The 72,089-nt window shown below is 44.0% G+C and overlaps 2 protein-coding genes across 2 annotated transcripts; one reads left to right on the top strand and one right to left on the bottom strand.

Annotated features, from left to right (window-relative positions):
- Nucleotides 1-17,470: 17,470 nt before the first annotated feature.
- Nucleotides 17,471-25,418, top strand: ZNF792 (zinc finger protein 792). The gene is made up of 4 exons (XM_524215.8): nucleotides 17,471-18,153; nucleotides 20,779-20,905; nucleotides 21,414-21,536; nucleotides 22,200-25,418. Exons 1-4 carry the CDS (start codon nucleotides 18,121-18,123, stop codon nucleotides 23,813-23,815), a joined length of 1,899 nt encoding a protein of 632 aa, XP_524215.3. The 5' UTR covers nucleotides 17,471-18,120; the 3' UTR covers nucleotides 23,816-25,418.
- An 11,175-nt stretch (nucleotides 25,419-36,593) lies between these two features.
- On the bottom strand, nucleotides 36,594-54,788 carry ZNF30 (zinc finger protein 30). Its single transcript, XM_063800657.1, is given in 6 exon segments — nucleotides 36,594-37,981; nucleotides 37,984-38,541; nucleotides 48,036-48,131; nucleotides 49,786-49,936; nucleotides 51,825-51,897; nucleotides 54,552-54,788. Coding segments are annotated over 5 exon segments (1,875 nt in total). The 5' UTR covers nucleotides 51,834-51,897; nucleotides 54,552-54,788; the 3' UTR covers nucleotides 36,594-36,920.
- Nucleotides 54,789-72,089: the final 17,301 nt, after the last annotated feature.

Raw genomic sequence — 72,089 nt, 5'->3', positions numbered from 1 at the left:
TTTTGAGTTTAAGAATCCCAAACTGATGGAAATACTTATAATACACACAAAAATTTTTGTTTACGGATGGCCTAGGCAGTATAGTTTGCAATGAGGACAAAGAAAAAAAATGCGTTTTGTTTGATATTTACAGGATATTATTAATGGGACATTATAATTAATTGTTTTATTTTCCCCACTGCTGACATGCCTGTGTGAATATGCTAAGCTAGTGGTTTGATGACTTAGTTGTAATACACTTTTAAAGCATCGTAAACACCTAATAAACACATGTGGAATACAGGTGTTTCAAAACGATAAGTAACAAAAAAGAGACACATTTTATTGTATATAAACTATCCTTCAATAATACTGATTAAAATGCAAAAGAGATATTAGAATATGCAAATTATTCAGCAACATAAAGCAATAATAGAAGAGCCAAAAGATGAAAATGATTGATTATGGGATGTGGATGCAAGGTAGAGGACAGTTATTTATTTATATGTCTTTTATTGTTTGTTTGTTTATTTATTTATTTGTTGTGACAGGGTCTTGCTCTGTCACCCAGGCTGGAGTGCAATGATGCCATCCCAGCTCACCGCAGCCTTGGTCTTCCACGCCCAAGCCATCCTCCCACCCCAGCCTCTTGAGTAGCTGGGACTGCAGGCACATGCCACCATGCCTGGCTAATTTTTGTATTGTTTGTAGGCATGGAGTCTCACCATCTTGCCCAGGCTGGTCTCAAAACCCTGGGTTCATTCCGTCTGCCTGCCGGTCTCCCAAAGTGCTGGAATTACAGATGGGAGCCACTGGACCCAGCCATGTCTTTTAACGCTGCATGATATTTAAATGTTAAATATGTATATTTTAGCACTACTTCATATATACTCATTACATAAGGTAAGTACAGTTATAAAGTAAATAAAGGCTGGGCGCAGTGGCTCATGCTGTAATCCTAGCACTTTGGGAGGCTGGTCAGGAGTTCAAGACCAGCCTGGCCAACATGGGGAAACCCCATCTCTACTAAAAATACAAAAATTAGCTGGGCGTGGTGGCACATGCCTAGCTACTCGGGTGGCTGAGGCAGGAGAATCACTTGAACCTGGGAGGCGGAGCTTGCAATGAGCCGAGATGGCGCCACTGCACTCCAGCCTGGGCAACAGAGTGAGACTTCATCTCAAAAAAAAAAAAGTAAATACGGCACATAGATGTGTTATGCATAATATATATATGTATGTATGTATGTATGCTGGGTCTAGAATTTGAAAGGCACCTGAAAATATAACGCTTAATTTTTCAAACACTTATTTTGTGATTAGAACGAAGACAATGCATAGTGGATGACGTTACTGCCTTTCTATTCTATCACTATCTATGCACCATGTCCAAAAGGTCATGAACTGCCACTGGGTGAAGGCAGATCTCGGAGTCTGTTTGTTATATGCAGGGACTCAATGACACTCACTGGCTGCAGTACACCCGTGAGGTAGGAGGTGGGCTCAACTCCAGAGGTGAGGCTCAGACACCTGACCAAACTGAGAACTAGCTAAAACAGGGACGGGAGGGAAGCAGTTTTCCATAAGACACACCCACCAGTGTGCCATGTCAGTTTACCATTGCCATGGCAACACCGGAGAGTCACCACCCCTTTCCATGGCAATGATATAATGACCCCAAAGCTACTACCCCTTCCCTAGAAATGTCTGCATAAACCGCCCCTTAATCTACGTGCAATTAAATGTGAGCATAAATCTGACTGCAGAACTGCTCTGAGCTGCTGCTGTCTGCCTACGGGACTGGGTAGTCCTGCTCTGCGGGAGCAGTCATGGAGCTGTAACACGGCTTCTTCAATGAGCCTCTTTTCTTCTACCCTACCACTGGCCCATACTGACTCACCCTTGAATTCTTTCTTGAGCAAAGCCAAGAACCCTCACATGCTAAGCCCCAGTTTGGGGGTCACCTGTCCTGAATCAAGTTGGGAGAACTTGAAGATTCCTCCAGAAAGAAATATGTAAACTGGATGGTGCTCTCCTCATCATGCTGAGAGCTCTCTCTCCCCTGGTGCTTGGCTCCTGGCCACCTCTGCCTCCAGCCAGACTAGGTGCTCCCAGTCAGACCTGATCCTCAGCAATTTTGACCAAAGATGACTCTTGGTACTGAAAGGCCACCAGGGTCTGCTCTTCCACTCACCTAAAGTTGAGGCAGTGATAGGGGAATGCAACTGGGAGTGAGGTCCCATTGTCAGGGTCCTTTCCAACCTCCTCATCTTGGCATCCAAGGGTTCCGTGTTGACCCTACCCTAGCTAAACACCCAGCCAAATATCCCCCTGCTCTTCAGGGTGCTCCCTCAGCTCCACTCACTCTGTCTGTCACACACCACCAGATGGTACCCCTTAAAACCTGTGCGATCCACCTTCCTGCAATGCTCTTCCTTCCTCTACAAATCCACCCGCTTTCCAAAGTCCAGTTTCAGGCCCTTGTCTTTCTTCCTGGAACAAAGTGCTCATTTGAGGTTTTGAATAGCTGGAGCACTTCTGCTTCATGCAGACCTTTGGTGCACCTAGTGAACATCAACTGTGTTTTAACACCCAGTTTAGCAGCAACTTCCATTGTAAATACTTCAGCAATAATTCTCTCCAAGAATTCTTTTTCTCCTTGGTTCCCAATGAGATAGGTTTTTTCCATTATAGTAATTAACGCTTTGAATCATAATAAAGTGTTTACCACCATTTGGAATCTCCTGGTAGAATAAGAGTTCCCCAGGGAAAAGTACTTGGAATTAATCACATAGCATTGATGCCATAAAAGCTTGCTGAATTAAGACATTCCTGTGTATGGCTTGGCATTGTGGCTCACGCCTGTAATCCCAGCACTTTGGGAGGCTGAGACGGGAGGCTTACTTGACGCCAGGAGTTCAAGACCAGCCTGGGCAACGTAGCAAGACCCTGTCTCTAGCAAAAAATAAAAGAAAAAAAATTAGTCAGACATAGTGGTGTGCACCTGTGGTCTCAGCTAATGGGGAAGCTGAGGCGGGATGATCGCTTGAGCTCAATAGGTCGAGTTTATGGTGAGCTATGAGTGCCACTATATAGTGAGTGCCACTGCACTCCAGTCTGGGAAGCAGAGTGAGACCCTGTCTCAAAACAACAACAACAATAACAACAAATGCTCCTGTATTTTTCTCTCACTCTCCTATTCATCCTTCAGCACCCAGTCTAACCACCACCTCCTCTAGAAAGCCTTTCTGATTGCCTAGAGCAAGGTGGGTTCTTCCATCATATCTGATGGCATCTGGCTTCTTTATATGGATTATGAAAGTCACCATTTACCTGGGCAATTATTTGTTAAGCGCCCTTCTCTTTCCCTCCACTGTGCAAACCATCGGGACAAGGGCAGGCTGTGACCTTGTCATAAGATTTCCAGTGTACCAGCCCAATGTTTGGCACAAGGCTGGTGCTCAATGAATTGCTTGTGACATGGAAGAATTAAAGTGTGACTCTTACATACCCAATGACACTTTGCTTCCCAGAACTAAATGTATTAGCACAGAGTAAATTTATTTTTTATTATGAAAAATTTAAACATTCTCAAAAGTAGAGAGAAAAGCATAATGAGCTGCCATGTGTCCATCATCCAGCTTTGACAATTACCAATACTCTTGCCAATCTTCTGATGCAGTTTTTTTAAATCAACTCATTGAGGTATAATTTACACACACAATGTACTCATTTTGAGTGTATACTTCAATGGCTTCTAGCAAATGTGTGCATTCATAGTCCCCAAAATTTCCCTGTGGCACAGAATTGGGTGATTTTTTGTTTTTTTGAGATAAGATCTTGCTCTGTCACCCAGAGTGGAGTGCAGTGGTTCAATCATAACTCACTGCAGCCTCCACCTCCTGAGCTCAAGCGATCCTCCTGCCTTGGCCTCCCAAAGTGCTGGGATTACAGGTATGAGCCACTGCATCCAGCCTGGCACAAAGTTTTTTTTTTTTTTTTTTTTTTGAGACAGAGTTTTGCTCTTGTTGCCCAGGTTGGAGTGCAATGGCATGATCTCGGCTCACTGCAACATCTGCCCCCCGGGTTCAAGCGATTCTCTGCCTCAGCCTTCCAAGTTGCTGGGATTACAGGTGCCCGCCATGACACCCGGCTAACTTTTTGGATTTTTAGTACAGACGGGGTTTCGCCATGTTGGCCAGGCTGGTCTCGAACTCCTGACCTCAGGTGATCCACCAGCCTTGGCCTCCCCAAAGTGCTGGGATTACAGGCGTGAGCCACCGTGCCAGGCTGTGAATACAAATTCTTAATAAATGTTTGTTACTTTGTTCACATGTGATCCAAGATGAGTTGAAGGAAGGGGCTTGGGCCTTGAAGAAGTAGGAGAGTTTAAAGACTCTGGGGGCCACGTGAAGGGAAAGATTTGGGCTCTTACAGCCTCTTCATTTCCCTGAGACCCAACCCCAAATTGGCCCCAACTTATTCAGTCAGAATATTCTTTATCAACACCATCATGAAAGTTTCTTCCCTTGTAACCTGAGAATGGAAAAGCCAAGTTTCCATTTCCTTCATGGTGGGATGCAGTCCATGAAGCTCTCCAGCCTGTGACCCCTTTCTAAGCCTTCCCATTGCCAATCAAATGCCCACTAGGGGTAGCCTCTTCCTCTACCATCACCTGCCCCTCATAAGGTCCTAAGTATGGACCCAGAGCCCATACACAAGGCCTACTCCACTGTGGACTGCAGACCCTGGTTCTCAGTCCAAGGGGCAGAAGGGGCTGAGCTGGAACCATGCCCCTTGGCCACAGAGCCAACCTGGATGAGCCCTGCAGACCCTGGGAGCCAGCTCTCAGGGAAGAAAGTGGAGGAGGGTGGGAGTATGGCAATGGGGAGAAGGGCAGGGGGAGCTGGCCAGTGCAGGGTGGGCCTGGGGTATGGAGCCTCAGAGCATTCTGATGAAGCAGTGTTATAGGACCAACAGGCTCACACATCCACTGTGCAGTGACAGACCATTCCACTGAGACAGCAGGGTTGGCAGCAGAGAAAGAGTTTCATGATCACAGGGCGCCAAGTGAGGACATGAGAGGAAACCCTCAAATCCATCTCCCCAAGGAGTTCTGGGCTGGCGATTTTAAGGGGATCATGGAAGGACAAGGAGCTGGAGAATTGGGGTGGTTGATTGCTTGGGGTTAGGGGGATGAAATCAGGGTGTGAAAACTGCATTCTTTAGTGAGTCAGCAGCTCCTGTGGGTTCCTTCAGACCAAATGGCATCAGTGGTTTCATCAGTATACAGAACCTGAAAAAATATCTCAAATGGAAAACTTAACATTTCTTTTGTTTGTTTGTTTGTTTGTTTGAGGCAGTTTTGCTCTTGACATCTAGGCTGGAGTGCAGTGGCACCATCTTGGCTCACTGCAACCTCTGCCTCCTGGGTTCAAGCGATTCTCCTGCCTCAGCCTCCTGAGTAGCTGGGATTACAGGCACCTGCCACCATGCCTGGCTAATTTTTGTATTTTCAGTAGAGACGGGGTTTCACCATGTTGGCCAGGCTTGTCGCGAACTCCTGACCAGGAGATCCACCCACCTTGGCCTCCCAAAGTGCTGGGATTACAGGCGTGAGCCACTGCACCCGGCCAAAACTTAACATTTCGTAATGTTCAAGTTCTTATCTCTAGAGCAGTTAAGGGGAACTATCATCTTGGAACAGGTCTGTGTGATTCTAGAACAACAGGCACCAAACCACTGTGAGAAAGGGCAGGTCAGAGAGAAGGATGACCTCATGATGACCGCTGAATGTGCTGCAAGCTTGGTTTATTTTCATTTCTCCCCCTCCCTTCTTCCCTGATTAATTTAATAAAGTGAATATGGTTTCAACAGAAACACTGGTGGTGGAGGAAGGGCATGTCACTCACATCCTTCCCACACCTCATTTGTCTCAGGGAGGAGCATTGTTTGGGGACCTCAGAAGGGGAAGGGTTTCTGACCCCAGAGGAGTAAGGACACTTTATAGAAAAAAAGGCACGGAGCCGGGGAGGCCTTTACTGAAAGTCAGTATCCAAAGGCTCGCTGAATTCTTCAAAGAACGTTTCAGCCCTTTTTTTTTTTTTTTTTTTTTTGCGACGGAGTCTCACTCTGTCACCCCGGCTGGAGTGCAGTGGCACAATCTTGGCTCACTGCAACCTCCACCTCCTGGGTTCAAGCAATTCTCCTGCCTCAGCCTCCCGAGTAGCTAAGATTACAGGCCTGCACCACCATGCCTGGCTAATGTTTGTATTTTTAGTAGAGATGGGGTTTCCCCATGTTGGCCAGGCTGGTCTCAAACTCCTGACCTCAGGTGATCCATCCGCCTCGGCCTCCCCAAGTGCTGGGATTACAGGTGTGAGTCACTGAGCCCAGCCACATTTCAGCATTTCATTTGAGCAGGGAATACATCCTCAAGAGGAGCAGGAAAAGGGAAGAAGATGCAGGAAAGTTGGCCATTATTTGAGAAGATAAAACCCACTCTCTGTGGTGCTGACAGTATCTCTTTGTGCACCATCGTTCACAGCTCTTGGTCCAGAGGTTACAACCACGTCCACCACACCACCTGCAGACTGGCTCCAGATTAATTTCCTGGGTCTGCTTCCTCCCTCACTCACATTTAACTTTGCAAATCCCCTTCATTCATTATTCATTCATTCCGCAAATATTTGTCAAAGGTGCTAGAGATACAATGGGAAATAAATTTCTTGCATTCGAGAAGTTTATAATGTGATGAAATCATTGTCTTTGCTAGCATATATTAAGAATTTACACCTGGTGAATCTTCCTTCAAAAATGAGAAATCAAGTACGTCAATGGACATTTGGTGGGAGATTAACAGAGAATTCCAGAATGACTAAACAAACCCACAATTTTGGGGAGGAGAACAAAAAGAAAGAATGAAGACAAAATCCCCCAGAAATGGTCTCAACGGTGAGGAAAAAGAAGTCAGAAGCTGGGTATTGCTACATCCTGGAAACAGCACATAGGAAATTAGGAAATTTAGGAAGGCGATTTCTTGTTCTAATTCTGCCTGACTCATGCAAATTCCCGCATATCTATTTACGCCTCTGTCACTCAGTTTTCCTCATCTGTACAGATAACCTACTCTAATCTAATGCAGATGGGTGTTACAAAAATGCAACAGTGCACCTAAGAGTGCTTTGGGAACCATGAAGCTCTATATAAATAGGAAAGAATATATTTTTTTAGAGTGCCTCCTAACATCGCTGATCTCTGTCTTCCAGGCACCTTCTTTCCTGGAGCACAACTCACCAATTCCACCACCAGCTGGTTTCTTCCTACGTCACAAAAGCAACTGCGAACAGGGCTCCATTGAGTGGGGACCCGACTCATTACTTCTCTCAGGGGGCCCACAGTGGAGTTAGAAAGGCGAGCCCAGCAAACACTTACAGGAAACTGCCGTGAGCCCCATCACTGAGCATGGGTGGGGTGGGTGAACTAGAATTTGCTATCTGAGCAGTTGGTGTTTGACTTGAGTCTTTGAAGCACCTGGAAAATAAGATCACACGTCCTTGGTGTTCCATGTTTGCCCTGACCGCACCATTATCTGAAGGCCCCTGAGGGCTGAGGTCTTGCATTCCAGGAGACCTTTGAGGGTCAGGGTTTATGTGTTTCTCCTATGCCTACACACACAGGTGGCGTGGAGTTGTTCCATAGCACAGTTCCATTCATACACAAGGTTCTTACAGTGTGCGATGACCCAGGCTTGCAGCCCTTCTCAACCTTAACTGCACAGTAAAATCCCCAGGGAAACTTTTACCAATCCGGGCAGCAGGCTGCACCCCAGACCAATGCAATCAAAATCTCTGGGGGTAGTCCCTTGCATCAGGGATTTTAAAAGTTCCTCTGGGCCAGGCGCGGTAGCTCACACCTGTAATCCCAGCACTTTGGGAGGCCGAGCTGGGCAGATCACTTGGGGTGAGGAGTTCGAGACCAGCCTGGTCAACATGGTGTAACCCCGTCTCTACTAAAATACAAAAATTAGCCGGGCGTAATGGTGGGAGCCTGTAATCCCAGCTACTCTGGAGGCTGAGGAGGGAGAATCGCTTGAACCCGGGAGGCGGAGGTTGCAGTGAACAGAGATCGCGCCATTGCACTACAGCCTGGGCGACAGAGGGAGACTCCATCTCAAACACACACACACACACACACACACACACACACACACACTTCCTCTGGTGGTTCTAACACGCAGCCAAGGTAGAGAACCACTGAGTTACAGCCTGGCCCTCAAGGGTGTACACGAATTGCCTGGGTGGAGGAGTTGACAAAATGCAGATTTTGATTCAGCAGGTCTGGTTTTAAGTCCTGAGGTTCTGCTTTTCAAACAAGTTCCCAGACGCTGCTGCCGCTGGTGGCCGGACAGCATTTTGACAGAAAGGGGCGGGAGCACAAGCAAAGTTCCCTGGGACCGGGATTGTGGTTCTAGTGCCCTCTGGTGGTCAGGACCTCCCTAGCAGCGCCCTGCCGAGAAGAACTGATGAAGCCCTGGCTAACAGAATTTCTGGCGGACACCTGGATTTCAGCCCTGTAATGACCGGAGCAGAACCCAGCCAAGCCTGCTTGGACTCCTGACCTACAAAACTGTGAGATAATAAACGGGTGTTGTTTAAAGCTGCTAAATTTATGGTAATTTGGTGTGCAGCAATAGACAAGAACAAGCTTCATCGTAACAGGCCAGCTGAGAAACCCAAACCCACAGGCTCGGCCCAGTGACCTTGCACGTCTCTTCTCTAGTTCAGGCAGATGGATTCATTCCCAACCTCCTGCTCTCATGGGAGACGAGGTGGAAAGGATTGTACTTCTTGCTGCCTTATTTTTTCATGACTGCTGACTTCTTTTCATCCTACAATGCTTGTTGTCACTGACACCCGTGAAAGCTCAGGGGTGGGATGGTGGTGGGGTTGTTTGCTCTCTGTGGCTGATTGTATTTTCCAAAGGTGAATGCACGGATATATCCCATGCCACATGCCCTCCTTACAATGACCTCGATGACTTGATATCCTTCATGGAGATATGGGATTTATGTTCCCATCCCTTCAATCTAGCAGGCCTGAGACTGTGGCAGGAGTGACCCCAGGTGACTTTGAAGGCTAAGTCATAAAAGGGGATAACTTCTTCCTGGCTCTCTCTTTCTCAGGGTGCTCATCCTCGGAACCCAGTCTCCATGCTGTGAGGAAGCCCAAGCAGATGCACAGAAAAGCCACCTGTAGGTATCCTGGTCACAGCCCCATCTGAGAGCCAGCATCAATTGCCAGACTTGTAAGTGAGAGAGCTTTCAGAAGGTTCCAGTTCCCTGTCTTCAAGTGGCCCAGCTGATGCTGAGTGAAGCAGACATGAGCCCCAGTGAGTCCTATCCAAGTTGTAGATTTGTGAGCAGAATAAACATTGCTTTGATTCTGGAGCAGTGGCTCGTGCCTGCAATCCCAGCACTTTGGGAGGCTGGGATGGGATGAATGCTTGGGACCAGGAGTTTGAGACGAGCCTGGACCCTGTCTCCACAAAAAATAAAAAAATTAACCAGGTGTGTTGGTGTGAGCCTGTGGTCTTAGCTACTAGGGAGGCTGAGGCGGGAGAATCGCTTGAACCCGGGAGGTCAAAGCTTCAGTGAGCAGTGATTACACCACTGCACTCCAGCCTTGGTGATAGACTCTGTCTCAAAAAACACACAAACAAAAAACCCCAAACCAAAAAACCCCCACATCGCTCTAAGCTGTGAAACTTTGGGATGATTGTGGTGCAGCAAAAGACAACTAGAACACTGTCAGCTTTTTCCTGAGGACAAAACACTGAATTTGACCCCGTGTAGGGGTTGGGGTGAGGAACCTTTGGTTTTGATAAATTACAGGTGAATTACCTGTTTTCCATTAATTACTATTTTTTGTTTTGTTTTGTTGAGATGGAGTCTCACTCTGTTGCCCAGGCTGGAGTGCAGTGGCACGATCGTGGCTTGCTGCAATCTCTGCGTCCTGAGTTCAAGTGATTCTGCTGCCTCAGCCTCCTGAGTAGCTGGGAGTACAAGTGCCCATGACCAAGCCCAGCTAATATTTTGGATTTTTAGTAGAGATGGGGTTTCACTATGTTGGCCAGGCTGGTCTGCAACTCCTGACCTCAGGTGATACGCCTGCCTTGGCCTCCCAAAGTGCTGGGATTACAGATGTGAGCCACCGCGCCCAGCCCATTAATTACTATTTTTAAAAGGCAGTCCCGTAAGAAACTAAGCACAGTGCTTATAAACCATTAGGAACTCCCCAGAAAGTTTTTGGAGTATTAGCATTTTTATAACTTTTTTTCTTTGCCACTTAATTCACTTAAAAGATTCTCTCTTTAAATAGTTCTCAAGGAGAGTCCAGACCCGGGGGGAGCGTAGTTTGAGATATTTTTCTCCCGGGACCTCCCCACTGGTGTTAGGCAGACTTCTAAGAGGGCCTCCAACAACCTCCACCTCCTGTTTGGGTGCCCTTGTGTCATTTTCTTCCCTTGAGTGTGGGCCCGACTTTATGACTTTGCTTCTAACCCAAAGAATATGGCAAAGGTGGTGGGAGGTGGCTTCCATGATGAGATTACAAAAGATTGTGACTTCTGTCTTATGGCAAACTCAACTGCCTTCTTGGTTTGCGTGCTTTAATGAAGCAAGCTCTCCATTCTGCAAGGCCCAAGAGGGAAGGAATTGAAAGCAGCTTCAGGCCAAAAGCCAGGGAAGAACTGAGGCCCTCAGTCCCACAGGTTGTATGAAGTGAATAAACTTGGAAGTGACCCCTTTCCAATTGAGCCATGAGATGAGATATTTGTCCTGGCTGGCACCTTGATTGCATTCTTGGGAGAGACCATGAAACAGGGAACCCAGCAGAGCCATGCCTGGGTTCCAGACCCACAGAAACGAAGAGATAATAAAAGGATGTTGTTTTAAGCCTCTGCGTTTTTGGATAATTTGTTGTGCAGCAGTAGGTTACTAGCACACTGACCCTCCTCTGGCTCCTGCAAATCATTTCTGTGTCCGAATCCCACGCGGCCACCATGCTCAGGCTAACCTGCACCCACCCTCCCCACACACACCAGGCATCTCAGCTGAGTGCATCTCCATGAAGCATGCGTTTCAGCTACACCCACCCTGGGTGTCTGTACCTGCATTTGCTAAAACTGTGTTGGAACACTCGACCTCATTCCTCACCCCTTTGTGTTGGGAACAGGACCCCCAAAATCTGGCCATAAACTGGCCCCCAAACTGGCCATAAACAAAATCTCTACAGCACTGTGACATGTTCATGATGGCCATGACGCCCATGTTGAAAGGTTGTGGGTTTGCTGGAATGAGGGCAAGGAACACCTGGCCCGCCCGGGGCGGAAAACCGCTTAAAGGCATTCTTAAACCACAAACAATAGCATGAGCGATCTGTGCCTTAAGGACATGCTCCTGCTGCAGATAACTAGCCAGACCCATCCCTTTATTTCAGCCATCCCTTTGTTTCCCATAAGGAATACTTTTAGTTAATCTATAATCTATAGAAACAATACTTATCACTGGCTTGCTGTTAATAAATACGTGGGTAAATCTCTGTTCGAGGCTCTCAGCTCTGAAGGCCGTGAGAACCCTGATTTCCCACTCCACACCTCTATATTTCTGTGTGTGTGTCTTTAATTCCTCTAGCGCCGCTGGGTTAGGGTCTCCCTGACTGAGCTGGTCTCAGCACTTTGTATCTTCTCTCCCAGAGCCTGTGTCCAATTCCGTCTGAAGCAGGGAAAGCCTCAGCCACGCTGTCCACCTGATATAATTTGGATATTTGTCCCCTTCAAATCTCAGGTTGCAAACTGATCCCCAGTGTCGGAGGTGGGGCCTAGTGGGAGGTGTTTTGCTCACGGGAGCGGATCCCTCATGAATGTGTTGGTGCTGACCCCACAGTAATAATAGTTCTCCCTTGCTTCCTGCCATGTGATCTCCACACACCAGGTCCCCTTCACCTGCCATCATGAGTGGAAGCTTCCTGAGGCCTCATCAGAGGCTGATGCTGATGTCATGTTTCCTGTGCAGCCTGTAGAACCTTGAGCCAAATGAACCTCTTTTCTTTTCCAGGTAAAAATAAATTAGTGGCTGGGTGCAGTGGCTCGCTCCTGTAATGCCAGTACTTTGGGAGGCTGAGGCAGGCAGATCACTTGAGGTCAGGAGTTAGAGACCAGCCTGGTCAACATGGTGAAACCTGTCTCTACTAAAAATACAAAAAATATCCAGGTATAGTGGCGCACATCTGTAGTCCCAGCTACTTGGGAGGCTGAGGCAGTAGAATCGCTTGAATCTGGGGGATGGAGATTGCGGTGAGCCAAGACTGCACCACTGCACTCCAGCTTGGGTAACAAAGCCAGACCCTGTCTCAAAAATAAATAAATAAATAAATAAATAAGCTGGGTGTGGTGGCACATTCCTGTGGTCCCACCTACTCAGGGGGCTGAGGTGGGAGGATCACTTGAGCCTGGGAGGTCAAAATGGCAATGAGCTATGATCATGCCACTGCAGTCCAGAGTGGGCTTTAGAGCAAGACCCTGTCCCAAAGAAATAAATCAATAAAAATAAAAATAAAATTACCATATGACCCAGGAATCCCACTACTGAGTATACATCCCAAGGAATTGAAATTGGTATGTCAAAAAGATATCTGCACTGCCATATTCATTGCAGCACTATTCACAATAGTCAAGCGACTGAAGTGCTCATCAACAGATAAACGGATTTTTACAATGTGGTAGAGATACACAACTGAATACTATTCGGTCATAAAAGAGAAGAAAATCCTGTCAATTGGGACAACAAGGTTGAACCGGAGGACATTATATTAAGTGAAATAAGTCAGGCACAGAGGACAAATACTACATAATCCCACTCATATATGGAACCTAAAAAAGTTGTCTCATAGAAATAGAGTGAAATGTTGGTTACCAGAGGCTGAGGTTGCCAGGTGGTGGGAGTGGGGCAATGTTGGTCAAAGGATATAAAATTTCAGGTAGCTAGGAGGAATAAGTTCAAGAGATCTATTGTACAACCTGGTGACTGTAGTTACGGTGTATTCTTGACAAATGCTTAAAGAGTAGATTTTAAGTCTTCTCAACACAAAAAAGATAACTAAGGCTGGTGCCATGGCTCACACCAGTAATCGCAGCACTTTGGGAGACCAAGGCAAGGAGGAGTGCTTGAGCCCAGGAGTTTGAGACCAGCCTAGACAACATGGTGAAACCCCATCTCTGCAGAAGATACAAAAAACTAGCTGGGTGTTGTGGTGCACGTCTGTAGTCTCAACTTCTCGGGAGGCTGAAGTGGGAGGATGGCTTGAGCTCAAGAGGTCAAGGCTGCTGTGAGCCATGATAGTGCCACCATACTCCAGCCTGGGTGAGAGAATGAGACCCTGTCTCAAAACAAAACAATGTGAAGTGATGCATATGTTAATGAGCTTGATTTAGTCATTCTGAAGCAGGATATTTCCCTGACCCCTTCTTGGATGGGAACTAGAGTACATGGGTGCTGGCAGGGACGAACTCCACTCACTTGTTGTTCCACCCCTCATGGGGAGGGGAGCACAGGTGAGTGGGTGCATGAGACAGGGTGAGTGCTTTTGGGTGCTGGCAAGAGCGAATTCCATACTGGCCCCACGGCAGCATCTAGGGGAAGGTGCTGTGACCCCTGAAGCCCCTGACGAAGTGTTACAGTGCCCTTTTAGCTTTGCCATCCATGCATAGCTTAAGTGTTAACAGCTCAGTGGAGGGTCAGTGCGACAGCCTTTTGTACCCACACTCATGGCACCCAAGTTTTTGTCTGGCATCCAGGAGGAATGAGGTCACACAAACAAATTGAAGATGGTAAATGCAGGGGATTTTATTGCCGGTGAAAGTGGCTCTCAGCAGGAAGAGGAGCTGAAAAGGGGATGGAGCAGGAAGGTAATCATCCCCTGAAGTTTGGCCATCCCTGGCCATCCTTTCCAAAGCTACGCTGTCAAGCTGTCCCTTTGAAGTCAGGCTGCTTCTCTCCAACATCCAACCACAGTCTCCAATGTCCAGCTGCTTTTCTTCTCTCTGCCGGCTGAGCCTGGGGTTTTTATGGGCATAGGATGGGCAGCAGGGTGAGCCATGGGTGGTTTTGGAAAAGGCAACATTTGAGTGGGAAAACAGGGATGTAAGTTCTCACTTTGGGCCGTGGTATCAAGCTTTTCAGCTTGATGGACCCGGCCTCTTCTGCCCAGAATTTCCCTACCTCCTGTCCCTATCAATTCCACAATGTATCTATATTTCAAAACATCATGTTGCATACAATAATTATATATTATTTTATAAGTTTAGAAAAACAAAAAAATGCAGCTATAAGAAAATAATAAAATAAAATCAAGTAGGCAAATGTTACTATGGTGTGCTTTCATGTAAAAATCATAACTATTCCCTCTGAGGCGGTACTTGCTGAGTTAGAGTCATTGTATATTTTGACAAACATCCAAAAGACTGCACAGAGGTGTCTCTTCCCTGCCGCCCCACAGCAGTGTTTGTAAGATTCTTGTGATGTTGATGTTGGTAATGACAATAGCTTTTATGCACTCAGCAGGAATTCTGTCCTGGGCCCTGTTATCTACCATTGCAACCACCCAATGGGTTCTTTTTGCCTGCTACAAAAAGACCATGGCATTGCAGTAAACAAAGTCTTTAACTGACACAGGGCCAGCCATGCCATGGGAGAAACAGAGTTATTACTCAACTTGATCTCCCTGAAAATTCAGTGATCAGAGGTTTTCAGGGATAATTTGGTGGGTGGGGGGGCCAGGTAGTGGGGAGTGCTGATTAGTTGGGTTAGAGATGAAATCACAGGGAGTCAAAGTTGACTAACTGCACTGAGTAAATTCCAGGGTGGGGACCACAGGACCAGATGACCCAGTTTATCAATCTGGGTGGCACTAGCTGATCCATCGAGTGCTGGGTCTGAAAAATATCTCGAGCACCAATCTTAGGTTTTACAATAGTGATGTTATCCCCAGGAGCAATTGGGAAGGTTTAAAATCTTGTGACCCCTGGCCCCTGGCTGCATGCCTCCTAAACCATACTCTCTAATCTTGTGGCTTTTGTTAATCCTACAAAGGCAGTCTGGTCCCCAGACAAGAAGAGGGTTTGTTTCAGGAAAGGGCTGGGTTTTTTTGTTTGTTTTTGTTTTTGAGATGGAGTCTCGCTCTGTTGCCCGGGCTGGAGGCGATCTCAGCTCACTGCAAGCTCCACCTCCCGGGGTTCATGCCATTCTCCTGCCTCAGCCTCCTGAGTAGCTGGGACTACAGGTGCCCACCACCACACCTGGCTAATTTTTTGTATTGTTAGTAGAGACAGGGTTTCACCATGTTAGCCAGAATGGTCTCGATCTCCTGAACTCGTGATCCGCCTGCCTCGGCCTGCCAAAGTGCTGGGATTACAGGGGTGAACCACCATGCCCGGCCTAGAGGGAAAGGGCTGTTATCTTTGTTTCAAAGTTAAACTGTAAACTAAGTTTCTCCCAAAGTTAGTTAGGCCTATGCTCAGGAATGAACAAGGACAGCTTGGAGGTTAGAAGCAAGGTGGAGTTGGTTAGGTCAGATCTCTCACTGTCATAATTTTCTCAGTTATAATTTTTACAAAGGTGGTTTCACCATATGACATGTAGTATCGGGGGAACCCACCCCTGATAATTCAATGTGGGTTCTTTTCTATTTTCCCTAAGTGTCGGCTGGTCTGAGAAATAAAGGGAAAGAGTACAAAAGAGATAAATTTTAAAGCTGGGTGTCTGGGGGAGACATCACATGTCAGCAGGTTCCGTGATGCCCCCGAGCCATAAAACCAGCAAGTTTTTATTGGCAATTTTCAAAGGGGAGGGAGTGTACGAATAGGGTGTGGGTCACAGAGATCACATGCTTTAAGGGCAACAAAAGATCACAAGGCAGAAGGTCAGGGCGAGATCACAAGGTCAGGGCAAAACTAGAATCACTCATGAGCTTCCATGTCCTGCTGTGCACGCATTGTCATTTATAAACATCTTAACAGGGTTCAAGAGCAGAGAACTGGTCTGACTAGAGTTCGCCAGGCTGGAATTTCCTAATCCTAGCAAGCCTGGGGGCGCTGCAGGAGACTAGGGTGTGTTTCATCCCTATCTACATCTGCATAAGGCAGACACTCCCAGGGCAGCCATTTTAGAGGCACTGCCCTTGGAATGCATTATTTTCCCAGGGCTGTTAATTATTAATATTCCTTACTGGGGAAAGAATTTAGCGATATTTCTCTTACCCGTTTTTGGTAATAGGAGAAATATGGCTCTGTCCTGCCCATCCCACAGGCAGCCAGACTTTAAGGTTATCTCCCTTGTTCCCTGAAAATCGCTGTTATCCTGTTCTTAAGGTGCCCAGATTTCATATTGTTCAAACACACATGCCCTACAAACAATTTGTGCAGTTAACGCAATCATCACAGGTTCCTGAGGTGACATACATCCTCAGCTTACGAAGACGACAGGATTAAGAGATTAAAGTAAAGTCAGGCATAGGAAATCACAAGAGTATTGATTGGGGAAGCGATACATGTCCATGAAATCTTCACAATTTATGTTCAGAGATTGCAGTAAAGACAGGCATAAGAAATTATAAAAGTATTAATTTGGGGAACTAATAAATGTCCATGAAATCTTCACAATTAATGTTCTTCTGTCACGGCTTCAGCAGGTCCCTCCGTTCGGGGTCCCTGACTTCCTGCAACAATGTAGTGTTATTTTTCCCATTTTATTTACTGGATTTCAATGAGAGTCCCTGCTGTAAAGTTGGAGCCAGCATTGGAGTCCCCAGAGGGCTTGTTAAAACAGAGAAGGAGGCCTGGCACCGTGGCTCACTCCTGCAATTCCCAACACTTTGGGAGGCCGAGGTGAGAGGATCACTTGAGCTCAGGAGTTTGAGACCAGCCTAGGCAACACAGGGAGATCCAGTCTCTACAAAAAATTTTAAAATTAGCTGTGTATGATGGTGCACGCCTGTATCCCATCTACCTGGTAGGCTGAGGCAGGAGGATAGCTTGAGCCCGAGATGGAGGCTGCAGTGAGCTATGATCAGGCCACTGCACTCCAGCCTGGACAACAGAACGAGACCCATCCCCCCCTCCCCCTCCCCAAAAAGTAGAGAAGGCTGAATCCCATCCCCAGAATTTCTGAGTCCTTAGATTTAAGTTGTTGCCCCAGAACCTGCATTTTCAGCCAGTCCCCAGGTGATGCTGATGTTGCTGGTTTGAGAAGCCCTGAATCAGAGCGACATTTAATATTACAACGCAAAGACCCCGCCCATTGGGTACTATCCCCATTTTCCAGTGTGAATTTAGGTCCCTTAGGGGTGAAGCTGCTGGCCGATGCCCACACGCGCAGGAAGAGCACTGGGCCTCTCCTCCTGGACCTCGGAGGGTGGGCGGGGTTTAGCGCGGGCGGCCGCAGGCTCGGGAGCGGCCCCTTTAAGGGGAAGGCCCGAGGGCTGCAGGCGGCGGCGGTGGAGACCCGACGAGATCCGCTCTCCTTCCCGTCCTGGACCCTCAGCCTGACGAGAGGCTGGGCAGAAACTCGCGATCCCCAGGCCCTGCCTGTGCACCAGCGGCTGGCGCCAGGCCAATGACAGTACGGGAGAGGGCGACTCTCCCGGCCGCCACGGTGGGGGCCGGAACTTCCTGCACTGCAGCCTCGCAGGTCATTTCCCGGCGGGGAGGCTGAGTCCCCAGGAGCTGGGGACCCCGAGTTGGGGGCGGGACGGGTGGGGCTGCGCCCGTGAAGCTGCCGCGCCGGCTTTCCCGGACTGCAAGGGGGACAGTGAGGCCGGGACCCCCTCCGCACCTTTGCACCAGCCGTGACCTCTTGCAACGGGGGTACCCAGCGGCGCTGCGCGCTCTCGGCGCCCCCGGAGCCTGCGCCCCGAGCCCCTTGCGCATTTTGCACGGGGGAGACTGAGGCTAGGAGTGCGACCCTCAGCCCGGGGTCACACCTCGTCTGGGGCACGGCCAGGTGGGTGGTAGCCTCAGCCTGCGAGACCCCCTACCCCCGCCCCGTGGTCGCCCGCACCGTGGGGCCCTGCTCTGACCACAGACTCCGATGGCGGCGGCGGCGCTGCGGGACCCCGCGCAGGTGAGTGCTTGGACGTTAGGCCCTTCGCTGTCGGCCCCCCACGCTTCTGTTCTCGGTGTTGAGACGCAAAAGATGGCTTTGTTCTAGGACTTTCGCCTTTCCCATTTCCTTGCTTTTGAGTCAGGGGACCCTGGAAGGGAGTCGCTCCCAGCTAGGATCCTGAATCAGGGCAGGGTTTATATAAAGTGGCTTCCGTTGCTGAAATGTAATGGGATGGAGGGAGAAAGGGCTTTGTAGGCACAGGAACCAGCATGCGCAAAAGCTTGGGGGTGGGGTGGGGCACGGTGTGGAGACTGAGTTGGGAGTGTTCAAGGAACCCCACCCAGGTCAGTGTTATTAATATTATGTCTGCTGGAACCAGAGAGCAGGTGGGCTGAAGACAGCTCAGAAAGGCAGAGCTGGGCCTCTGTTCTGAGGGTGTTGGGAGCCATGGAAGGTTTAGGGCAGAGGAGGAAGATGCTGTGACTCAGGTCTTAACAGGCTCCCTGTGGATGCACAGTGGAGAACTGAATATGGAGTGAGCCGCAAGCAGGGATGCCAAGGAGTAGCCTAATGGAATAGCCCAGGCCAGTGCTGCGGCTGGCCGGACCAGAGTGAGGACTGGAGGTAGAGGAAGTGATTGGGAACTTGATGTCTTTTAAGTCAAGCTGACCAAATTTTCCCATGTGGAGGGTGAGAAAGAGGAGGGAAGAATCCATGGTTTTTGGTTTGATGAATCCAGCTTTATGAACTGAGAAGTTGGTTGTAGGAGGAATTTTCCGTGGAAGCAGTAGAAGTTAGGTTTTGGCCAAGTTGAGCCTGTGATGTCCCAGAGACCCCCAAATGGAGTTGAAGAGTGGGCTGCTGAACACACAGTTCGGGTGTTCTGAGGGAGTTGTTAAGGTAATGAGAGACTGGATATTCATTCGAACAATGGCCAGATCATGTATACAAATAGAACTCTGCCCCAGAACCTGCCCAGGAAACCAACCCCCTTATCTACAATAAACAACCCATACAGCAGGAAGCCAGCCTGCTGTCTGTCAGACCCACAGGAAGCCAGATTGCTATCTGGACTGACAATCCAGGAAGTTAAAACAATAACTTCTGTAATGAGCAGTCCCAAATGGCCAGGGTTTGATTAATAACAGACAGCTTTCCTCATTTTTGCTCCTGCTTCTGATTTAAGAACAACCAGAGAAAGGCAGATACGCACCCTAACCAATCACATAGGATGCCCACTTCTAGTTCACCCACCTACGAACAGGAGCCTCCAACCAGGGCACGCCTGAAGCCTTCCTTTTCTTTTGCTATAAAACTCTCCCACTCCCGGCTTGCATTGAGTCTGTCTTGCTATAGTGAGCTTTGAGTAAGTAGCCTTGGCTTTTCTCATTTCATTGGTCTTTGTTTATTTCAACAGTTAGAAACATCCAAAATGTGACATCTGGTGTGTGGACGGGAATATAGCTGTGTGTGAGATTTAGGAGGTGAAACTTCAGGTCATGGTGAGAATGATGTTAAAAAAAAGAGGAAAGTGGGGCTGGAAAACTGAGAGCAGGGTTCTTGCTTGGGGACTGTGGCTTGTTTGGCATCATAAAGACAGGTGAGGAACAGTAGTGGTCATGGTGGTGATGGAGGGGCTATGTGGGTGTATCAGAGGGTCTGGCAGGTGGCCAGATCATCCCAAAGAGTGTAGACATGAATGAGATGGATGCTGAGGCTTAGCAGTAGAGGAGGTAATATTGCAGTGAGGCCTGTGCTGGTGCTTACACACTCACCTATGTTCTCACCAGGCTTCTGTGGTGACCCTTGATGGGGTTTGTCCTCAGGCTGGGGAATTAGCTTGAGGCAAGAGGAGTCAGTTGGCAGAGTTGCTGGGCTTAGGTGGGTGGGGGTTAGGATGGCCAGAGGGGTTGGCTTTTTTTTTTTTTTTTTTTTTTAATGAGTGTGAGTGATGACAGGGTCAGAATGTGCAACAAAGAAGGCCAAGCGTATGTGACATCCATGTGTGCCGTGGGTGGCTTAGGTTGAAGCCAGGCCAGGGGAGCTAGGGGGCTCCAAGGCAAGGGTGGAGCGCTCCCTCTCCCCCTTACCTGGGTGTTGCCCTTGGCAGTGGAGGCCATCAAAGGTCTGGGGCACGCTGGGATGGTGCTTGTGTTTGCCAGGCACTCTCTGGATGCCATGTGCAGAGTGACACGTGGGAGCCCATGGAGATGGCTAGGATAGGGGCCAGGATGGGGAGAAGGTAGCAGTGGCAATGGGAGGCCGTGGTGAAGGTCTGGAGCTGTGAGGGTGGTGCAGTCCAAAGAGTGAAACACACGTGGGAGGGAGTGTGAGCTGTTCACCCCAGGGCTCTGGACTGGGGTTTAAAGGAGAAGCCCACATTTGTATCTGAGAAGCATGACATTGGTGACACTAGGGGAAGAGGCTGGCAGAAGAGGGAGCTGGGCCCTGGACTTCAGGCCCAGAGCTTAGAGGGTGCCTGTTGCTGCTGTGGGCTGACACAGTGGTCACATGAGGCGCCCACAGAACCAGGGCCTGCTACCTCCTGGAGCTGTGGAGCTGGGGAGGAGAGTGAGCAGGGGATGGATAGGGAGTCCCAAGGACAGAGACTGATCATGGAACGAACTGTCCCCATCATGGCAGGGCTGCGTGACCTTTGAGGACGTGACCATTTACTTCTCCCAGGAGGAGTGGGTGCTTCTCGATGAGGCTCAGAGACTCCTGTACTGCGATGTGATGCTGGAAAACTTTGCACTTATAGCCTCGCTGGGTAAGGCTGTCACCCCTACCCCGGTGTCCCGAGCTCCTCTCTGCCTGTCCCCTTTGCCCAAGAAACAGCTCTTTCCTTCCCACAGCCAGACCGCTGGCACTGCTTCCATCCCCACTTCCCTCGTATGTGTGTTGTGGCTTCTGGGGCTGAGCTATGTGCATTGTTCCCTCCTCTCCCTGAGCGGCCCCCACACCTGCTGCCTGAAGCCTTGCAGGGAAGCTCCAGGCATGAGGGGTCTTGCGGTTAGCTGCGTGACTACCTCTGACTCGGCCATTCCCTCCTGGGTGATTATCCAGATCTGACGGTTCTGTGGTTTAGATTCTGTGCCTTTCCTCTTGCTAATATTTCCTAAGCCTGACTGCCAGGAATTCCAATCACTGATGTGGTTACTGCTTGCCGTGACCAGCCAATGTCCCTGTGTCATACGGAGTTTCCTGTCCTGTAGTCTATCATGGGGCAGTTCAACTGGGCAGGTGCTGGCCACTGACCCACTCTGTCTTTCCCTTAGGACTTATATCTTTCAGGTCCCACATCGTTTCCCAGTTGGAGATGGGGAAAGAGCCCTGGGTGCCTGACAGTGTGGATATGACTTCAGCCATGGCCAGAGGGGCTTATGGCAGGCCTGGCTCTGGTAAGCAGTGATGGGAGCTAGGGGAGGATGTGACATCACCACTGTGTTTACATCATACCAGCATCTTCTCTCCTATTCATCATCATTTGATATCAATGCCAGTAGCCAGACCACGTCTCTGCTTTTCCTTCCCCGTGCTTGACACATTATCTACTTGTCATTACTATTCTGAGTTGGGCCCCTTGGCTGTGCCCCACTTTTCTGGCCTCCGTTTCTCTCTTTCAGCTTCCTCTGCGGCACTTTCCAACACTGGCCTACACTTAATGTGTTGTGAGATACGTGCTTTTCCTTGATGTGCTTGAACACCAGCTACTCAGTTGCAGGTTTTGCTGGGTCTAGATGCTCTCACTGCATAGCCCTCACAGGTTACCAGCAGCCCAGGCCCTGCCAAAAGGCCTTTAAAGAGAAGTGAGTGGGAGACCCTGCCTCTCTGCCCAATACTGTCCCCCATCCTTGTGTCCCTGGTCCTGATAAGGCTTCCTGTATTTTGTGACCTGGCCAGGCACAGAATGGCGGAGCAGATTATTCCTTACCCTAACCTGAGCCTTCTTGTGTTGCCAGCAATCCCATGGGCTTATTCTTGGGTCAGTCAAGCATAGGTGATGGGGCTCTTTCCTTCTATTAAAGTTTATACGAACTTCACCAGCATTTCTCTGCTTTCAGATTTTTGCTGTGGAACAGAGGGCAAGGACTTACCTTCTGAGCATAATGTTTCTGTAGAAGGAGTGGCACAGGACAGGAGTCCCAAGGCAACTCTGTGCCCCCAGAAGACCTGCCCCTGTGACATATGTGGCCTACGTTTGAAAGACATTTTGCATTTGGCTGAACACCAGACAACACATCCCAGGCAGAAACCATTTGTGTGTGAGGCATATGTGAAAGGCTCTGAGTTCAGTGCAAACCTTCCCCAGAAACAGGTGCAGCAGAACGTACACAACCCTATCAGAAGGGAGGAGGGCCAGGCTTCCCCTGTAAAGACCTGCAGAGACCACACATCAGATCAGCTTTCCACCTGCAGGGAAGGTGGGAAGGACTTTGTGGCCACAGCAGGGTTTCTGCAGTGTGAGGTCACTCCCAGCGATGGGGAGCCGCACGAGGCCACCGAAGGTGTGGTGGATTTTCACATTGCACTAAGGCATAACAAGTGCTGTGAATCTGGGGATGCCTTCAATAACAAATCCACTCTTGTTCAGCACCAGAGAATCCACAGCAGAGAAAGGCCTTATGAATGCAGCAAATGTGGAATCTTCTTCACTTATGCTGCTGACCTCACTCAACACCAGAAAGTTCACAATAGAGGAAAACCGTATGAGTGCTGTGAATGTGGAAAATTCTTCAGCCAGCACTCCAGCCTTGTTAAACATCGCAGGGTTCACACCGGTGAAAGCCCTCACGTGTGTGGTGACTGTGGGAAATTCTTCAGCCGAAGCTCCAACCTCATTCAGCATAAGAGGGTTCACACTGGTGAAAAGCCATACGAGTGCAGCGACTGTGGGAAGTTCTTCAGCCAGCGTTCCAACCTCATTCATCATAAGAGGGTTCATACGGGCAGAAGTGCCCATGAGTGCAGTGAATGTGGGAAATCTTTCAACTGTAACTCCAGCCTAATTAAACATTGGAGAGTTCACACTGGAGAAAGACCTTACAAGTGTAACGAATGTGGGAAATTCTTCAGCCACATTGCCAGCCTCATTCAACATCAGATAGTTCACACTGGCGAGCGGCCTCACGGGTGTGGTGAGTGTGGGAAAGCCTTCAGCCGAAGCTCTGACCTCATGAAACATCAGCGAGTTCACACTGGTGAGCGGCCTTATGAATGCAATGAATGTGGGAAGTTATTTAGCCAGAGCTCCAGCCTCAATAGCCATCGGAGACTTCACACTGGTGAACGGCCTTACCAGTGCAGTGAATGTGGGAAATTCTTTAACCAAAGCTCCAGCCTCAATAACCACCGGAGACTTCACACCGGCGAGCGGCCTTATGAGTGCAGCGAATGTGGGAAAACCTTCAGGCAGAGGTCCAATCTGAGGCAGCACCTGAAAGTTCACAAACCAGATAGGCCTTACGAATGCAGCGAATGTGGGAAAGCCTTCAACCAAAGGCCTACCCTCATTCGGCATCAGAAGATTCACACCAGAGAAAGGAGCATGGAGAATGTGCTCCTTCCCTGTTCACAGCACACACCAGAGAGAAGCTCTGAGAACAGACCTTATCAGGGCACTGTCAACTACAAGTTGAAACTTGTTCATCCAAGTACCCACCCTGGGGAGGTTCCCTAGGAATGCTAGCTGTGTTGGAAGCTTTCTGGAGACAAGTTACATTCTCTTACTGTGGATTTTATCAGCATTTTTTCACTGCTGGGGTTGTGATAGAAGCCATGTCAGCACCACACACTGCAGCTCTCCAAAGAGTGTGTCCACCACTCCACTGTGCTCAGGGAAGGCAGACCTCTCCTCTCTCTTTCCAATCCCTAAAGGGAATTAGGAGTAGTCTGAAGCCTTGGGAAGATGTCATTCCCGCCATGTATGGCTGGTTTAGCCATGGACATGACCAGCTTTTGGCTGTGAAGACCTGAGCAGGGTTTTGCCAACAGCTTGTTCTAGAGAAGGTTTCCCTTTTTCTGGGACATTGTTGGTCTCATGTTATGCCTGTGAAGGATTTGTCCAGCCTTCATGTTACTCTACACAACAACTTATCTCCTATTTATTGCCCTGGTTCATGTGATGATAATGGCCTTATGATAAAGCCGCCTTTAGTCTTCCATGTTCTGATCACTGTGTGGGGTGGTTCAAGAACAGAGTTAAGATCTACCAAACTGAAGGGGTCTCCAGATTATCTTGGAGGGGACAGGAGGATGGCAGAGAAACAACTGTCAATCCAGATTTGACCTCATTTGCATTGCCACCAAGGCCTCCTAGGAAAAATTGTAGGAATTTATGGGTATAATATTGTGGTCTGAATGGCGTGAATTTTTATCCCGAGGAGGGGGCAGTTGTGACAACCTCCAGTGCATGTGGGAACAGCATGAATTGGGTCCCTTATTCCCAGGGGGTGCCCCATATTCCCCAACACTGTAAAGCAGATGCTGTTTAGCACCTGCCAAGGAGCCATATGCCCTGAAGTTCAGCATTAGGCAGGTATCTCTTAACTGTAAGACATACCAGGCCCAGCTGGGACCATAATTTGTACAGAAACACTGGATGTGATTAATAGGGAGTAGGCAAGATTATAGCAAACCAGCAGAAATGGAACTGTGCTAAATGTGCATCCGTGAATGCTCCCTTGAATGTGGCTGTGCAGGATTCAGGGTTTGCAGAAATTCTCAGGACCTCAGACCTCTGTCCTATGACTAATGTTTACTGGCAGAGCAAATAATCTAAAGGTTTTGGTTTTGTGGATTACCATCTCCGTGCTGTGCATCTCAAGGCCAGTGCTGTGCTGGCAGGAAAATAGGGACTGAGAAAAAGCAGATCCTATACTATAGGGACTGTAGTATCTATGACGTAGCCAGCCATTCTTTGCTCCCAAGGCAAGAAGAAAGAGATGACAGAGTCAATATAGGGTTGCCAAATCAGATTTTCTAAAATGAGTAGGAAGTTGGATTTTTATGTGCAACAGTTTCTTTTAATGCTTTGTTGATATGTGATTGTCATGCAATAATTATTCATATTTGGTAAGTTTTGTACACATATTATGTACACTCAGGGAACCAATACCATAATCATGATAATGAACGTATCCATCACCTGCAAAGCTACCTCATGCCCCTTTACATTCCCTCCTTGCCTTCCCTAGGAAACCATTGATTTACATTTTTTACTTTAGATTTGTTTGCCTTTTCTAGAATTAACACAATTGGAATCATAAAGTATTTATACTCTCTTTTGGTCTGGTTTCTTTCATGCAGCATAATTATCTTGAGAATCATCCATGCTGTGTGTATATATAGTTCATTCCTTTTACTACTGAGTAGTGCTATACTGGGTGAGTGCACCATAGTTTTTTATGGTTTATTTAAAAATGTTAAAAAAATCTGATGAAATATACTTAACATGAAATTTACTATCCTAACCATTTTTAGTGTATACTTCAATGGTATTAAGTAGATTCGTATTGTTATGTAACCATCACCACCATTCGTCTCCAGAACTCTTCAATCTTGCAAAACTGAAATTCTGTACCTGTCAAGCAATAACTTCCCATTTTCCCTTCCCCAGCCCCTCAAAACCACCATTCTACTTCCTGTCTGTATGAATTTGACCACTCTAGGTACCTCATGTAAGTAGAATAATAAGTATTTGTCTTTTTGTAGCTAGCTTATTTCACACTTAGCATAATATTCTCAAGGTTCATCAATGTTGGAGCATATGTCAGAATTTCCTTTTTAGGGCTGATTAGTATTTCCTTGTATGTGCTGCATTTTGCTTATCTATCATGTGTCAATGGATACTTGGGGTGCCTCCACCTTTTGCCTATTTCGAATAATGCTGCTCTGAACCTGAGTGCACAACAAATATCTATTCAAGACCCTACTTTCAACTCTTTTGGGTATATGCTCAGAAGTAGAATTACTAGATGATATAGTAAATCTATTTTTAGTTTTTTGAGGACCTGACATACACTGTTTTCCACAGAACTGCATCCTTTCACATTCTTACCAACAATAAACAAAGTTTAAAATTTTTCAGAGCCGGGTGTGGTGGCTCATGCCTGTAATCCCAGCACTTTGGGAGGCCGAGGCGGGTGGATCACGAGGTCAGGAGATCGAGACCATCCTGGCTAACATGGTGAAACCCCATCTCTACTAAAAATAGAAAAAATTAGCTGGGCGTGGTGGCAGGCGCCTGTAGTCCCAGCTACTTGGGAGGCTGAGGCAGGAGAATGGCGTGAACCCAGGAGGCGGAGCTTGCAGTGAGCCGAGATCACGCCACTGCACTCCAGCCTGGGCAGCAGAGTGAGACTCCCTCTCAAAAAAAAAAAAAAAATTTGTTTTCCTACATCCTCACCAGCACTTGTTTTTGTTTTTTTTTTTTTGGTGGTAGCCATTCTAATGGGCGTGAAGTAGTATCTCATTTGATATGCTTTCCCTAATGATTTGTGACTTTAAGTATCATTTCATGTGCTTACTGGCCATTTGTATATCTTTGGGGAAATTTCTATTCAAGTATTTTCTCCATTTTTTTTTCACTCACCCCTCCTTATCTCCATTTTTTTTTTTTTTTCTGAGATGGAGTCTCGCTCTGTCGCCCAGGCTGGAGTGCAGTGGCGTGATCTCGGCTCACTGAAAGCTCCGCCTCCCGGGTTCACGCCATCCTCCTGCCTCAGCCTCCCGAGTAGCTGGGACTACAGGCACCTGCCACCACGCCCAGCTAATTTTTTGTATTTTTAGTAGAGATGGGGTTTCACCATGTTAGCCAGGATGGTCTCGATCTCCTGACCTCGTGATCTGCCCGCCTCCGCCTCCCAAAATGCTGGGATTACAGGCATGAGCCACTGCGCCCGGCTTCTTATTTCCATTTTTGAATTGGGTTGTTTTGTTGTTGAGTTTTACAACTTTTCTGTATATTCTGGGTACTAATCCTTTATCAGATATTTTCTCCCATTCTGTGGACCGTTTTACTCTGTTCATAGTGTCCGTTGATCAGAAAATTTTAAATTTTCATGAGGTTCAATTTGTCTATCTTTTCTTTTGGTGTCTTTGCCTTTGGTGTCATATATAAGGAACCATTGCCACCTATGTCTCTAAGAGTTTTTATAGTTTTAGCTCTTACATCTAGGTCTTTGATTCATTTTGAGTCACTTTTTGGAGTTAATTTTTGTGTATGGTGTTAGGTAAGGGTCCAGCTTCACTGTTTTGCATGTGGATATCCCATTTTCCTAACACCATTTGTTCAAAAGACTGTCTTTTCCCCATTGGTTGGTCTTGGCACCCCTGTCAAAAATCATTTGAGCATATATGTGAGGGTTTACTTCTGAGCTCCATTTTAATTCTGTTGGTGTGTATGTCTGTCCTTACACCAGTTTCATGCTGTTTTAATTACTGTAGCTTTGTAGTAAGTTTTAAAATTAGGAAGTGTGAGACCTTCAACTTTGTTCTTTTTCAATATTCTTTTGGCTGTTCAGGATCCCTTGAGATTCCATATTAATTTTAGAATGGATCTTTATATTTCTGCACAAGATAATATTGGGATTTTAGTAGGGATTCCATTAAATCTATTGATCACTTTGGGTGGTATTGACATCTTAATAATATTAAGTTACCCAATCTGTGAATATGGAATTTCATTCCATTATTTATGTCTTTGCTTTCTTTCAGGAGTGTTTTGTAGTTTTCATTGTATAAGTTTTCACCTCCTTGGTTAATTCCTAAGCATTCTATTACTTTTGATGCTAATGTAAATGGAACTGTTTTCATGATTTCCTTTTCAGATTGTTCATTGTTAGTGTATGGAAATGTAAGTCATTTTTCTGTGTTGATTTTTTTTATCCTGTTAGTTTGCTGAATTCATTTATTAATTTTAAGTCTTTTTGTGTGTGTGTGTGTGAAAACTTTAGAATTATCTACATATAATATCACCTGGGATCAGAAATAATTTCACTTCTTCCTTTCCAATTTGGCTGCCTTTTACTTCTTTTCTTCCATAATTACTCTGGCTAGGACTTCCAGTACCATGTTGAACAGAAACAGAGAAAGAGGACATCTTTGCCTTGTTCCTGATCAGAAAGCTTTTGGTTTTTCAACATTGAGAATGATGTTAGCTATGGGTTTTTATATATGGCTTTTATTACATTGACATAGTTTCCTTTTATTTCATTTTTTGAGTTTTTTTTTACATGAAATGGTATTGAATTTTTGTCAAATGCTTTTTCTGCATCAAAAGAGATGATTGGTTTTTTCCTTTATTCTGTTAATATGGAATAGTATATTGATTGTTTTTCATGCATTGAACCATCCTTGCATTCTAGGAATAAATCCCACTTGGACATGGTATATAATCCTTTTAACATGCTGCTTAATTTGGCTTGCTAATATTTGATTGAGGATTTTGGCATCAGTGTTCATAAGGGATATTGGTTTGTAGTTCTCTTATGTTTGGCTGGCTTTGGCATAAGGGCAATTCTGCTTCATAAAATGAGTTAGGAAGTGTTTTATCCTTCAGTTTTTTGGAAAAGTTTAAGAAGGATTGGTGTTAGTTCTTTAAGTGTATAGTAGTATTCACCAGATAAGCTGTCAGGTCAGGGCTTTTGTGTTGTTCTTGTTGAGAGGTTTTTGATTCTCTATGTTTACTGTTGATAGGCCTATTCAAATTTTTCTTTTTTCTTTTCTTTTTCTTCTTCCTCTTCTTCTTCTTCTTCCTCTTCCTCTCCTTCCTCTTTCTCTTCTTCTTCATCATTGAGAGAGAGTGAGAAAGAGAGAGAAAGAGTCTCGCTTTGTCACCCAGGCTGGAGTGCAGTGGCATGATCATGGCTTACTGCAGCCTCAACCTGCTGGGCTCAGCAATCCTCCTATTTCAGCTTCCTGAGTAGCTGGGACTACAGGCATGCACCATCATATCCAGCTGATTTTTATTTTTATAGAGACAGGGTCTCTCTATGTTGCCCAGGCCAGTCTCAAACTCTTAGGCTTAAGCATTCTCCTGCCTGAGTCTCCCAAAGTGCTAGGATCACTGGCATGAGCCATGGTACTCAGCCTTTTAGTTTTTCATGATTCAGTCTTGGTAGATTTTGTGTCTCACAGAATATATCCATTCTAGGTCAACCAATTTGTTGGCATACAATTGTTCATAGCTCTCTTGTAATTTTTTTTATTTATATAGACTCTATCATAGTGTCTTCATTTTAATTTCTAATTTTATTAATTTGAATCTTCTTTTTTTTGTCATTTCTAACTAAAATTTTGTCAATTTTGTTAATCCTTTCTAACAACCAACTTTTGATTTTGTTGATTTTCTCTATTGCTTTTATATTCTCTAGTTATCTCTGCTCTAATCTTTATTATTTCCTTCCTCCTGCTAAATTTTTGGCTTAGTGTTTTCTTTGTTTTTGGGGTTTTTTTTTTGTTTTTTTTTGAGACAGAGCCTTGCTCTGTTGCCAGGCTGGAGTGCAGTGGCACGATCTTAGCTCACTGCAACCTCTGCCTTCCAGGTTCAAGCAATTCTCCTGCCTCAGCCTCCTGAGTAGCTGGGATTACAGGTGTGCACCACCACACCTGGCTAATTTTTGTATCTTTAGTAGAGACAGGGTTTCACCAAGTTGGTCAGGCTGGTCTCGAACTCCTGACCTCATGATCGGCCCGCTTTGGCCTTCCAAAGTGCTGGGATTACAGGCATGAGCCACTGCACCTGGCCGGTTGTTCTTAAGTTTCTTAAGTTATAAAGTTTTTCTTAAGTTTTTTTAAGTTGTAAAGTTAGATTTTTGATTTGAGATCTTTCTTCTGTTTTAATATAATCTTTATAGCTATAAATTTCCTACTTAGGCACTGCTTTTGTTGTATCCTACAAGTTTTTGTATATTGTTTTCCTTTTCTTTCATCTCTATTTTATAATTTCCTTTGTGATTTCTTTGATATAATGATTATTTAAGAGTGTCATTTGCTCTCTGCAAATTTGTGAATTTTCAAGTTTTCCTAACCTCTTGTGATCAGGGAAGATATTTTTTATGATATATATCTTTTAAAATCTATTGATCCTTAATTTATGGCCTGACATGGTCTATTTTGGAGAATATCCCATGTGCAAGTGTATTCTATTGTTATCGTGTATTCTATATATTTTCTGTTAGATCTAATTGGCTTATTGTATTGTTCAAGTCCTCTATTTCCTTATTGGTCTTCTGATTGTTTTATTTATTATTGAGAATGGGTTATTGAAGTCTCTAACTATTGTTGTAGAACTGTCTATTTCTTCTGTTAATTCTGTGTATTTTTGCTTCGTATATTTTGATAGTCTGTTATTAGGTATATAAATGCTTATAATTGTTATATGTCCTTGCTGTCTTGGATCTTTTCTTAATATGTAATGTCTCTCTTTGTCTCATGGAACCACATTTTGATTTAAGGTCTATTTTGTTTGATACCAGTATGTCCATCCCTGCTTTCTTTTGGTTACTATTTGCATGGAATATCTTTTTCCATTCTTTTACTTTCAATCTATTTCTGTCTTTGGATCTAAAGTGAAACTTTGTAGACAGCATATAGTTGGATTATTGGTGTTTTTTTTGTTGTTGTTGTTGTTTGTTTTTTAACTCATTTTGCCAGTTCCTGTGTTTTGCTCTGAGGATTTAATCCAGTTATATTTAAAGTAATTACTGATAAGGAGGGACTTCTGTCATTCTGCTATTTATTTTCTATGTGATTTTAGCTTTTTTGTCCCTTATTTCCTATATTACTCTCTTTTTATGTGTTTGATTTTTCAAATGTGAAACATTTTAATTTCATTCTTGTTTCATTTTGTGTATATTCCATAACTATTTTCTTTGTGGTTACCATGGAGATTACATTTCACATCCTAGATTTGTAATACTCTGATTTGAACTTTTACCAGCTTACCATTAATAACACAGAAAAACTCTGATCTTATACAACTCCATCCCCAACACTTGTAGATAGTAATGTCACAAAATTACCTCTTTATACATTGTGTGTCCAAAAACATAGATTAATAATTTTTTAACACATTCGTCTCCTTAAATCACGTAAAAAACAAAAAGTGGAGTACAAACCAAAGTTACAATAATATGAACTTTAAAATTTTCCCAGGTATTTGCCTTTACTAGAGATCCTTATTTCTTCTCATGGCACTGAGTTACTGTCCAGTGTCCTTTCATTTCAACTGGAAGGACTCCCTTTAGCATTTTTGCACAGCAGTTCTCTTGGTAACACATTCCCTCAATTGGGAATGTCTTCATTTCTCCCTCAGTTTTGGTGGATAGTTTTGCCAGATTTAGGAGTCTTGGTTGTCAGTTCTTTTCTTTTAGCACTTTGAACATGTCAGCCCACTGCCTTCTGCCTTCTGTCTTCTGCCCTCTAAGGTTTCTGATGAGAAATCTGATAATCTTAGTGAGTATCCCTTGAATGTAATGAGTCACTTCTTTTTTGCTGCTTTCAGTATTCTCTTTATGTCTCTGTCTTTTGACAGTTTGATTATAATGTGCCTCAGCGTGAGTCTCTTTGAATTCATCCTTCTTGGAGCTCATTGAGCTTCTTGGGTGTTTATATTTATGTCTTTTTACATCTGTATAGTGTGTTAAAATAAAAAAAAAAGTCTTTCATCAAATTTGGGTAGTTTTGGCCATTTCTTAAAAATAGTCCCTCTTCCTCTTTGTTTCTCTCTTTCCTCTGGAACTCCCACCTTTTCTTCTATTAGCTGCATGTTGGTTTTTGTCTGTTACAAATTGAGCTACTGTAATCATTAGTGTGTAGGTCTTTGTGTGGGAATATTCTTTCTCTTCTCTTGTGTTATTATCTAAAAGTGCAATGCCTTTGTTGCAGGGTAGGTGAATATTTTACATTTTAAGAAACTGCCAAATTGTGTTCTAAAGTTATTATACCATTTTACATCCCCTGCCTCCCTGATTGTGAGCAAGAGTTCCAGTTTCGTCACATAATCACCAACCATTGCTATGATCTGTGTTTTTAATGTTTATAATGCTACTAGGGATGGAGTAATAGTATCTTACTGTAGTTTTAACTTGCATTTCTCATGATTTTGAGCATATTTTAAATCATGTTTTTATTTGCCACCCATATAACTTCTATGGTAAAATGTCTACCGATATCTCTTGCCTATTTTAAAAGCAAATATTAGTTGATATTGAAATAGTAAAGAAATTTTTTGGAACTGCAGTCATTTATTAATAATGCCAGTGACTTATTTGTTTTGTAGGGTAATTTTGAATATTGGAAGAATATTTCCTCAAAATTTTGTGCTGTTTACAATGGGAAACTAGAGACATGAAACACTTTTAAGTTTAATCTGAATTATTAACATATTCTCTGCTTTCTTAAGTCTACCTGGTCAATAAAACAACAGATCAAGTTCTGGTTTGTAGTGTTTACCAATACCCTAGGTGTAAATACTTCTGTCTTGGCCAATTTCAAGCTACAACATGATGTCTCTGAATATGGAGTTGGGAAGATATGTGCAATAGCACGCCATTGTATTCTGTTTCCACTGAATAGATGCAATAAACGTAAATAACCTCTAAAGCATAGATAATAGTAAAATAATTAGGAAATGAGGATTTTTTAAAGTATTTTTTTTCTTTTTAGAAAAACAGCTTTATTGAAGTCTAAACTACACATATTTCACAGGTACAAGTTTTGGTACATGTTTATAGCCATGAAATTAAAGGTTTTCTTGGGCTCTTTGTAATCTCTTCCTCCTTATCCACCTACCTGTCTTTAGGAAACCACTGATCTGCTTTCTGTCACTCTACATTTGTTTACATATTTTAGAATATTACATTAATCTGGGAGCAGCTTAGGTAGGTCAAGGTTGAGAATCCCCCATGAAATTGCAGTTAAGCTGTCTCTGGAGCTACAGTCTCAGGAGACTTGCTGGAGGCTGGAAGATTCAATTCTAATCTCTTTTCCATGGCAGTTGACAGGAAGCTTTAGTTCCTTGCCACATGGATCTCTCCATAGGGATGCTCGTCACAGGGATTCTTTCAAACAGAGAAAGTGATCCAAGAGCAGGAGAGTCTACCCAAGAAGGAGACCAGTGTCTTCAATAACCTAAAATTGGAAGTTACATGTCCTCATGTTTTCTGTTTTATACGGGCTTTACAGATCAACCCTTGTAAAATGTGTGAGGGGTACCCAAGGGTAAGAATTCCAGGAAGTAGAGATTTGGGGTTCTTTTTAGAGTTTACCTGCTACAATCACATTTTACCTTGTTTTAAAGTCTTTTTTTTTTTTTTTTGAGACAGACTTTCAGTCTTGTTGCCCAGGCTGGAGTGCAACGGCACGGTCTTGGCTCACCGCAACCTCCGCCTCCCAGGTTCAAGTGATTCTCCTGCCTCAGCCTCCTGAGTAGCTGGGATTACAGGCATCCGCCACCACGCCTGGCTAATTTTGTATTTTTAGTAGAGATGGGGTTTCTCCATGTGAGTCAGGCTGGTCTCAAACTCCCGACCTCAAGTGATCCGCTTGCCTCAGCCTCCCAAAGTGCTGGGATTACAGGCGTGAGCCACTGGGGCACCTGGCCTTAAAGTCTTTTAATGGTAAATTGCATTGATTTTCAAATATCAAGTGAACTTTTATATTTTGAGGGTAAATCTACATTTTCTTGATGTGTTATCCTTTTTTTGTATTGTTGGGTTTGATTTGCCAAAATTTTGTTGAAGTTTCTATACCTATGTTCATGAAGGATATTGATCTGCGGTTTTCTTGTAATGCCTTTGTGTGGTTTTGGTATCACTATAATAGCTTCACCAATTAAGTTGGAAAGCATTCCTTATGCTTCCACTTTTTTGGAAGAGTTTCTGCATTCTTAGGTTTTCTTCCCTAAATGTTTGGTAGAATATACCACTGAAGCCATTTAAGCCACAGTTTGCTTTGTAGGAAGGTTTCTAATTACAAATCTGATTTTAAAAATAAATATAGGGATATACATTTTTATTTATTTTTCTTAAGTGAACTTTAGTGGTTTGTGTCTTCAAAGAGAGTTTGTTCATTTTATTTTATTTCCCAGATTTATTGGCATAAATGGGTTCATGATTTTCCTTTCAATATCTGTAGAATCTGTCATGTCTCTCATTCCCAATCTGGGTAATTTATGTGCTTCTTTGTAACTTGATAATCCTTGGCTAGAGGTTTATCAGTTGTATTGTTCTTAAGGCTTTTGGTTTCACTGATTTTCTTCACAGTTCATTCTGTTTATTTCATTGACTTCCATTTTAATCTTTATTATATAATCTCTTCTGCTCATTTTGCATTTCTCTTCGTTAGTTTTTTAATGTGGAAACTGATACTCTTATTTTTGGATATTTTTTCTTTTGTTTAATGGGTTTACCTAGGGTAAACCTAGCCTTCAGTTCTGACAATTTTCTCCTGTATTTTCTTCTGAACATTTTGTACTTTTATATTTTATATTTTAGTCTGTGATCCATTTTGAGTGAATTTGTGTTTAAAGTATGGGATTAAGTTGATGTTCACATCTTTTGTCTATGGACGTTCAATTGCTCCAGCATTATTTGCTGAAAAGCCTTATCTGCCTTCATTTATTTGCTTTTACTTGTTTTTCAAAAATCAGTTGGTTATATTTCTTTGCACGTTTCTGGGTTATCTATTCTGTTCTTTAGACCTATGTTGTTTATCCCTCCCCAGTACCACAGTGTCTTGTATCCTTAGCTATATAATAACCCATAACATCAGACAGGGTGATTCCCCCCAGCAGTCTTTAAAATGTGTCCACATTGACATCGACAGACACATTTGTTAGCGCCCTAAGAGATCCCTTCACTGTCAAGGCTTTGGCAACCTCTTCTCATGTGTCCTTGAGTCTCTAGACCACCTCTCATGGCCAGAAGTTTCCCAAGGGCTTCTGATACAAGAAACTGCCCTTCTCAAACTCATGCTATGCCTCCATTAAAACAAACTGACTAGCTACATACTAGGCTCTTCTAGAAATAGAGACTTTCACAGACCTAATACTTAGCTGCCCATTTGTTTTGAGTCAAGAAACAGCAACCTACAAACTTGGCATGGCTACCGAGGCCTCCTTAATACAGGATAGAGCCAAATCTGGGCCCTCTGGCGTATTCCATCTACAGGAGAGGTGGTCTCCTTTGTCCTCAGTCTCTTGCCACATGCCATGGTACTGGAGGAAGTCACCCCCTCTCCTAGACCGGTTGGCTACCTGGGGAGACCCTTGGGATTAACTAAGTAAACAGCAATAGCAGTTTGCAGACTGTATGAACGACACTGCCAACCATCATAAATATTGATTTTTTGTGTGTTGTTTTTTAAATTAGTGGAAACTTGCTACTTTGCATCTTAGACAGGATGTCCCCAACAGTCAACACAATTGGCCAAACTTCAGGCAGTCATCTTAGCACTGGATGACCTGGTCAACAAATGGCCTTATCTTCACATTTATTGCAAACTATTGGGCCATTGCCTAAGAGTTGTGCACTTCAGAGTAAAAACTCTAGCAATCTCCTACCTTACAGATACCTAAAATATAAACGTAAATCACACATGTCTCTAGATATACTATGGCCACAATACAAGGCCAAATAACTCCTTATTTCCTTCAGTGTTAGATATTACTGATAATAACAAAGGCACACATTTCACTTCCCAGAATACACAATTCTGGGTTCTCGGTAAAGCTATCCAATGGAACTCTCATGTCCCTGATAGGTGCCAGATAGCCAATTTATTCTATTTTATTTGTTATTTTTTTGTGGAGACAGGGTCTCTTTACATTGCCCAGGCTGATCTCGAGCTCCTGGGCTCAAGTCAACCTCCCACCTCAGCCTTCCGACCTCCCATTTGAACTGTGCCCAGCTCAGATGCCCAGTTTAATTGAGGTCTCAATTTTTCTCTTTTTCTTTGAGACAGAGTCTAGCTCTGTCGCCAGGCTGAAGTGCAGTGGCATGATCTTGGCTCACTGCAAGCTCCACCTCCCAGGTTCATGCCTTTCTCCTGTCTCAGCCTCCTGAGTAGCTGGGACTACAGGCACCCGCCACCACGCCCAGCTATTTTTTTTTTGTATTTTTAGTGGAGATGGGGGTTTCACCGTGTTAGCCAGGATGGTCTTGATCTCCTGACCTCGTGATCCGCCTGCCTCGGCCTCCCAAAGTGCTGGGATTACAGGCTTCAGCCACCAAGCCTGGCTTTTTTTTTTTTTTTTTTTTAATAAGAATGTAGGTTCTATTATCACCATTTTAAAACAATGCTGTAAGGTGATAAGTGTAGTGCCTAATATCTAACTGGCTGCAAGGCAGTGGAATAACAATGATGATAGTTAACGTGAGTGCCATGGCTAAAGGCTTTCATTACATTGTTAACTGGTTTTAAAAAATAATGAATTATTTGAAGTTCAGCAGTGGTTTAGGAGGTCCAAGGTTTTTTATTCACTTGTTCATACAATCACATTAGAATAAATGCATCATATAAAAGTTCATGCTGTCAGTGCTGTAACCATTAAGTAATAATGTTTCCCACTTTTTCTGAATGGTCCACCAGTATAAATATTGGTATTACAAACCTAGAAATGACAAAGGAATATTCTTATGTTTTCTGAGTTATATTATGAATTATCTTATAAGATGAGAATAGACCTGCCAATATTCTTCACATTTGAAAGTTTACTACCAGCATAAATTCCCTGATGTTCAACAATGTTTGAGCCACACATGAAGCACTTCCCACACTCCTCAGACTCTTAGGGTATAACACTCATGTTTTCTCAGATGCACTTTAAGGGCTGAACTGTATCTAAAGGTCTTCCCACATTTTTGGCATTTAAAGGGTTTCTCACCAGTGTGTACCCGCTGATGTTCAGTAAGGAATGAATTAAGTCTAAAGGCCTTCTCGCATTCCTTACATTCAAAAGGTTTCTCACCAGTGTGAACACTCTGATGTCCAATAAATTGTCCATAAACAGTAAAGGCTTTCCCACATTTGTTACATCCATAGGGTTTCTCCCCAGTATGAATTCTTTGATGCTGAACAAGGTATGAGCCAGAACTGAAGGCCTTGCCACACTCCTTACACTCATACGGCTTCTTACCAGTATGGATTCTGCTATGTTGTACAAGGTACGAGGCTCGACTAAAAGTCTTTCCACACTCCTTACATTCATAGGGCTTTACATCAGTATGAATTTTCCGATGCTGTGTGAGATGTATGTGCACTCTGAAGGCCTTGCCACATTCCTTACACTCATAGGGTTTCTCTCCAGTATGAACCCTTTGATGTACGGTAAGCTGATGGCGACTAATAAAGGCTTTGCCACATTCCTTACATTCATAGGGTTTCTCCCCAGTATGGATCCTCTGATGCTGAACAAGGTATGAGCCAGTACTAAAGGCCTTGCCACACTCCTTACATTCATAGGGCTTCTCGCCTGTGTGAAGTCTTCCATGTTGAACAAGATATGAGGCACGACTGAAGGTTTTCCCACATTCCTTGCATCCGTAGGGCTTTATCCCTGCATGAATTCGCTGATGTGCATGAAGGAAGGAACTAAGTCTAAAGGCCTTTCCACATTCCTTACATTCAAAAGGTTTCTCACCAGTATGAATACTCTGATGTCGAGTAAGCTGTCCATACACAGTGAAGGACTTCCCACACTCCTTACATTCATAGGGTTTCTCGCCAGTATGAATTCTCTGATGCTTAGCAAGGGGTGAGCTAGTGCTAAAGGCCTTCCCACATTCTTTGCATTCGTAGGGTTTTTCACCGGTATGAATTCGCTGATGTTGAACCAGGTATGAAAGGTACTGAAGGCCTTCCTACACTCCTCACACCCAAAGGGTTTTTCACCAGTGTGAGTACTCTGATGCCGGGTAAGCTTTCCATATACTAGAAAAGCTTTCCCACATTCCCCGCGCTCATATGGTTTCTTCCCAGTATGAATACTCTTATGTACTGTAAGTTGATAGCTACCGCTAATAGTCTTTCCACATTGCTTACATTTGAGTGGCTTCTCACCAGTGTGAATTCTCCCATGCTTAACAAAGGCTGAGCCACTGATAAAGGCCTTCCCACATTTCTCATATTTATAGGGTTTCTCACCAACATGCAATCTCTGATGTATGGTGAGTTGATGTCCATTACTAAAGTTCTTCCCACATTCTTTACATCTGTTGGGTTTTTCACTACTATGTATTCTTTCATGTTGAACAGGCTTTGAGTCTTGACAAAGGGTCTTTCCATATTCCCGACATTCACGTGGTTTCTGTCTACTTATTTTCTGATGTAGAGCAAAAGATGGACAGTTTTCAGAGGTGGGCATTTCTTTACAGCCGATTGTATCATCTTCCAACTGCAAATCTGAAAGAAAATTTTAAAAATATCTTATTTTTCTATATGAAAAAAAATTCTAGGGAAGAAAAGAGAAAAACTGAAAATAACACCAACTAGAAATAAATAGCTCAGTAATATTAAAACACCATTATGAAATTCAAAAAAAAAAAAGGAATGCAGAGATTAACAAGTGTTTACGTAAAATAGTAAGGTTGGTGATTAGTGAAACAGTTTTCATTTAGGTGTGGATAATAATCTTTGAAGAGCCTGTTAAAAAATGGATGTTCAAGCAGCATCCCGGCCCTCTGAATCAGACACAGGGGAAGTTCCTGGGCATCAATACTGTCAACCTTTCTAACAAATGTTTCTGATGCAGATGAAATTTTTATAATCCATATTTTATTGTTCCTTCTAGGGGTTTCTTGTGGCGCTTACATTAAAATCCATGTATCTTTCCACAGATAATATTGTCCCTGCTCACCTCTCAGACCTCATATCAAGACACAACTCCCTCTGTCCCATACTGACCTAATTTCCCCCTTTTAGCACTTTGACGTTCTTACAAATTTTCTCACCTTTTGGTTCCACGTGCAGGTGGCATCATTGCCTAAAAATCTTCTGGCATGTTTTGTTTGTAGACTGGAGCTTTCTTATCCTATCCATGTTTAAAATAAAATGTCACTTTATCAGGAATATAGTAAACTGCTAACTTTGTCTAAGGACGTCCATGTCTTTATTTTCTAGCACTTCATTCTTTGGCTTCCTACTGGTTTTCTTTTTCTTTTTTTCTTTTCTTTTTTTTTTTTTTTTTTGAGATAGGATCTCACTCTTGCCCAGGCTAGAGTGCAGTGGCACAACCACAGCTCAATGCAGCCTCAACCTCCCAGGCTCAGGTGATTCCCTCCCACCGCAGCCTCCTGGATAGCTGGGACTACAGGTGTGTGCCACCATGTCCAGCTAATTTTTTTGTAATTTTTATAGAGATGGGGTCTTGCCACATTGCCCAGGCTGGTCTCCAATTCCTAGGCTCAAGTCATCCTCCCACTTCACCCTCCCAAAGTGCTGGGATTACAAGTGTGAGCCAATGAGTCCAGCCTCCTATACAAAAGAAATAATAGTAATAAAATATCTCCATACAAAGAATGATATTTTATAATTCCAATGAGAATTATCATTTGTTGTTAAAACCATGACAAGATATACCGCTAAACTGAATAAACGTATACTCCTTGAGAATAAACTAAGATCACACAGATTATTGTTTAGTCACAAGGAGAAACATACTCAATAATGTGGGGTTGGACCATTATCACTGTAATCTAGTAAACAGTCTTTTAATGAGGAGCATGGCCAGACATTAGATGTCTGCTGATAAGATACACATTGCCTCCTTTGATATATTGAGACAAAACTGTTTACCACCTTTTAAAATATTACCATATTATTTGATAAGCCCGTAGGACGAGATCACTGGGGTGGCCACTAAAGCACTGGGTTTGTACACAAAAACCAACTGCAAAACTGGATTAGATATGTTAACTCACTGAACTCAATACCTGCCTTTAGGATGGTTCCTGTTATCTCCTAGGATCATTGTGGCCCATTCATCCCCCTTGTCAGAAAAAAAGAACTTTAGATAACTTAATTCAAAGAGGAGAGAAACTGGACCTGAGTTTGTGTCAAAAAACTTCAGTCTGGCTGGGTGCAGTGGCTCACGCCTGTAATCCCAGCACTTTGGGAAACCAGTGGGCAGATCATGAGGTCAGGAGTTCAAGACCAGCCTGGCCAACATGGCAAAACCCTGTCTCTACTAAAAATACAAAAATTAGCTGGGCATGGTGGCGGGCACTTGTAATCCCAGCTACTTGGGAGGCTGAGGCAGAAGAATCACTTGAACCTGGGAGGCGGAGGCTGCAGTAAGCCAAGATCGCGCCATTGCACTCCAGCCTGGGCAACAGAGTGAGACTCCATCTCAAAACAAAACAAAACAAAACTTCAGTCACCACTGAAACAGAACTTTGGACTGCTTCCTTCTACCTCCAAGCCTTTTAATGTCACGCTACACAAGAGGACCCTCAAAATGGGGAGAACCATATTAGCATTGTAATCCCGATAACAGATCTGGACAATGTCACAAAGACACAAATTCATGTCCATGAAACTGGATAGGCAACTGGTTCAAAATACATTGTTTAGAAAAAGTACCATGCCTCTCAAGCAAGAAATATTATTCTTATGAGAAGAATGTTGTACTCACATCTCTAAAGACCTCTGAAATCTTTAAAAACTCTAAAATGATTTAGGAAAGACATAAGAAATCAGGAAATTAGATAATTGGGATAATTCTTCCATATCTGGTTCTGTGGGCTCTTTGGATTAGGGATGGGATCTGTTCATGTGGTTGCATTTGGGTACAAGTCTTTGATCCTGGCCTAGAACTGAACTATAAATTCTGATCGTAACTATTCTCTTAGGATTTGTCTATACTCTAGAGTTCAAATGCCTAGAGTCATAAATGCTATTGTGCAACCATTTTCTTGTCAAACAATCCAAATGATATTCTATTTTTTTTTTTTTTTTTGAGACGGAGTCTCACTCTGTTGCCCAGGCAGGAGTGCCGTGGTACGATCACAGCTCACTGCAACCTCTGCCTCTTGGGTTCAAGTGATTCTCCTGCCTCAGCCTCCTGAGTAGCTGGGATTACAGATGTGCACCACCACACCCAGCTAATTTTTGTATTTTTAGTAAAGACAGGGTTTCACCATGTTGGCCAGGCTGGTGTCGAACTCCTAACCTCAGGTGATCTGCCTGTCTCGACCTCCCAAGGTGCTGGGATTACAGGTGTGTGCCACCGTGCCCAGCTCCAAATGATATTTGAAATAAAAGAATAGAAAAAAAACTTTTGGAGGTTGAAATGACATAGTTGTGTACATTTGGATAATCATGGTCCCAAGAAGATAATGGCCTATCTTCAGATAAGGCTGAAGCATGACCAAAAAGGAGACAGAGGACACTGAGAACAGAAATCAACGAAATCCCCTATCTCTGTGTTAAAGAAAACTGAGACCAGCATACCTCCCCGAACCTGTCTTAACCTTCAATATTCTATCAGGGCCCATGGGGTCAATTTTTAGTTTTTGAGTTTCTTTTTCAAGCAATTCTAACTGTTTGTAGGAATTAGTATTTCATGACTTTTAGTCTTTCTTAAAGGCCTTCAAAAGAACAAAGAGAAAACTTACTTATTTTCAAAATATACTAAATTTCATTCAATTTTACAATTAGGGCTCTACTACACCTTTTTATAAAACTACACTCTACTACGAGACAGTAATCTTATTTTTTCCAGTAAGAATCATGTGTAAGAATAAGTTTCCTGGGAACGTTTTTCTGTCTCATCATCCTAAGAGTTATTTCATCATTATTTGTCAATTATGCCCAACCATGTGAAAAAAGAAAGACTAAATAAGAAAGTGGATGAATGATGGCACTGCCTAGAAAGATGATGCAGTAGTGAAATAAATCAACGCTGTGCCATCCTTCCGTATCCTTACTGTGTTGCTCGAAAACCTGCACACCTTTGAAAGCTTGAAAAAAGTCTGGACACATCACCTGCATGTCTTTTTTTAAAAAAATTAGCTTTTAGGCTGGGCATGGTGGCTTACACCTGTAATCCCAGCCCTTTGGGAAGCCAAGGAGGGTGGATCAATTGAGGTCAGGAATTTGAGACCAGCCTGGCCAACATGGTGAAACCCCATCTCTACTAAAGATACAAAAGTTAGGCTGGGCACGGTGGCTCACGCCTGTAATCCTAGCACTTTGGGAGGCCAAGGCGGGTGGATCACCAGGTCAGGAGTTCAAGACCAGCCTGGCCAACATGGTGAAACCCCGTCTCTACTAAAAATACAAAATTATCCAGTGTGGTGGTGCATGCCTGTAATCCCAGCTACTCCGGAGGCTAAGGCAGGAGAATTGCTTGAACCTGGGAGGCGGAGGTTGCAGCGAGCTGAGATTGCGCAACTGCACTCCAGCCTGGGCGACAGAGCAAGACTCCATCTGAAAGAAAAGAGAAGAGAGAGGGGAGGGGAGGGAGGGGAGGGGAGGGAGGGGAGGGGAGGGAAGGGGAGACAAGACACTGATAGGTAAGTTGCATGTGGACTGAGTGGAACGCTAAGTACCTGATGGGAACTCCATACTCTGAGCTTCCCTAAATGTAGAATCTCTTTTAAATGGAATGTCTTCTGTGGGGACCCTGGAAACCATGCCCGTGGAATTGCTATGGGTACTGAGTTCTGTGAAATGCTTGTATCTTCTTTAAGTCATGGCAGCTCGCCAACTCACCTGGTGTGTGTCTCGTCTCTCTGCACCTTACTTTTGGAGGGCTATGCGAGTGTATCCTGCGTGAACTACTGTAAGGATGCAGCCTGACAAAACAGGTGAGGCTGCCCTGCTGGCAAGCTGGGGTTCCTGCTATGGCATTTTCTAAACAGATAGAGCCAAGACAACCACAGGCAGTCTTAGTCTGAATGCGCAGTTGAGCCTAAGATGAACCTCCGGTGGGCACTGCAGGTGAAATGGGTTTTCGTGTTTTTGACTATCAAGAATCATATCCTTAATTCTTAGTACCTTCTGGAGTATTTAGGAATAAAGTCTTGCAATTGCACAACTTAAATGGTACAGCAAAAAATTTTTATATATACAGATATAGAGCAAAGTGGTAAATTATTAAGAACTAGTGAATCTAGGTGAAGATTATTATGGAGTTTTTAACTCAGTTGGCAAAATGCAAAAAAAGTTCCCAAATCCAGACTTTTAAGAATGGTATAATACTTCTAGATATTAAGAGGTATTATAAAAAAACAAAAAGGAAAATCCTCAAAGTAATATAAGGAGACTGATAGGATACAAGGTGTATTGGTTTGAACAGTGTCCCCCAAACTCCTGTCCACCTGGTACTTCAGAATGTGACCTTATTTTTATTTTTTTATTTTTTAAAATCCCTTCAGAACCAAATGCCTCAAGAGGACTGCTGTGCTCATTCTTGGCACTGCCTTGCCTCCCATTCTGTTTTTACCAGACCAGTCAGGCTTTCACCCCTAGGTGCCTCTGAAAATGTCCTCCTTTAGCAAGGCTAAATATTGCGGTCAGACTGGGCGCCATGGCTCACACCTGTAATCCCAGCACTTTGGGAGGCCGAGGTGGGCGGATCACCTGAAGTCAGAAGTTTGAGACCAACCTGGACAACATGATGAAACTCCACCTCTACTAAAAATACAAAAATTAGCCAGGCATGGTGGCAGGCGCCTGTAGTCCCAGCTACTCAAGAGGCTGAGGCAGGAGAATCATTTGTATTTTGGAGGCAGAGGTTGCAGTGAGCCGAGATTGCACCACTGCACTCTAGCCTGGGTGACACAGTGGGACTCCGTCTTGAAAATATATATATATATTGTGGTCAATTCTCATCACTGCTTAGCTTAGTTCACTTTTCAGGTGATCATTCTTCTATTTTTTTTTTTCTTTTTAAGAGATGGGGTCTTGCTCTGTCACCCAGGCTGGAGCGCAGACTCACTGCAGCCTCGAACTCCTAGGTTCAAGCAGTTTTCCTGCATCAGCCTCATGAGTAGCTAGGACTACAGGGGCATGACTCTATGCCTGGCTAATTTTTAAACTTTTTGTAGAGATGGGGGGTCCTGCTATGTTGCCCAGGCTGGTCTCGAACTCCTGGCTTGAAGTGATTCCCCCTGCCTTGTCTTCCCAAAGTGTTGGGATTATAGGAATAAGCCACTGTGTCTGGCCTACTCTTCTATCTTGAAACACTTTCTTCATTTGTCTTTGGTGGCACCACTTTCTGGTTTTAATTCTACCTTAAAAGAGGCAGTCTCTTTTGCAGCCTCCTCTAGAAGACCTCTAAATGTTAAGAGTAGTCACTACTGGCCGGGTGCAGTAGCTCACGCCTGTAATCCCTGCACTTTGGGAGGCCGAGGCAGGTGGATCACCCAAGGTCAGGAGTTCGAAACCGACCTGGCCAACATGATGAAACCCCATCTCTACTGAAAATATAAAAAATTAGTCAGGCATGGTGGCAGGTGCCTATAATCCCAGCTACTCAGGAGGCTGAGGCAGGAGAATCACTTTAACCGGGGAGGCAGAGGTTGCAGTGAGCTGAGATCGCACCACTGCACTCCAGCCTGGGCAACAAGAGTGAAACTCCATCTCAAACAAAAACAGAAACAAAAACAAAGACAAAAAAATAGTCACTACCTGCACTGACTCTCAAGGGACCTCAGCCAGTGTCATGGCTTTAAATAGCAGCCAAATGCCAATGAATCCCAATTTTATTTTATTTTTTGAGACAGGGGTTTTCTCTGTTGCCCAGGCTAGAGTGCAGTGGTGCGATCATAGCTCACTGCAGCCTTGACTTCCTGGGCTCAAGCCATCCTCCTGCCTCAGTCTCCCAAGTAGCTGGGACTGCAGGTATGTACCACCATGCATAGCTAATTTGTACATTTTATATAGAGATGGGATATCCCTATGTTGCCCAGGCTGGTCTCAAATTCCTGGGCTCAAGTGATCCTCCCAACTTGGCCTCCCAAAGTGTTGGGATTCCAGGCATGAGCCACCAAGCACAGCTGCATCCCAAGTTCTCATGTGTAAGCCTAAACTCTCCCCGAGCTCCAGACTTGCATATTCCACAGCCCACTTGGCATCTTTGCTTGGATGAGCAGGAGTCATCTCCAACTTAACATATGGAAAGCAGACACCTTTAGATCTGCCCTGCGACTTGCCCTTCCCTCTTTACCATCTCACGTGACTGTACCCCCATTCGGCTGCTCAAGTCCAAACCTGTTGATCCTTCTTGATTTCCCTCTTTGCCTCCATATCCATTTACAATCCACCAACATGTTGTGGGTTTTACATTAAAATGTATGATGAACACTCTGCCTTCTCACCACTGTCCACCATTAACATCCTAATCAAAACCACTCAGACCCCCAGCTTGCACTGCTCTTGCCCCCATTCAGACTACCCACTACAAATACCTGGAGTAATTATCTAAAAACATAAACTAGGATGATGGTTGATAGGGTTTGGTTGTGTCCCCACCCAAATCTCATCTTGAATTGTAGCTCCCATAATTCCCACATGTTGTGGGAGGGACTTGGTGGGAGATAATTGAATCATGGGGGCGGTTTCCCCCATACTGTTCTCATGGTAGTGAATAAGTCTCATGAGATCTGTTGGCTTTCTAAGGGGAAACCCCTGTCACTTGGCCCTCATTCTCTCTTGTCTGCTGCCATGTAAGACGTGCCTTTTACCTTCTGCCATGATTGTGAGGCCTCCTCAGCCACATGGAACTGTGAGTCCATTAAACCTCTTTTTGTTTAAAAATTACCCAGTCTTGGGTATGTTTTATCAGCAGCCTGAAAACGGACTACCACAATGGTGGAAGTGGTAGCATTGTTTTTGAATTTAAACAAATACCCCCATAAAAACAGAGCAAACAGGAGAGCAAAACTGTAAAAAAAACAAAACAAACAAAAAAAAAACTACAGACAACATATACAACAAAACTACATGAAGAGGTACCCTCAAAATGGCAAAATTCTAGGAGACAAAGACAAAATACTACAGCTAAGACTTGTGTGGTCTAGGCATCTGTGCAGGAAAAGGCAGAGGGGGACAATGTGGGGTGTCTGACAGACCTGAGAACCTCAAAATAACCAGGTGTCCATAAGCATAGCAGGCTGACTTGAGAAGAGCAGGTAAGACTGGGAGTGAGAATATGGGATCCCTGGCAAAGTTTGAAGTGGCTAGAGGTGATTAATCAGGGAGGGAGAAAGGTAACTGTGATTAGGTACAGGGCATGAAAGCCTTAAAGGAAGGTAGAAGAGTTTTCTCTCTTCATTTGGAGAATCTGGGTTGAAGGGTATATGAAAATTCTTAGTACAACTTTCCAACTTTTCTGTAAGCCTGACGTTATTTTATAAAAATTGTTTTTAAAAATTTTTTTTTTTTTTAGACGGAGTCTCGCTCTGTCGCCCAGGCTGGAGTGCAGTGGCACAATCTTGGCTCACTGCAAGCTCCGCCTCCCGGGTTCACGCCATTCTCCTGCCTCAGCCTCCCGAGTAGCTGGGACCACAGGTGCCTGCCACCACGCCTGGCCAATTTTTTGTATTTTTTTAGTAGAGACGGGGTTTCACCATGTTAGCCAGGATGGTCTCGATGTCCTGACCTCCTGATCCACCCACCTCAGCCTCCCAAAGTACTGGGATTACAGGCGTGAGCCACCGCGCCCGGCCTGTTTTTTAAATTTTTTATTTTACTTTAAGTTCTGGGATATGTGTGTAGAATGTGCAGGTCTGTTACATAGGTATACATGTGCCACGGTTGTTTGCTGCACCCATCAATCCGTCATCTAGGTTTTAAGTCCTGCGTTCATTATGTATTTGTCCTAATGCTCGCCCTCTTGTTGTCCCCCAGCCCCCGTAAAAATGTTTTATCTTTTGACCAGAGTGATGGTTACAAAGGTATCTGCCTCACAATAACTCATCAAGCTGTACATTTTAATATGGTTTTTCTGGTTATCTGTTTCCTATTTATTAGAATTTTCTAAAATTCAAAAATTGGAAAAATGTAAATTAGGTCATAGTTTCTAGTTACATTAGAAAATAATCCAAATTCCTGGCCAGGCACCATGGCTCATACCTGTAATCTCAGTACTTTGGGAGGCCAAGGCAGGAGGATCACTTGAGCCCAGGAGTTCAAGACCAGCCTGAGCCACATAGTGAGACATTGTCTCTACTGAAGATTAAAAAAATTAGCCAGGTGTGGTGGTGTGTGCCTGTAGTCCCAGCTACTCAGGAGGCTGAGGCAGGAAAATGGCTTGAGCCCAGGAGTTCGAGGCTGCAGTGAGCTATGATTGCACCACTGTATGCCAGCCTAGGTGACAAAAGAAGACTGTCTCACTCAAAAACAAAACAAAACAAACAAATTCAAATTCCTGCTAGCACTCTAGCTTTTTTCTTCTTACTCCTCCCATTAATTCTGCCTGAGCCTACTTACTGCTCCTGAAGCACACAAAACTCATTCCCACCCAAAGCATCCACATCTGCTATTCCCTCTGCTTGGCATGTCTTATATAATTGCACGGCCTGAACCCTCACTTTTCCTGTCTCTGTTCAACTATTACTGTCTAAGAATATATGAATAAAACCAAATGTAAAAGAGGAGGTGAAAGCAGTGAAATTCAATACACAGATGGAATAATGCACTGGGAAAGTGACTAAGTCCGTAATAAAATGAGAGGGAAACAAGAGGTGAGTGAGTGTTAAAATAGGTAAAGATGAAGTTCCTTTGGAGAGGCTGGTGAGGTATTTATTTCTTACCCAAGTCTCAGCCTTTTTCTACCCAGGCCCTAGGGCTTTGAAGGGAATCCTCCAAACATTGCAGAGATGCACTTCCTCCCTGACAGCTGGGCTGTTTCCAGCAACAATGGCCTCCCTACCTGCCATGCTCTTACTCACCTGTGCACCATCTTCTTCCATCTTTCCTCACTGTCACTTCAGGCTCTTTCCATTGTTCCAATAAGGCGATCACATGTGGTTTAGAAAGGGAATGTCCTGCTTATGAGATAAGAATGTAGAAAAGAAATAAAATATGAGTTCAAAAATACTTCCAGCTTTGGTTAAATTTGCCATAAATGAAAGGTCAAACGATATTGACCTTTATATCTCAGACACGAGAAGGGCAAGGGGATTCATAATTTCAGACAGGTAGAGAACGGTTTTATTTATGTAGAGACAGAGTCTCACTCTGTTGCCAGGCTGCAGTGCAGTGTGCGATCTCAGCTCACTGCAACCTCCGCCTCCCGGGTTCAAGCAATTCTCCCACCTCAGCCTCCCAAGTAGCTGGGACTATAGGCATGTGCCACCATGCCCAGCTAATTTTTGTATTTTTAGTAGAGACGGATGTCACCATGTTGGCCAGGATGGTCTCGATATCTTGACCTCGTGATCCGCCCACCTTGGCCTCCCAAAGTGCTGGGATTACAGGCATGAACCACTACACCCAGCCGAAAGGTTTTATTTTAAATGAAATCTATCTATCTATCTATCTGTCTATCTATCTATCTAACTATTATAGATAAGTGTATACTCATTTATTCTTTGTGTCTTGATTAAAAACCAGGCCCGGTGGCTCATGCTTGTAATCCCAGCACTTTTGGAGGCCAGGTGGGCAGATTACTTGAGGTCAGGAGTTCGAGACCAGCCTGGTCAACATGGTGAAACCGTGTTTCTACCAAAAATACCAAAATTAGTTGGGTGCGGTGGTGTACGCTTATAATCCCAGCTACTAGGGAGGCTGAGGCAGGAGAATCGCTTGAACCTGGGAGGTGGAGGTTGTGCTGAGCTGAGATCATTACACTGCACTCCAGCCTGGGCAACAGAGTGAGACTATGTCTCAAAAAAAAAAAAAAAAAAAAAAAAAAGAAAGTATGACATTGTGATTGAGAATGCGGATTGTGGAACCTAAGTGCCTGGGTTCAAGTTTCTGCTACCGTCACCTATGGGCGGTGTGATCTTGCGTAACTCACTTAAACACACTGTGCTTTATTTAGCATTCTCACCTAAAATGGTTAGCACCTATAGAGTGCTTGTAAGGTTAAAAATCAGTTAATACAAATGTATATTAATATAAAGAGCAGAGAACAGTGAACCAGCACACAGTAAGCACGCTGTGTGTTAATAACATTATTGTTATTTTGCTAAGACAAAAACAAAGTCTGCTTAGACATCTATATCTATAGGATATAGATTTAATTTGCATTCACTCTTAAATGCAAAGTTCAGAGATGATGAATTTTAACCACAAAATCAGATTATTTTATATGAAATAAAATGAGGTAACTTCAGTTTTAAATGATTTGTTTATCCAATCCGCCGGCATATAAGTTGTATAGGTCTTCAGATAGAACAAATCAAGACCCTTTGTCTAGCTGTTCTGCCTGCAAGGTGGGTCAGATTTTCACAGAGCATTTAGAGCAATTTAGAGCAAAAACATAATAGAAAACATGGCCTCTTTTGTCAATGTTTTGCAATAGACAATCCAGAATTCTAATCCTGTCACTGGATCATTTCCAACCTAACAAAGCTCAAATCATTTCTCTGGCAACAAGAAGAAATCGTGTTCAGTTCTTAAGCTAGCCCTAAAATCTGCAATGGAGAAAGTATAACAGGGAGCAGATTCTCAATTATTTGAGAGAAGTACACTTACCCATTGACACCAAGTTCCTGTAGTTCTCCAACATCACATCTCTGTACAAGCCCCTCTGGGAAGAGTCCAGACTCTCCCACTCCTGCTGGGAGAAGGCTATGGCCACATCCTCAAATGTCACTGATCCCTGATACTGCAGACCCACATATTTCTGGTAAAATCAAAGAAAATGCTTTCAAGGTGAGAGGAGAGGGAATAAAACGTTTCAGTGTAGTAAGGGAGCAATAACATAACAATCACATAGGCTGGAAGCTTATGATGTGGCAAGTGGATGAGCATGGTATCTGCATGTTCTGGAAGAATCCTGCTGCTATGGACAAAATGTCCTATATATTGTAGGATTATCATAATACTCCAGATTTGTGGTGAAATGGATAAAAGAATCCTAGTTTCCCTGTTAAGTAAAAGAGTATATACAAAGATATGGCCTGCTAGGTATCCAATGAAACAAATTCTCAAAAACAATTAGTCTCTATATTACTTTCCCTTTAAGAAGAAAATAGCTATGATTTCTTTCTCCAACTGTAGAATAAAATCTGTCTTAGAAAATAGCCATGACACAAATTTGTTGAATAACTCCTCAAGCTTCAAGTTCATTATGTCAGATCATAAGTGTTTTTCCTTATATTAATAAACACTTTTTCCCAAAGTGACATAAAAGTTATCTTGTGGATCTGTATTAAAGGTTAGTAACTTTGCAAGGCTGAAGTGGGTGGATCACATGAGGTCACGAGTTCAAGACCAGCCTGCCCTATGCGGTGAAACTCATCTCTACTAAAAATACAAAAATTAGCTGGACGTTGTGGCATGTGCCTGTAATCCCAGCTACTTGGGAAGCTGAGGCAGGAGAATTATTTGAATCCAGGAGGTGGAGGTTGCAGTGAGTCAAAATTGTGCCACTGTACTCTAGCCTGGGTGACAGAGTGAGACTCAGTCTCAAAAAAAAAAAAAAGAAAAGAAAAAAAGAAAAAAAAAGTAATGATTTTATACTTATAAACAAAGACTGGAACAAATGCCTCAGTTTTCCCCAGTTCTGGTAATCTGTTCATCTACTACTGATAACAGTATGCTGATAGTGTCATACAAGATCCTTCACTTAATACTTTGGCTGCTGTTTTTTTAAATTATTTTTTGAGACACAGTCTCACCGTGTTGCCCAGTCTGTAGTGCAGTGCTATGACCATAGCTCACTGCAATCTTGAACTCCTGGGCTCAAAGTGTCCTTCTGTCTGAGGGTCCCAAGTAGTTAGGACTACAGGCATGTGCCCCCATGCCTGGCTAATTAAAAAAATTTTTTTTTGGTAGAGACAGGGTCTTGCTATGCTGCCCAGGCTGGTCTTGAACTCCTGGGCTCAAGTGATCCTCCCACCTGGGGCTCCCGAGGTCCTGGGTTTACAGGTGTGAGCCACTGCACCTGGCCATTTGGCTGTTCTTGAGTTAGTGGATTAGGGTGAAAATGACTCAGAACCAGATGCATGTTGTCCAAGTCTGGCAGGTCCCATTCCATAACAAAATTGACCTTAGTATCATTCTCAGGCTTCCCAAGAAGAACCATGATATCAATGTTTCACATCATAATCACATCCCCAATCAATCTTAAAAGCCTCATAGAACATGTTATCTCATCATATTGAGACCAATCAATACAAAATTCCATCTTATCACCTCTGTGGAAAACTTCAAATCTTCTGATGTGTGGCCAGATGAAGCCAACAGATCAAACTCATCAAACCACAGATGGATGTAGGAAGCTCAAATACTTCTGCCACGGGACTTCAATCCTCCACTGCTCTATCACAGCCTTTCAGCTAAGACTTACTATTTACCTGCTTAGTAACTTGCTCAATGAATTCATGAACACCGATTAGAAATGAGGACCTCGTAAGGAGGAAACGATACTTTGACATCATTCCGCCAAACAGAAGGAATCAAGTAGGCAATTAGATGGTACATTCTGATGAAGAATGCTTCAGGTCAATTAAGGAAAATAGCCACATAATATAAAAATCCCAATATTTCAAGAAGAAACACCAACTTACATGGGCCATGCTTTGAGAACTGTAAGAACTGATCAGTCTTCACTGGGGTTCCTCTATCTGAGAAGTTCAAACGCTAGAAAATCCAGAGAGGGGAAAAGGAGGCTTTAGTGTTCTCAGTGACATACATTAATAAACCTTCCTGTCCCTTCATTTCAGCTTCCAAACTGTGCTACAAACACCCTCAAACAAAATTTGGAGAACAGTGGAATTCAAGCCCCAGTGAACTAAGCTGTACAGAGTTGATTGCGGAGGTGTGGCACTTCTTAAGGAAGGCAGAATCAGACACAAGCTTTCCCACCAGGCCCCCATTTTGGGAATGTTGATCTAGGTCTCAAATTGGGTTGCACAGTCTTCTCTTGAACAGATTCTCCTCACTCCATTCCCACGTTCTAAGCCTAAGAAAGAGTCCACATCACCCAATCCAGAGCTTCTTTAATGGTGACAGTATAAATCTGAGGTTGGTCAAGACACGGGAGGTAGAGAACATAGGAGAAAATGATCAGGCAGTTACTAATATGGCTCAGTTTTCTCATCACTAAAATAGTAATAGGAGTATCAGCTCCAACATGTGGTTGTCCTGAAGAATAAGAAAACCCACCCCAAAAGTTAATAGAATACTTGCTTAACATGAGTTAGCTCTTTTGTTTTGTTTTGTTTTGTTTTTTGAGACGGAGTCCCGCCCTGTCACCCAGGCTGGAGTGAGTGCAGTGGCGCCATCTTGGCTCACGGCAACCTACGCCACCCAGATTCAAGTGATTCTCCTGCCTCTGCCTCCCTCCCGAGTAGCTAGGACTACAGGCGCATAGTCACACCCAGCTAAGTTTTGTATTTTTAGTAGAGACGGAATTTCACCATGTTGGCCAGGATGGTCTCCATCTCCTGACTTCGTGATCCGCCCGCCTCAGCCTCCCAAAGTGCTGGGATTACAGGCCTGAGCCACCGCGCGCAGCCGAGTTAGCTCTTATTATGGTAGCTCCCTCTTATCCACAGCGGGGAGATACACTCAAAGATCCTCAGTAGATGTCTGACGGAACCCCATATATACTATGTTTTTTCTTACACATACACACCTATGATTAAGTTTAATTTATAAATTAGGCACCGTAAGAGATTTTTATTTTTCTGTTTGTTTGTTTGTTTGTTTGAGACAGGGTCTCACTCTGTTGCCCAGGCTGGAGTGCAGTGGTGTGATCTTGGCTCACTGCAACCTCCACCTCCTGGGAGCCTCCCAAGTAGCTGGGATTACAGGTGCCCACCACCACGCCTGGCTAATTTTTGTATTTTTACTAGAGACAGGGTTTCACCATGTTGGCCAGGCTAGTCTCGAACTCCTGACCTCAATTGATCCACCCATCTCAGTCTCCCAAAGTGCTGGGATTACAGGCGTGAGCCACCGCACCCGGCCACCATAATTGAGTAATAGCAATAACTAACAATAAAATAGAACAACTATAACAACATACTGTAATAAAAGTTATGTGAACATGGCCCCTCTCTCTCAAAATATCTTATTGTACCAAAATCACCTATTTTCAGATCATGGTTGACTGAGGGTAACAAAGTGAAGAAAGTGAAACTGCCGATTAAGGGGGCACTACTGCATTGGAGTTATTACATAAACATTATACATCCTTTATTTCATTTTAATTAAACACTTGTTTCCACTTAATTTAATTAATTTATGTATTTTTTTTTTTTTTTTTTTTTTTTTTTTTTTTTTTTTTTTTTTTTTTAGAGAAGGGATCTCGCTCTGTCGCCCAGGCTGGATTGCGGTGGTGCCATCTCCACTCACTGCAACCTCCGCCGCCTCCCAGCTTCAAGCACTTCTCCCACCTCCGCCTCTCAAGTAGCTGTGACTACAAGCGCACGCCACCACGCCTGGCTAATTTTTATATTTTTAGTAGAGACGGGGTTTCACCATGTTGCCATGTTGCTGGTCTCGAACTCCTGAGCTCAGGCAATCCACCCGCCTCAGCTTCCCAAAGTGCTGGGATTACAGGCATGAGCCATGGCACCCGACCTGTTTCCACTTTTTACTTAAAACGTAAGTTTCTCTGGTATGCTTTCTTTTAATTCTAACTAAAAAATTAAGAGCAACTCTTCTTTAAAAACAAACAAATACAAAACCAACAGAAAAGATTCTCTGACATTTCAATTTCCTCTGTCCCCTAGCAGCTAGAGAGAGAGAGAGCTACTGCTGTGGGATAATGCAAAATTGAAGAACCTTAAGAAAAAGCTGGGTCCTATTTCTGTGCAATATGGAGATTGATGGAAATGTTTACAGCTGTCATCTTGCTCTCCTTTCTTACATAATTTTGTCATTAGTTAAGTAATCTGCACAACAGATCCTTTGAAGTCCTTTTCCCTGCACTGATAATTTTCAGATGACATTGCTCTCATCTTTAAAAGGTGTAAATACTTTATACAGCTTTTTCCAAACAAGAAGAGGCTTCCTGGCAATCCCATTTCTTCCCGCTGCATGCAAAAGGTATCATATCTATCGTTTCCTTTTTAAACTGAGAGTTGAAGAGTCTTTTGCTCCTTTACATAAATCAATTACAGTGATTTTATCCAAAATAGTAACAAATATTAATAGCTCAGGTTCGCATGGAGGCCATGCACCCAGTCTTCGCGGATGCACACCGGGCCCGGCCGACGCACCCTCCCTGCCCTGCCGCTCCCGCACTCGCCGGCCCGGGATCCTCGCCCGGTCCACCCAACGCTCACGCATGTCTCAGTCCGGGTTCCGCGCCGACCCAGGTCTGCAGAGCTCCCGGTGCTGTGTTCGTTTGCAGAAATTCAAGTTGCCCGGCGGGGCTGCTCCAACCTCGGAGCCGGGCGCTGACTTCTCCCTCGCTGAACTCCAAAGCTCGCTGCCGGGTCAACGACCACAATGAACTGGCGAGGAGGCAGAGGTTGAGGTCGTTCCAGTGGCCGCTGAGAAATGTAGTTTCAGGCTACACTGGCCGGATAGCTGCAGCCTCTGGGAAATGCAGTCCTGAGCCGTCACACCGCCGAGCATGCGCGGCGCAGTCCACAAGGCCGCCCACCGGCGCCCGGAGACTTCTGGGCTCTCCCGTCCGGCTGAGAGTGCGCAGGCGCAGGCGCTCGAGGAGCTGGGAGCCATAGACCTCGAAGCTGGGGCGTCTGACACCTGAGGCCCGAAGTAGGTGGCCAGCTTCTTAGAGGGCCAACCCAGGGCATTAACACACCAGGTCAGAAAAAGCAAAAACAAAAACAAACAAAAAATGATAATCTATACCAAAATATGTTATTACTTTAACACAAAAATATGAAAACTAGGTGTTTGAAATTATCTTTCCGTACTGTTTGCTTTTCGCTACAGAAATGCTATTATTTAACAGAATATTAATAGGATTAATAGTGGCAATTAGACTAATCACGTGTGAGAAAAATATATTTCTGTCCTCTGATACAGGAATTTTAAGTTTCTATTAAATATTTAAATTTTGTGGGTTCTATCTAAGATGCTAAATGTAAGACCTTTTAAAAGGAGAATGTAAATAAGGCTAATCAAACAGATATTAACTATATGTAAAAGGCATTTATCTTTCTGTCCCATCATACGTTTAGGAGATATTTACTCTTTCTGTTTCCTTTTCCAGTAATACCTCTCTGTATTAGCTGCCTGTAGCCTTTATGGCATTCTTCTTTTGGTTTATGTAATGCTAAAACTGCATACAGGCAAACGTGAAATTCACCTTGACTGTCAGCTCCGCTTTTTGTTTGTTTTGTTTTTGTTTTGTTTTGAGACAGGGTCTCCCTCTGTCGCTCAGACTGGAATGCAGTGGCGCTATCTCGGCTTACTGTAACCTCTGCCTCCCAGGTTCAAGTGATTCTCCCACCTCGGCCTCCAGAGTAGCTGAGACTACAGGGGCGCGCCACTACACCTGGCTAATTTTTGTATATTTTTTGTAGAGATGGGGTTTTGCCATCTTGCCCAGGCTAGTCTCGAACTCCTGGGCTCAAGCGATCCACCCGCCTCAGCCTCCCAAAGTGCTGGGATGACAGGGTGAGCCACCGCGGCCAGCCGAGCTCTGTTCTTATTAAGCCCACATTGCAGTGATTCCTGGGGTCAGTCCAGGGTGATGACATTGATAAGGAGGTGGGGAAGGGGAGTGCTGGGGAGGGAAGGGCGGGGTCCCTTTAAATGATATGGAAGGGGGGAAGGGAAGTGCTGGGTACAGGAGGGTGTGGTCCCTGGCTAGGGCTCCACCCCTGGCCCTGTGCCAACCGACCGAGGTGAGGGCAGGCATTTTTGTTTTCCTGCCCAAATGTTGCGTTTCCCAAGACCACCCTGGCCTGCCACGCCCCCATCCTGTTCCCGCCCCCATCCTGTCCCTATAAATACTCTGAGACCCTAGCAAGCAGACACACAAGCCGCTGGACATCCAGAGGAACATGTTGGCGGAAGAAGACATGACAGACGCTGGCACGCGGGCAGGCCACCCACCAGAAGGACGCGGAGTTTGGCTGGGGCAGTCCAAGGAGAGCCGGTGCTGCGGAGCAGCCCGATTCCAGGGGAAAACCATTTCCCTTCTGGCTCCCCCAACTGTTGAGAGCTACTTCCACTCAAAACCCTGCAGTCATCCTCCAAGCCCATGTGTGATCTGATTCTTCTGGTACACCAAGACAGGAACCCCGGGATATGAAAGCCCTCTGTCCTTGCGATAAGGCAGGGATCTAATTGAATTGACTAACATAAGCCGCCTGCGGACAGCTAAACTAAAAGAGCATCCTGTAACACGCCCACTGGGGCTTCAGCTATAAACATTCACCCCGAGACACTGCCATGGGGTCAGAGCCCCACAGCCCGCCCGTCTGTATACTCCCCTGGAGGTTTGAGCAGCGGGACACTGAAGAAGCGAGCCACACCCCCATCGCACGCCCTGCCAGGGGGACAAGGGAACTTTTCTCTTATCAACATCAACCTAAGTAGCCTCGCATCAAAAGCATTTGACTGTCAATAGTTAGGATTTTCCCTACCAGCAGTAGCAAGTTTTTAGCCTTATTGGAATTAGTTTCCAGCTCTGCAAAAATGTTCATCTGCTTTGTAACTCCAGGCTTTTTTGGTAGAGCAGCTGTTTGTTGACCAGTCGCTTTGCCTCTGTAAGTTCACCATATAGGCTATTCATGTCTAAAGTGTTCATTTTCAAAACCTCTGAAACTCATTGGATATCTATCATAATGTCTGAAGACAAATATTTCATTAACAAATAAGAAGGTGATAGACCTGGAGTGAGAATCCACCCAATTCATGTCAATCGGAGACAAATTTGCAACATCCTGTGATTCCTGAACCGGCTGTGGTCACTGATCACTTCTGTCATGGAGGAACTAGAGACATTCAAGACAAATAAGGACTCATCTAGTCCCCTGATTAAAGGACTTTTCATAGAGGCTGCATTAAGGGCCAAATTATGTACAATGTGCTCTCTGAGATGGGGATGTGTAAATAGCCGTCAAAATGTCATCTGGGCAGAAATTTGTTTGTGAGGATAAATTTATGTTCAGGGGTGAGGGGTGAATAGAATAGAAATTTGTATTTTGCAGAGGGAAATGTGGGTTCCATGGTGGGTAGAAATAAAATAGATTAGTAGAATACTTAGAATGTCAAAGAAATTTTTAAATCACAGGGTTTTTTTTTTTTTTTTGAGAAAATTTTTGAAATGATTTATTCAAAAAGTGCCCCTCAAAAGTGATCACTCCATAGATGACAGCTAAGGATCGCAATCTTACTGCTATGCCCTTGTGTTTTGAGTGAAGACTTGTGTGACTATAGTGAGGTTCTAGGTGTTTAATCGTCGGAAGTAAATTGGAGATTTCAGATGAGGCTGTCTCATGGAAGAGGGAGGAAGGATACTCACAAACCCTACAGCTGGAATCTGAGCATCCAGTGGAAAATGACAGTCCCTGATCCCTCAGGAAACTTTCTCTGGCCACTGTCAGTGATGTTCTAATCCAGGAGAGCAGAACTTTCCCCCCCTATAATGTTTCTCACTGCATTTCCTGAAATATATTTCATCTAAGTTCCATACGTTTATCTGAAAAGAATAACCACTTACCAAATTGTGTTTCCAACTAGGATAGTGGCCGCAGTTGTATTATCTTGTGCATTTGTCAACAGAGGTCATCCGAACGCTGAGATAAAGGCTTGGGATTCCATTGTCTCATCTCTTTCTGGGAGTGATTTTCCTCTCATCTGGAAGTGCAGAGACAGTCTTCATAGGGAACTGAGATTACCTCCAAAAAACATTTGTGAAGTGAGCGATTCCTAGAAGGCTGTTAATGTTGATTAATGAAATTATACAAAAAGAATCGTAAGATAGCTGGAGAAGAAAATTATCTGTGATGCCTGGAAAAGATACGTCTCAGTGGGAGGTAAGTACAGAATCCTGAGTTCTGAGATGTGAGGAAATTCAGTTGAGGTAATGGTTCTGCTAGAATTGTGGCTACCAGTAAATTTTTGTTTCTTCAAATTATGATTTATTTCTCTTCCTGATAACATTGAACAATCATAAATGTGGAGGGAAAGGAATCATTGAGGGTTGATTTAGAGAGAGTAAACAGGTGCAAAGCCATGGTTCCTGTATGTTTTAACAAATACTAACTGAGCACCCGCCCTGTTGCAGATGCATTTCTAGATGTGTGAACAAAGAAATTTATCTACCTTAATTTGAAATGAGAGAAGCAGACAATAAATGATAAAGGAAATGTTATAAGTTACATAGTGACTTATAAGGTGTTATAAGTTATGTAACCTATGTTACATATATGTAACTTATGCTATAAGTTATGTTATATACAATGTAACATAACAAGTTATGTTATATACAATGTAACATAACAAGTTATGTTATATACAATGTAACATAACAAGTTATGTTATATACAATGTAACATAACAAGTTATGTTATATACAATGTAACATAACAAGTTATGTTATATACAATGTAACATAACAAGTTATGTTATATACAATGTAACATAACAAGTTATGTTATATACAATGTAACATAACAAGTTATGTTATATACAATGTAACATAACAAGTTATGTTATATACAATGTAACATAACAAGTTATGTTATATACAATGTAACATAACAAGTTATGTTATATACAATGTAACATAACAAGTTATGTTATATACAATGTAACATAACAAGTTATGTTATATACAATGTAACATAACAAGTTATGTTATATACAATGTAACATAACAAGTTATGTTATATACAATGTAACATAACAAGTTATGTTATATACAATGTAACATAACAAGTTATGTTATATATGTTATGTTATAACTTATGTTATAAATTACATAGTGACTTATAAGGTGAAAAGTGCAATAGGAAAGGAAACAGGAGGAGCAGAACCCAGTGATGAGAAGCCTGTGGAGTAGGAGGGACTCCAGTAGGCAATGGAGGGGGTAGGGTTGCTCTCATAGGGAAATGATACTTAAGCAAATATTTAAAGGAGGCGAGGGAATAAGTGATTTGTATCGGGGGAAATTCAGCCCGATATTTCACGTAGGTTCTTTTCTATTTTCCCTAAGTGTTGGCGGTCTGAGAAATAAAGGGAAAGAGTACAAAAGGAGAAATTTTAAAGCTGGGTGTGGGTGTTTCTCATCCGGTGGGACAAGAGACTGAGAAAAGAAAGAGACACAGAGACAAAGTATAGAGAAAGAAAAGTGGGCCCAGGGGACCGGTGCTCAGCATAGGGAGGACCCGTGCCGGCACCAGTCTCTGAGTTCCCTCAGTATTTATTGATCATTATCTCTACCATCTTGGAGAGGGGAATGTGGCAGGACAATAAGGTAATAGTGGGGAGAGGGTGAGCAGGAAAACATGTGAACAAATGTCTCTGTGTCCTAAACAAGGTTAGAAAAGGTGCTATGCTTTGATGTGCACATACGTAAACATATCTGGTGCATTAAAGAGCAGTATTGCCGCCAGCATGTCTCACCTCCAGCCTTAAGGCAGTTTTCTCCTATCTCAGTAGATGGAACATACAATCGGGTTTTACACTGACACATTCCATTGCCCAGGGACGAGCAGGAGACAGGTGCCTTCCTCTTATCTTAACTGCAAAGAGGCCTTCCTCTTTTACTAATCCTCCTCAGCACAGACCGTTTATGGGTGTTGGGCTGGGGGATGGTCAGGTCTTTCCCTTCCCACGAGGCCATATCTCAGACTATCACATGGGGAGAAACCTTGGGCAATACCTGGCTTTCCTAGGCAGAGGTCCCTGTGGCCTTCCGCAGTGTATTGTGTCCCTGGGTACTTGAGATTAGAGAGTGGTGATGACTTTTAACAAGCATACTGCCTTCAGGCACTTGTTTAAAAAAGCACATCCTGCATAGCCCTAAATCCATTAAACCTTGAGTCAACATAGCACATGTCTCTGCAAGCACAGGGTTGGGGGTAGGGTTACAGATTAACAGCATCTCAAGGCAGAACGGTTTTTCTTAGTACAGAACAAAATGGAGTCTCTTATGTCTACTTCTTTCTACATAGACACAGTAACAGTCTGATCTCTCTTTCTTTTCCCCACAATTTGGAGACACAGGAAGATGTTCCATGAAGAAGTGGTCAGAACAATGCCCTTTTGGCAGGAGGATGCCCACATTCATTGACTAGTTAATGTGACAGCATAAAACCTAGGGTTCCCTCCCAACTTGGGACCACATTGAAGGTCTTTTACAGATACAGAGCTTCCTGTGGGATTGGCTGAGGCCTTTGTTGTGAATGCATAACATGTCTACTCCCTCTGCCCAATCCTGTTTACTTCCTCCACCTTTCTCAGGTACTGAGGCCAAGAGCCATTCCAAATAATTGTCCTGTGTGATAACCTCCATCTCAATGTCTGCTTGCCTGCAAACCCAACCTGTGATAGAGTTAAATTAATTTGATGTTATCAAATATTCGGTTGAATTGTTAAAGCAAGCAATCTATATATGCTAGTAAAGAAAGTATCAGTATAGGAAGAGGCTATCAGAAATAGAGATAGCAGAACATCTTTTGTACTGCAGATTCAGAGGAAGCTATGTTTTGAAGCATTGATCTAACAGCCTGGGTGACAGAGTGAGACCCTATCTCAAGAAAAAATAATTATAATAAAAGGGTCAGTTTAGACTAGGAGAATTCTGAGATCTCCTGAGCTTTTTCAGATGGTGGACTGAGGGCTGCAATTGGAGTCAGGTGGCCCATCTAACTGCATATTTCCATATGCAACTTCTATTTGGTGGAAATCAGAAGAGTTTAAAAAGCTAGTAGGGGAATACAAGGACACAGGGGGTTTATCCATGAAAACATTTTAGATCTGGAGAGCCACTTTCTAAAACCACTAGCCTGGCATTGGTGCCATTCACAGTTTCCAAGTGGAAGTGGACAAGCATTTTAAAGGTATAGGGAAGGAGTTTTCTCCAGTTCATATGGTGACAGCAAATTATGTGTAAGCATGACAACTAGAAATCATATTTTGTCCCAAACCAACATATAACATGTTCTGTCAGTGCAGGTGTCCCCTGAAGAGAAGATACAACAATAGGGTAAGACTTACAAGGGAATTGTTGGGGCAAAGCACCTTCAAAGGATAAAGGGAAGCTAGAAGTGTGGAGAGAGAGCTTTGAGAACCCTGGCTGGGTGCGGTAGCTCATGCTTGTAATCCCAGAATTTTGGGAGGCCGAGACTGGCAGATCACCTGAGGGCAGGAGTTCAAGACCAGCCTGGCCAACATGGTGAAACCCCATCCCTACTAAAAATACAAAATTAGCCAGGCATGGTGGCACATGCCTGTAATCCCAGCTACTTGGGAGGCTGAGGCAGGAGAATTGCTTGAACATGGGAGGCAGAGGTTGCAGTGAGCCAAGATCATACCACTGCACTCCAGCCTGGATGACAAGAGTGAAACTCTGTCTCAAAAAAAAAAAAAAAGAACTCAGTACCTGTGGGATTCCTGTTGTGTTATTTTATATATATATATATATATATATATATATATATATATATATATATTCACCTGATCGGTTCTTCCTGCCCACTGCACAGAAAAAAATCAATCCACTGAGACCATGGCTTTGCAGTAAAGAAAAAGTTTGATGAGAGGCTGGCCATGCCACAAGGGACATGGAGTTATTACTCATCAATCTCCCTGAAATTTGGAGGCTGGGGTTTTTCAAAGATACTTTGGTGGGCAGGGGACTAGGGAATGGGTGCTGCCGACTAGTTGGGGAATGCAATCATAGGGATGACGAAAATGGTCCTCATGCACTGAGTCTGCTTCTGGGTGGGGGCAACAGGACTGTTTGAGTCACAGGTTGGGTGGGGCCATCTGATTGTCAGAAATGCAAAAGCCTGAAAAGATATCTCAAAAGGCCTTTCTTAGATTCCACAATAGTGATGTTAATTACCATTAACATAGTAATTAACATAGGAGGAGCTGGGGAAGTTGCAGATCTTGGGACCTCTGGAATAATGGCTGGTAATTGTTTAACTGCACCTACATTTTAGTAGAATTCAGGCCCCTCTGATTTTCCTAACCTGGTAGCCTTTCATTAGTTTTACAAGGGTGGTTTCATTTTTGGGAAGAGCTATTGTCTTCCAAAGTTAGTCTGACTTATGCCCAGGAATGACCAAGGACAGTTTGGAGGTTAAAGGCAAGATGGAGTTGGTCAGAATTTTCTCTTACAATTTTTGCAAAGGCAGTTTTATATATATTGGTTTTCATCCATGGCTCCTGGCTCATAACTCTCATAGCTCTTGTTACAGTCTTTTGTTATAATGTTGGGTGTGTTGGGCCCGAAGGGCAGGCCTCAGGAAACAGAATCTCTCTCCTGCCCTCATTTCACCTGCCCCAGGGCATGACTGTAATCTTCCTGTGAAAAGTAAAGTAGAGGTTTCTCTTCAAAGACTTTCTTCCCTGTCTAATTAAGAATAAATAGTAACTTCTCTTAGAAGCAAAATTTATTCAAAGACCTGTGCTAACATTCTTAAATATCTGCTAACCATAATAAAGAAATCAATGTACTTTATGTTCTTAGCTCCCACAATTTAGCCTAAATATTTGCCCTGGCATGCTTATGCTGGTCCAAGCAAGCATTAGGTCATAGCCTGTTCCTCTTCCTTATTTGAAGGTGTTTTTACCTTTCTCAGCATTCCACAAGTTACGTCCTCCTTCCTTTGTTCTCATCTGCCTTTGCCTCTTTTAAAAAGTTCTAAGTTGCTAGCCAATCAGGACAAATACAGAATGTGAGGTCCCATTCCAGCCAATGGAAACTGGACACAGCAGTAGGGTGGATGCATCAGGTTATAAATGACCCTGTCTCCTTTGGTTGGTGTACTCTCATGGCAGAACTTCTAGCGAGTTTACCCTTTCTGCAGAAAGCATAAAAATGGCCTTGCTGAGAAAATTAAATTTACGTTCAAGTGCTATTTCTTTATGGCACCAGGAAACAAGCATTTCAAACATTCCCCTGCCTTTCTGATTGTGGGTCTTAAGACCCTCCCTTGAGAAGGTCCTGCCTCATATGCTGGGGGAAGGAATGCTTCAATAAGAACCCAAGAGGATTGGCTTTGGTGAGCTTTCAGATAGCTGAACACATGGGGGTTCCTGGAGGATGGTGTGCATGGGGAGGGCATGGCAGCTCTGTGCTCCTTCCCCCATACCATCTCTTCATCTGTGTCCTTTGTAATGCCCTTTATAATAAAGTATAATAGTAAATGTAAATAAGTGCTTCCCTGAGTTCTGTGAGCTGCTCCAGCAAATTAATCAAACCCAAAGAGGGGGCTGTGGGAACTGTAACTTGAAGTCTGTTGGTTAGAAGTTTTGGAGGACTGGACTTGTGATTGGTGTCTAAGGGTATGGAGGGGGCAGTCTTGGGGACTGAGCCCACCACCTGTGGGATATGGAGCTATCTCCAGGTAGGTAGCGTTGGAATTGAATTGGAAGACACCCAACTGGTGTCCACTTCCTGGTGTGTGGGGAAAGCCCTCACATTTGGTCACAGAAGGCTTATTCTGTGTTGATGATTGTGGTGGTGGTGTGAGTGCAGAGGAAAAACATGGTTGGAGAGAGTTTTTCCTCTACCTGTGAAAGCAGTGAAAGAAGGAAGGACTAGGTAACAAATGAGTCACATCTCAGCACACTTCTGATAAGTTTTTGACCAGGCCAGTAGGGAGTCCTGGAGCCACACAAACCCTGTAGAGGATTATCCCATTGGGCAGGAAAGGCCAGATTCTTGTACCTTTGTTGTACATGGTCATTAGATGGGAGGAGCCTAGGGGAAGGGAGGCCTGGAATAAACACTGTGGTGGATCTAAAGCACAGCTCCTGGAAGCTGTCCATCAGCTGTGCCTGCGCCCCAACAGGTCTCATGAAGGGAGTTCCAAAGGAGCACTTCCATGGCCACCACAGTCCACCCCTGGTGCTGCACAGAGCCACTTTCCTGGGCATGTTCATGGAGCAGCTCTTCCAAAGTCCCCAGGGGGGAGCAGCCATGACTGCTAGCTAGTTCAAAAGGATCCTGCTGTGTCCCAGTCAACAGTGGCCTCTTTTGGAATTAGGACCACTAACCCAGCATATCCTAAAGGTATGGGTACTCCAAGCAAATGTCTCATTTCTAGCATCTGGGCTTCTATGACATGATATATAGAAGTAGTCTATTTGTAGTTTGCTTATGAAAGTGAAAATATTTCTCAATATTTTAGAGGAAGTTTCTGATCATGGCAGGGTGTCGGCAAATATTCTTCTCCTTACCTCCAAGGACATTCCTTGTGGTGAGTCCTGCTAAAATGGCAGGGCACATGGCCAGTCCTTGAAGTGCTCCTAGAAGTAGTCTTTGGGAACAACCAATGGAGCTCACATAGCACCTTTCAGCTGCAAAGATACAAACTTGGAGTCAGCCTGTTCTGTTCCCTGAAGACCCTTGCAGGCACCCATGCTCACTAGGCTTCTTAGAGACTGCTCTGGACAGCTCTTCCCCACACAACTAGTCAGGCTGGAGGTTCTGCTGCTTTCTGTGAAGGTCAGCCACTTGTTCTTTCCCCTCTGGAACATGTTAGCACCACCTTCACAATGCTCTCTTTCCCTGTTCTGAAGAACACACTTCAAAGGGTCCCCAGAGAGCATGGTGGGATATGTCTCCATATCTGAGGACAGGATCCGGGTCCTCAGAATCACCCCAAGAGGTGCTGAAGTAGCCCAGAACACAGTGTGGAGTGGCGCTTCCCCTGCACGCCTCTGCAGAGTGGCCAGTTCTCTACAGGGATGCCATTTCCATTTTTTCTCCATCCATTTCCTCTTCTCAAAATAACACATTTCCCCTCCCTCCCTCCCTCTCTCTCTCTTTTTTTCTTTCCTTCCCTTCCTTCCTTCTTTCCTTCCTTCCTTTCCCTTCCTTCCTTCTTTTCTTTTTTCTTTTCTTCTCTTTTCTTTCGTCTTGCTCTGTTGCCCAGGCTGCAGTGCAGTGCTGCAATCTCAGCTCACTGCAACCTCAGCCTCCCAGGTTCAAGTGATTCTCCTGCCTTAGCCTCCTGAGTAGCTGGGACTGCAGGTACCCACCACCACATGTGGCTATTTTTTTATATTTTTAGTAGATATGGGGTTTCGCCATGTTGGCCAGGCTGGTCTTGAGCTCCTGACCTCAAGTGATCAGCCCACCTCAGCCTTCCAAAATGCTGGGATTACAGGAGTGATCCACCACACCCAGCTTCATCTTTCTGTCTTGGCCTTCTGTCTTTTCATTTTTCTGTCTACATTATCTGTGATTTCAGTTTTATTTTTATTTTTAGAAGTTGGTCAGTAGATATGAATAAGGAGAGGGAGTGTTTGCAAGTTGACATATGCTCTCTGAAATGTAGGATGAATGTATTTTCCCAAACTGAGTGTTGATATACATATAGGAAAAATCTCACAAAACAGGATGCAAATGAAATCAAATGATGGATTGAAAAACAGTACCACAGAGGCCATGCAGGATTTCCATGTCCTTAAATGACGCTCAACTTATTAATTGATAAATCTTTTAATTTTATTATTATTGTTATCATTATTATTTTTTTTTTTTTGAGATAGAGTTTCACTTTTGTTGCCCAGGCTGGAGTCCAGTGGTGTGATTACAGTTCACACTCAAACTCCTGGGCTCAAATGATCCTCCCACCTCTGCCTTACAAGTAGCTGGGACTATAGGTGTGTGCCACCATGCCCGGCTAGACCTTTTAATATTTTTATACTTATAAGATTGTTTATTTATTTAGAGACGGGGTCTCACTGTGTTGCCTAGGCTGGAGTGCAGTAGTGCAATCACAGCTCACTGCAGCCTCTATCTCTTGGGCTCAAGCGATCCTCCTGCCTCAGCCTCCTGAGTAGCTAATACCACAGGTATGTGCCGCCACACCTGGCTAATTTTTAAATTTTTTTTGTAGAGACAGGGTCTCGCTGTATTGCCCAGGCTGGTTTCGAACTCCTGGGGCTCTAGCAGTCTGCCTACCTCAGCCTCCCAAAGTGCTGGGATTACAGGCATGAATGCCTGGCCTTATAAGATCATTTAAACAATCAATCTAAATTTTATATTTTCTTTAATAATAAAACATTGCTTTATTATTTAATAATAATAATAAATTTAAAAATATTAACAATAAAATGCTTAATGTTTTTTCTACTTTTAAAATGTTATGCAACCCCTTGTTCTGTCAAGGCTAATTCATTATTCTTCAAGGTTGTTGTGACCTTCCTGCTGCTACCTGATTATCGTGTGCAACCCAGGGAGCAGATTCATTCTTCCTATTCTTGGTGTCTTTCATCCATATCTGAAACTCTTTAGTGTGCTCAAATTCTTAGTATATCTTTTGTTTGTTACTGACACAGAAAGGGAAGAATACACATTTCTATGTAAAAAATGGTCATATAAAAAAACCCAGGATATATATACATATATGTCGTGTGTGTGTGTGTGTGTGTGTGTGTATGTTTTTCTCCTAGATGAAATGGACAAGTCTTGGAAACACACAAGCAAAACTAACTCAAGAAGAAATAGAAAATCTGAATAAACTTTAAGAGACTGAGTCAGTTTTCAAAAACCCCACACAAAGAAAAGCCCAGACTGGATGGCTTCTCTGTTGAACTCTAAGCACAGTAACATGAACCTAGTGGGAGCAGCAGATGGAAAGGAAATAGAGACAGGCCAGAGGTAATGTTCCATCACTATTGCCAAATCTGAGCCATCACTGTCCCTTGCCCTGACCACAGCCTTAGCCTCTTGGTGTTCTCCTGGCTTCCATGCTCCTGCCCAGCTACAGAACAATGCTGTCAGAATGGCTATTATTAAAAAGTCAACAGATGCTAGAGGGGTTGCAGAGAAACAGGAATATTTTACACGGTTTGTGGGCATGTAAATTAGTTCAACCATTGTGGAAGATGGTGTGGCAATTCTTCAAAGATCTAGAACCAGAAATACCATTTGACCCAGCAATCATATATGCAAAGGAATATAAATCATCCTGTTAAAAAGATACACACATGTGTATGTTCACTGAAGCACTATTCACATTAGCAAAGACATGGAATCAACCCAAATGCCCATCAGTGGTAGACTGGATAAAGAAAATGTGGTACATATATACCATGGAATACTATGCAGCCATAAAAAGGAATGAGAACATGTCCTTTTCAGGGACATGGATGGAGCTGGAAGCCATTATCCCCAGCAAACTAACTCAGGAACACCACATGTTCTCACTTGTAAGTGGGAGCTGAACAATGAGAACACATGGATACATGGAGGGGAATAACACACACTGGGGCTTGTTGGGGAATGGGGTAGGGGGAGGGAGAGCATTAGGAAAAATAGGTAATGCATGCTGAGCTTAATACCTAGGTGATGGGTTGACAGGTGCAGCAAACCACTATGGCACATGTTTACCTATGTAACAAACCTGCACATGTACATGGAACTTAGAATAAAAATTAAAATTTAAAAAAAAAACCTAAGTTGGCCAGGCCATCCTCCAATCATTCCCATCTCTAAGTTAAAGGCCCCTTTCTTATGACTTCTAACAAGGCCTTCATAGACTGTGCCCTGTCCTCTGCGCTCTCCTCTTGCTCTCATGCTTGACTCCATGCTATCTCCATTGTCTTTACTCCCTGGGACCCCGGGCAGCCTTCCTGTGGACCTTTGCAGTGGCTATTCCCACTCTCTGGGTTGTTCTTCTCTCAGATATCTGCGTGGTTCCCTCAACTGCCTGCTTCTTGATTTTGCTTAAATTTCACCTTCCTAGCAGGGCCCATCCTGCGCATCCTATGTAAAAACAGAAACCCATGATTCTCCCTACTCCCAAATTTAGTTTCCCACAAACTGCTTTATCCTCTATAGTACTCGTTAACTAGCTAATCTACAAAATAATGCACATATTTTTATGTGTGTTGTTCATGTTCTCCCCCCGCCCCCCATTAAGATAGAGGCACCAATAAGGCAGGAATTTACCTTTTTTGCAATTGATGCTACTTGAAATTGTCCCAAGTACATCCTTGATACTCAATAAGTATGTTAAATTGATAAATGGACGAATAGCCTTCTGAGTAGTACCTGGACTTCACAACTAAAAACTGAACTCACTATATGTTTGTCCAAATGAGTCATGTCCATTTGTCCAAGCCAGATGGCTAGAATAGCCCTGGCCTTGCTGTCACCTACTCCACTTTCTCTTCTGTTTCCTCCTCGCCATCCCCATTGTTAGGTCCTCACCTTTGCTTTAGTCACAGCTTTAGCCATTGTCTCACTTTGCTTTAGTCATGGCAAGGAGTCCCTTAGGCCTCTCACCCCTGGAGTGACACCCATCTAATCTCCCTCTCAGGTAGCCACAGTATATTTCTCAAGTGTACATAGAATTGTGCCACTTTTTTTTTGTTCCCAATCTTTTGGTGACTCCCTATATGCTCAGGATAATGAACAAATGTCCCATCATTGTATATATATTTGTCAAAATGTGTCCTTGCCAAATGCCGCAGCCACATCTCCCACTTTGGTTTCAGTTTCTATGCATACCTGACTATCTTCCTGGTGTCCCACTGGCTCTCTTTCTTCCCTGCCTCTTCACATGCTATTTTCTTGACCTTGGAAACAGCCCTTCTCCACCTAGTTGGCTGTTCTTCCTTCTTTAAGGCACAATTCATGTTTTATCTCCCCCAGACTTAGTTTTATGTCCTCCTTCCTTTCCTGCTCTCTTATCCCTATCACCATTCCTTCCAGTTGGCAATTTCTGGTTATTCATTTATCTCCCACTCTGCATTGTAGATTCTGCTGGGCTGAAAGATGTCTTCTTCTTCTTCTTTTTTTTTTTTTTTTTTTTTAATTTGAGACGGGGTTTGACTCTGTCACCCAAATTAGAGTGCATTGGTGCAATCACGGCTCACTGCAGCCTTGACTTCCTGGTCTCAAGTGATCCTCCTGCTCTAGCCTCTCGAGTGTCTGGGACTACAGGTGCATGCCACCAAGCCCAGTTAATTTTTTTAATTTTGTAGAGATGGGGTCTTACTATGTTTCCCAGGCTAGTCTCCAGCTCCTGACGTCAAGTGATCCTTCTGCCTCAGCCTCCCAAAGTGTTAGGGTTATAGGTATGAGTCACTGTGCCCGGCTAACAGATGTCTTTCAACTCAATATGAGTAAGGCCTGAGAAAGATTCTCATGTAGAATCATAACTGTTTTATAAACTAATATGTAAGGAGCTGAGGAAATGCTTGTATGCATCACTTTCACTAGCTTCTGATGGTTCTCCTGGCATATGCAAATATTTTACTTCAGCACATAAGTCTAGAGAGATGAGAACTGCTCTACCATCAGCCAGATCTGGATGAAATTGTAGCACCTGTGGGGTAATATTTTAGGGGTTTAGAGTACAGCCAGACTAGTTAGTTTTCCAAATAGGTCTCATCCGGGCATTTCCTTGAATTTTTTTTTTTTTTTTTTTTTTTTTGAGATGCGAGTCTTGTTTTGTCGCCAGGCTGGAGTGCAGTGACGTGATCTCGGTTCACTGCAACCTCCGCCTCCTGGGTTCAAGGGATTCTCCTGCCTCAGCCTCCCAAGTAGCTAGGACTACAGGCATGTGTCACCATGCCAGGCTAATTTTTGTATTTTTAGTAGAGACGGGGTTTCACCATGTTGGCCAGTATGGTCTCAATCTCCTGACCTCATGATCTGACCACCTCAGCCTCCCAAAGTGCTGGGATTGCAGGCGTGAGCCACCAAGCCCGGCCAAATAACTTTATTTTTTTTTAAAGCAGCATGCTAACAGCTTCTAAAAACAGGATATTTGTGCATATCTGTCATATATATGTGTATATACATATTCTCCTAGATGAAATGGAAAAATATGCTCACCTAGGCTTAACATTTTCAGTAATTACAGAGTAGGTACGAGCTTTTAGTTCCTTTTTTTCTACAGGCCCAAGAGCCTGGATACCAAATCCACTCTCTCTGGTTGAAGTATGAATGTTTGGGATGATTGACCTAGGTCAAAGTGAAAGAGACACTTCAGATGTTTAAGCATTTTTAGTTTTTTCGAGACAGAGTCTCATTCTGTCACCCAGTCTGGAGTGCAGTGGTGCAATCTCGGCTCACTGCAACCTCCACCTCTTGGGTTCAAGTGATTCTCCTACCTCAGCCTCCTGAATAGCTAGGACTACAGGCATGCACCACTTCTCCTGGCTAATTTTTAAATTTTTAGTAGAGATGGGGTTTTACCATGTTGGCCGGGCTGGTCTTGAACTCCTGACCTCAGGTGATCCACCCACCTTGGCCTTCGAAAGTGCTGGGATTACAGGTTTGAGCCACCACCCCTCGGCCAGTTAAGCATTTTGAAAGGATAAAATTGTCAAGTGTCATCTAACACATGTCCAGGATATCTGGCCTACATTGAGGTCAGATGGTTGGGGGAGAAGCACAGAGGGAGGAGGAAAGGATACGTCATCCCATCTTATATATAATCTAGGAAAGAAAGGTGAGGGCCCACCAAGGCAAATGGGTGATGGGAAATGAGACAGCTGCAGGTAGCACTGAGCATCCTTCTAGTTTCAAGACAGGAACATTGGGCCAGGGGTTAGGTCTGGCAGGCTGACAGTCAAAGCCAGGGATGCATGATAATGATACCTAAATAGTTTTCTCTACTCCTCACAGTGGAACTGCTTGATACCACTGTGTTGACTTCTGACTGGTCTCATCTGCCTCACAATGTGTGGGCTTCCACCTTGTTTAGCAGGACAGAGAGCAGGTTTGGTTTGTTTGACATCTCTAGGTGGGACTGAGCCTCCATCCCAAAGTGTAAGGTCTATTCATGACTGATAGTGGCCTCTCTTTGCTTCTAGAGGAAGCTTTTGCTCCTTAGTTGATGAGATCCTCATTCTTTCACCAAATAAAATAAATCAATTGGTCACCCCAAATCTCTGTCTCCAGTGAGCCCTGAGCATGCAAAAAAAGTGCCCCAAAAGCAAGACTGTTGCTTGCCATGTCCACACCAGAAAGGAAATTGCTGTAACCAAAGCTAGGAACACAAATGCTTCCAAGCACATGTATTTTCTCGATGGTTCTGAAAGGGGGCTGAGCACAGTGGCTCACGTCTGTAATCCCAGCACTTTGGGAGGCTGAGGTGGGCGGATCACCTGAGGTCAGGAGTTCAAGACCAGCCTGGCCAACATGGTGAAACCTTGTTTGTACTAAAAATACAAAAATTAGCCAGGTGTGGTGGTGGTCACCTGTAATACCAGCTACTTGGGAAGCTGAGGCAGGGAGAATTGCTTGAACCTGGGAGGTGGAGGTTGCAGTGAGCCAAGATCATGCCACTGCACTCCAGCCTGGGAAACAGAGCAAGACTCCATCTCAAAAAAAAAAAAAAGTCAAAGGTGCTACTCTGAATGGATGGACTCTGGGTATTCTGACTGAAGGCAAGAATAGGAGTGGCTCCCTAATATTATATGCTGTTATACCCTCTGATTACAACAAATATGGTCCGGTCAGAACTATCTCAATCATTGTAGAAAGAGACATATATACAAACACAGGTATGGTGTGGTCTCCACCCATTATAGCCCTGTGCTTTGTCCAGGTGAGCCCTTACTGCTCTGATTGGGAGACAGGAATACAGGGACTTTTAAACACACATTTGCACCTGCAACAGATGTGCTACACCCAGTTGAACCCCAGGTACTCTGACTGAGGTCATAAGCTTTGTATTGAAGTCATCTGTCTC

This window comes from Pan troglodytes, chromosome 20, assembly GCF_028858775.2.
Source record: "Pan troglodytes isolate AG18354 chromosome 20, NHGRI_mPanTro3-v2.0_pri, whole genome shotgun sequence".
NCBI lineage: Eukaryota > Metazoa > Chordata > Mammalia > Primates > Hominidae > Pan > Pan troglodytes.
This window is presented reverse-complemented; position numbering and strand designations above follow the sequence as displayed.

What these genes read in the sequence shown, in the direction of transcription:
- ZNF792 (XM_524215.8), top strand. Translation starts at nt 18,121, where the DNA reads ATGGCGGCGGCGGCGCTGCGGGACCCCGCGCAG. An exon ending in CGCTGCGGGACCCCGCGCAG is followed by an intron (nt 18,154 to 20,778) that starts GTGAGTGCTTGG and finishes CCATCATGGCAG; the next exon opens with GGCTGCGTGACCTTTGAGGA. An exon ending in TTATGGCAGGCCTGGCTCTG is followed by an intron (nt 21,537 to 22,199) that starts GTAAGCAGTGAT and finishes CTCTGCTTTCAG; the next exon opens with ATTTTTGCTGTGGAACAGAG.